The sequence below is a fragment of the Melanaphis sacchari genome, unplaced genomic scaffold, assembly GCF_002803265.2.
Source record: "Melanaphis sacchari strain LSU unplaced genomic scaffold, SCAv2.0 Contig7_pilon_pilon, whole genome shotgun sequence".
In the NCBI taxonomy this organism is placed as follows: domain Eukaryota; kingdom Metazoa; phylum Arthropoda; class Insecta; order Hemiptera; family Aphididae; genus Melanaphis; species Melanaphis sacchari.
The window spans coordinates 4556158-4608596 of record NW_020271560.1 but is presented as its reverse complement, the minus strand read 5'-3'; the positions used below and the strand labels follow the sequence as shown (position 1 = coordinate 4608596).

Genomic DNA, 52439 nt, shown 5'->3' with positions numbered 1-52439 from the left:
TTAATAAAGAGGATTAAATATAATATACCTCTTACTTGTCCTGCTATGTAGTTAGTGTCAAGTGGTAGGTGCCAGCTATTTTTTTTTTATAGTAATTGAATGAGCCATTCTAATATCTATATGTGTAAAAATGTTCTATTTAAATTAAGCAAATTATAATACCTCTCAAGAATATTGTATTTATTAAGTATAAAATAAATATTTAGTACTTAAATCCATTTTATTTATGGATTATTTTTTATCGCTTTTATTTAATTGCCTTAAAAAATATATCAATAGATGTCCATCACACTTTGATGAAACTCCATAAAGAAAGTTTTTTGAACCATTAATTAATCAAAAAGTAATAAAACTTTTATTTACCTAGGTACCGCATAATTGTAGTAGGTATTAGTATAATATTTTTTCAACTATTTCAATTATAATAAAATTACTAAAAAAACTGAATTAGTGGGATAGGTAGGTACTAAGAATTTTTCTAGCTAGGTACTTTATTTTAGATTGCAAAATTTGTAATAATAATTATTAAAAAGAATATAAACTAATAATAAAAACTGATTTGAAACTTTGAAGTGAAATTGATTATAGTTAACGGCTGACAGCAGGTAAACATTAATGAGCTAATTAGTTGGATGGATAATATTATAACTAAATGGTGTTTGTTCAATGATATTGTAATTTTAAATTTATATGCATATGTGCAATGCATATATTATAGGAATAATTAAGAACCATCACCGTACCTATATTTGTACTTGGAAATTGGAATTGATTTAACGAATGTTACTACAGAATTAATTAAATTAATCTAATGGCTCCTTTTGATTTTTTTTGGCCAGTTTTTAATCTTCTTCGTTTCTGAAAATGACCTATTGCATGTCGTAAGGCTATTATCATTAAAAAAAAAAAATATTATAAATTAAAAGTTATAACAAAATTAATAAACCTATAAACATTAACTATGATTTATGAGTAACAAAAGTTGGAATTAAAACATAACTAGTGAGTAATGACTAATGAGTAATGACTATTGAGTATTGACTATAGGCTATAGCTGTTGTAAAAACCAAAACTTGGTATTAAAAATACACTACCTACTACCGACTATATTCAAGATAAATCGAAATGATAACAATTATCACAATTGTTAAATTTAAAATACCTACGGCTAAATGTATTTAGTCATGAATTATGATTAAACCATTTAAACCTATACTTAGTACTAAAATGTTCTATTAGTGGATCCGATTTCTATTCTGGAAAGTACACTAATAACGAATTGTCAAACGTTTACTTGTTTACTACCTATATGTAAATTAGATAATTAATACAAAATATAATATTTCAATTAAAATAAAACATTTTAGTGAAGTTAAGTCCATCCAAATAACGTCAATGTACATTTGATGTACATTAATGGTTTAGTTTGTTCCCCAAAATTGAAATTATGTCCTAAGACCATAGGTATACCGTGACTTATTCAGCACGTTTTATACGATTTTTAGTATCAAATAGCAATAGCATAGCCAGGATTTTGGATGTTAAAATAGTGCCTTAGGCCGTATTTATACAAAAAATATATTTATTTACTAGGTACTGTATTATTTATGGTTCAGATTTTTACAAAATTTCATATTGTATCGTTGCCATATACTTAGTTCAAAAAGTTCTTTTTCATATTTGTTATTACTTATTAGTTAGGTATTATTAAACATTAATGTAAAGTGTGAAAATTGATGATTACAATATCATAGAATATTATGTTCTATGACAATATAAAATGTGTAAACGTATGATCTTTAAGTTAAATTGAATTACAAAATGCTGAATTAACCTTTAATGGCCCTAATATTAAAATAAAATTTTATTTTAGTTACCGTTATGCGCTTGGTCAGTAATATCTTATAGATATTTAATTTAAATAGATTTTTGCATTATTTTTTAGTAGAATTAATTATTTTAATGATTTATTAAAATTAACGGATCAATTTGAGCCATTACTATAGAACATTGACTCATGTTTAATTAAGTGATTGTTCATGCAATATTGAAGTTTTGCATTAATATATCTAATATTTCATGATACAATACGATAAAAGCTATTAGGTATTTATTAAAACAATTATTGTATAATATATGCGAAGGTATACACCTAGAATAGATAAGTTACAAAATATCATTACAAATAGAGAGTGATGTACTGTTTATGCATAAAATTGTTTTTCGTATTCAAGTTTAAAATAATTATTTAATTCAAATAAAACACTTTCATAACACTGATACAATGACTTAGGTACTCCACTACTCCATGATAAGGTTACTCGAAACAGTTGAAACCAATTACACAGTAGAGCGACTTTCACGGTTTTTATTAGATAATTATTATTTTTATTCATCTGAGGTCTGAGTGTTTGATTCCTATATATAAATTTATAGCATTAATCGATTTCGCTATCCAAATAACTGGCAATAATATTTAATAGATATTTTTAATTTTATAATATTTCGTGGTAATGATAGTTTGGTAATTGTATGTCGTTTGGAGTTAAAATGTGTATCCGGTTTTGTAATCACTCATATCAAATTAAATTTATACCAAGGTATTGAACTGAAACTTTATACCAATGTCGAAAGCTGGAATGTAAAATCACAAATCAGTTGGTCTTGATTTTGCAAAATTCGCGTAATCGCGTCTGTGTCTGGTGTATTTATGATCAAACTTCTCGCAAAGTTAGAGTAATAAATAATATTATGTAAAATTGCATTCGGTTTGTGATATTGATCATGTGAATTTGTTGTTTGTCGAGTATTGTAAAAGACAATAATTATCTGTAAGTATTCTGGAATAGAATCGCTTAAAATCCAATGCGTATTTCAATTTAAACAATAATAATGATAGTGGTATTATTAACTTGCCAAGTCATTTTAATAACGTTTTACTAATACGGTGTACATATATATGAGTTCGGGTATTTATATATACAGTTAGTAATTATTGTCTTGTTTGAGTATGACGGTGTACTATTATATTAAGTGATTCAGGTCATCATGGTTTTATACTAATTCAATTTATCGCATTTTTAGTAAGCCCATGCCAATTATTTACATTTATTTATTGTTGTGATAATTAAAAACTCGATTTATGTATATTGATACACATTTGAATTGATGTTTGGCCATTGTTTTAATTAGGAAGTTGGCAACAATTTATGTTGCATATGGATATACAATTTTTAGACTATTACTTAGTACCTATTGTTTGAAAAGTATGTATGTTACAGATCATAGGTTCTAAACCAAAATGAAAATGTATGTGTAGTTGTTTCGGATACAATACACTTAAAATGGCTTCTAAATTTGATTTAGATTGGACGTCTGTAAAATTTATTTTTTACGATACGGGTTCCAATGCCAAAGTCAATTTGTATACTTTGCTTAAATTTATTGATCAAAGGTTTGTATAATAGTATCAAAATATTTACTACTTATTTATTATCTTGCTGTTTATAGTTTATTTGGATAATATAATGTTAAAATATTAGTTTTAATAAGTATATTTTTTTTCTAGTGAAAAATGTTTAAGTGAACATGACGTCAATGAAAACAAATTTTACTTCTATTTCGTCACATTAGCAGCTAATTACATTGGTCACCATTGTAATTTATGTAATATACTAATATATATTTTAAAATAAGTATAAATATTTATTGATTTTATTATTTATTTTTCATAGTTGAGAAAAATGAGTTATCTACAGTTAGTAAGAGCTGTAAAGTTCTTTTGAAATGCCTTTTGACATATATGGGACAAATCAATGTTAATGATAATAATTGGGATAGTTATTCTTCTCATTTAAATTTAGCTTTAGCAGCTATTTCAGCATTATGTTCTGGAAAGCCACTGAATAGTCCAGAATTTGTGTCTGTTGTAATGTGTATAAAAGAATGGCCATCTAATAATGTATCAACTTTCGGTCTGTATATACAATATATTTATATTTTTTTAATTAAAAATATTAACAATATTCTTGTATTTATTTTAAGGAGAGAAAGAAAAAGAAAGTAAAAAATCTTTAGCTTACTCGTCAATTGCTGAACAAATGATTAGACCGTTAGATAGAAGTAAAATTTTATTAAAAAATTCTTTGAAAAAAGATGAAAAGGATATTAAGGTATTTTATTTCATCTAATGAAACTTGAACTATTAATATAACTATTTATTTTTTTCAATGCATAGAAGTTGTTAATTAAAAACAATATATCAACTTTACAAGAATTGGGAGCAAATAATGTAATTTTTAAAACTTGCACTAAATTACCAATTCTTAAAAGATATATCACTGAAATTCAACTGAATTCTATTGAAGAACAGAATATTCAACATTCTACTGAATCAACTGGTGCTAAGTTTTCGTAAGTAAATTATTAAAAATACCTTTCTTATGTTTTCATTAAAATTGTGATTATATATAATATCTTGGGTCAGGATTTCTCTAAATATGCCTAAAATATAATGCTTATATTTTCTAAAAATTGCAAATATTCTGTTTATATTCACTTAAAAATATTACAAAATGAAAAAAAAGTAAATTTTTACTATTTATTTTTATATTATTCGTTAAGTATCTTTAAGATACTTAAGTGAAGTATTCACTTTTGTAATTGAATTATTGATCTATAGTGATATAATTAAAAACATTTATTGTATTAAAACAAAAAATAACCTTGGTTTTTGTTCTTTTTGTGGGAGTGAGGCTTACAAGTTGTTAGAGGGGGTGGGGTTCAACTTAAAGCTTCAATGGGTAAATCATTGCTTATAACTCAATTAAATTATTATTAATTCATTTAATTATATTTTAAATTGCAGGGTTAGGTCCAACCCTTGGCAATATTTTTTATTAAATCCTATTATTAAAACCAAATTTAAAATTAAATTTAAAAGAAAATCAGCGCAATATTTGTATTTTTTCAGACCCACCCACAACTTCAATAAATTAAATTTATGTAAAATTGTATTTTTATAATTTTTATGTCATTGATGGTGTTTTACTCCATAATTGACTTAATTAGAGATAAATAATGTTTTGAAATGATCTAGGATTAAACAAAAAGTGATGTTTGATAAAACATAATGATTTCTTCACAATAGATTTAATTAGTTCATGGAAACTTAAATTATGTGAGAATATAAGTTTAATGGATAAAGTAGAACTTTTTATAGTATAATTACATTTTATTGAGTTATTCTATTAAAGCTTATTAAATTAATATTTTTGAAAACACCTCCTAAAGAACTCAAACAATTTTTCACAATAAGTTTGATTTTGAATGATTTATCACTTTAGTAATCTAATTATAAAACTAATGAAATTGCCGATTGTAAATTTGTTATGTCACAGACTTTTAAGGTTGATACATACCTTGAGGTTTCCTATATAAATAAAATTATAAACAATGTTAAATATTTTTTTGATAGGTATAGATTTGTGCTTTTGGATATGACTTTTGTTGAAAATGCATTAGCATTACCTATATTTGAACCATTAACTATTGTGTGTCTACAACAACTTACGAGTATTATGACAGCTTGTCTAAGACTTGCTTTGTTTGTACAAAGTGTTCATAATAATTCTTCAACAAGTACAGGTAAGTTGAATTTAAATTTATTCTAAGAACAAAATTATATTTTTATAATTTATAGATAGTATAAATATTGAAGATGATGTTATGTGGAATCAAGCTGTCCAAACAATTGAAAAAACCGTCATTATTATGCAAGCAATATCCGATATAATAAAAAAATTTTCATATTCTGTAAGTTTTGTATTATTTAAATTAATACTTTTTAAGCTGTTCATTTGTACACATTTTCGAATGAATGAATTTACTTGATAATAATTATCTAATATAGGTACATCAAAATTATTATATGATTGCTATTTGGATTCTTATTAATGGTCTTCAAGATATTACATTGAAAAATTATGAAAATAATTCAATAAAAGATGGTAAAGTCCATAAAACTAAAAAGGAAATATCAAAACCACTTGCAAAAAAGTAAGTATCATGTTTGTGGTTACATTATTTTATAGTTTATTAAGAATAATTATTGATACAGTGAGATGCAATCAAGAATGTATTTACTTAAAATCATAATAATAGTCATTAAGAATTTGGCTTTAAGTTACACATTACAACTATTTACAATTCCTCTAAATATATTTGAAAAAAATATTTTGAGTACTTCGAAAAAAGTTTATAAAATTAAACTGTTTATAGATTTAATTAAATTAAATTTTTGAAATACTAGAATGCAAAATGCATAGTATTAATAGAATAATACCTTAAAATTTATACGTTTAAAATCAACTATAAAACAATTTAATGATTGACCTTAATAGAACACACACATGTTGTTTCTATCTTATAAACATATAACATTGAAATTTTGTGTTTACCACTTAAAATTTTGTAAAGTAAGCTTTAAAAAATACAGTGATTTTAACTGTTTTAAAACTATGTATAAGGTAAGAAGATTATCTGTAAGACATTTTAGTTTTTGAATAAAGTAAGAGAATTTTCAAATGATATTGTATATGATTAGAACCTGTTTAAAAATTAAAATTAAATAATTAATTAGTTCTCACTATTGAAATATTTTGTTATAACTGAGGTTTGGATGTTCATGTGATTAAAATTATTTTAAATATGCATGTGTTTATGTACTAGTAAATTACCAAAATTATTTAAAAATCATAAAATATGCAATTTTTGCTATAAGAGATACTATTATATGCAAATAAATAGTACTTTACTTTTAATTATCAATAAATATATTAAATATAAAACAGTTACATTTAATAGGTATATTTATATCAGTATGAAGTGTATAAATAATACAATTATTACTTCAAATAGCAATTATACTTTGTTACTTTTAAATTCTTAAAATATTTGGAATAAATATAGTGTAATAATATTTTATGGGTAGTTAAATGTATTAAAATTTGAATTTATATTTTGTGTAAAATCTCTACAATATAGACCAGTAAAAAACCAATTAAAAATATTAACAATGTGAAATTAATTTTACAATTACCTAAATACAATAATTTAAATTATTTTTTTTAAGTTCAAAAATCTACAGAAATATATATTTATATTTTTAAAATCGAAAAATAAGAATTATAAATCAAGAACTATAAGATAAGTAGTAATATGCAAAATATTATTAGTTTAATTTTATATTGTAGAACATAATTGAATTTATATTTAGATTAATTGAAAATAACATGCAATATTATTAACATTTGTACCTTAGTTCTTCCACAAAGTCTAAACTGTTGAACACAAATTTGATATATTGTTTGCTTGTAAAATGGAGATGACACATACTGTTAACTTTTCAAGAGTCAATTTATTTTTTAGTGTTAAATATAGGCTATTATATATACACACTATTAAATTATTTTTAAGTTATAAAAATAATGAAAAAATATACCATTGTACATAATCATTTTTACAATTGAAGTACTGAAGCTTAAAGCCCAATTTAAGATGTGTTTTATTATTTAAGTCCATAAAAATATAATATTAAATAAATATTCTGACAGTAAAATGCCAATAATATTTTATAACATCTAGATTTATTATATAATTTAAATGTTTGTTTTTAGCTCATTGAATGTCTTATCAGTAGCATTAGCAAATGAAATGCTCACCATGATTGTTGATCTTTTGGAAAATGCTAGAAAAGAATCATCTTCAGATCAAATTATGAAACTTATAGATATTGAGTCTGAAATAATTCCAGCTCCTTTGGATATTTGTGCTAAGACAAGAACATGTGGTAGACTACTGAGAATTTTTCAAACTGTACCTTTGATTAAATTTTTATATCAGTTAGCTGCAATAAGTCATCAAAAAGTAATTATAATATTTATAATTTAATAGTTTTTTTTTTTTGAAAATTATAATTATTAATTTTTATTTTAAATTCATTAAAAAAAAATTAATTTGAAATTAAATCATTACATTTATTAGTTAATAGTTATTAAATTATATTGATGATTAACAGAGAGCTATTATGTTAAGATACAACTATTTAATAATGTGCTTAACTTAAAATTATCATGATTATTAACTGAATTTTAAATATTTAAAATAGGTTATGTGTCTTGTGTTAAATAAAAATAAAAGTAAGATTAATGGAATTCGCGCTACAAGCTTAGAATCAATAGATATGTTGCCTGGAACACCTGAAAGTGGAGCAGCACCTCAAGACGGAGGTAATTACATTATATATAGAATGTGATCTATATTAGAAAGTCCTGACGAATGAAATTAAATTTGAATGTGTTTAATCAATTCTATTCTAAATTTTTTTATCTTTGAGCTTAATAAAATTTGAAACACACCATCATCTAACATGGTTTTTAGTAAAATAATACATTCATTTTTAACTGAAAAATAATTTTAGAATTTTCAAAAATTAAATACTGATTAAATAAATAAGTATTTTAAATTGTTATTACTAAATATTTTATCTATTGTAAAATTATATCAAGGTTTATTTAAATGAATTGAGAACATATTTTAATATTATTTTTTTTTGTTTTTATCCTCACTATTTATTAATATTTGTTATCAATTGCTTACCTGACCTGTCTACCCTAAAAAACCTGAATAATTTCTTCACTACACTATTTTTATTTTATCATACTGGGTCACATTTTTTAAATTTTATTATTTTATTTATAGATGAAGACCACGAGTCTTTATTTGGTGCTTGGTTTGAAGAAGTACTGACCTTAGGTGATCAACAAATTGAAAATGTATCTTCTAAAACACAAACGTCAGATTATATGGATTTAGATAAAAGTGTTTTAAATCAATCAAATTATAGTGTTGTCCCTGAAAATGATGATCCAGAGGGGGTAAAATATAATTTTTTTACTATGAAATTATAATTCTAAAAATAATATTATTTACTATATTTTATATTTTATTTTTGGGTTGATATAGTATTTAGCACTGATAATAAGAATATTCAATATATTGGACATATATTTTTTAAATACCGAGTGTAACTACATTTTCACTTATATGTCTAAAACCATTGAAACTGATAACCTTATTGTATTAGCTAAATTGATTGTAGAAGTAGACTGGGCACCTGTTAATAATGATTTATGTAAGTAATAGTTTAATTTTTAAGTGAAATATTGGTGTTAAATTTAAGATATTTTTATAAATTGATATCTCTATGTATTTGTTGTAGCTTACATTGTTGAGTCTCACCAAAATGTATCTTCATCTATTGGAGTATTTATTCATAATTTGATAGCTAGAGATTATTTATCAGGAAAACAACAAGATGAATTTCTTGAACTATTGGGGATAAAAATACCTTTAGATGCTTTAGACAATAAATGGTCATTACAGATTTATCCTAGAACTTTATCAATTTTAACTCAAGTAAATATATTGCTTATTATATAACATTTTTATATTTACATCATATAAATTAAATCTTTTCAAGGTTTTACTAAAAAAACCAATATCAGAAAGGGATGAATTATCTATGTACATATGGCAAAATATGATTAATGCATTAAGCAGTTTAATTGATCGTCCTCAAAGTAGTAATGATGATTTTGAAGGTATTAATGTTAATTGTACTTTTAAAAATAATTAAATAAAAACTAATAAGTATATTTTTTTATTTCAGATTTGAATGTTGAACATACACAATTATTAATATTTTTGTTCAACTTAATGTCATTAACCCATAAAAAAGGAATTCTATTAGCTATTTGTAATACTATTATAAGAGCCAATAGTGTTTTAAATCCAGTTTATAACAATCATATTTTAGCTTTAAGTAGATTACTTCTTTTATTTGACTACTTAGTTCGAAGATTGTATGATGTACCTGAATATTTACTATCACAGGTATTATAAATTACTTAAGTTAAAAATAGAATTATAAATGTTATATATACTTATATAATATTAGGTGGAATGGAATTTGATGCGTACTAAAAGTGAAATAAAAGTAGACGGTGATGAAGTGCTTACAACAGATGATAATACTTATATGCTATATAACACAATAGAAGAAAACTTACGTAGAAAAGCAGATAGTGTTGGATACTCAGCAGCTGTAGTTCCTTGTTTTTATAAACTATTAGATGAGAAACAAGCTGTGAATGATGCTCCTAAGCTTGACGGATTGGTAAATATATATATACAATATTTTTATGTGTAATATTAAAACATAAGAGATATAGCTTCTTTAGTAAAAAAATTAAATATACTATTTCATATTTTCAGGCTCTTAATTTTATACTTAATCATCCTGAAAAGTTAAGCTATCCTCAACTAATACAAGCTCTTTTGGATATAACTACAACATTGAATCTATCTAAAGAATCACGTGTAAATGATAATGGAATTGAAAACAAAACTGCTCAATATTCAAATCCGTTAACTCTGTGTAGCATTGAATATTGTTTTACCCTTGCATGGAAGTATGTAAACATTAAAATATTATTTTTTAAAACTAACGAATTATTAATTTTTATTTATGTACATGTTAGGCTATTATTATCATTACCTGTTCCTATTCAAAAATTACAAGACATGATTAGTGATAAATCTAATGGATATGATACATCAAGTTTACTATATTTCTTAATTTGGGGTCCTAGAACTGGTTCTAAAATTTATTATCATTTTCTGAAGGTAAACATTAAAAAATATAGTTAATTATAAATAATAATTGAAAAAGTTTAGTAGGTATTATCATATCAAGTATGATCATAATTTTTATTTTATACTTTTGGTTTAATTTTCTTAAAATAACTTAATTTTAGGAAGGTGTGTACAAGCAGATTTGTGTTTTGGAAAGCAATGAAAATAATAAAAATACAGATACATTAAGTTCTAGAGAATTATTGTCAAATGTAGCTACTACAGCATCATTAGTCAAATATGATTATCAAATAGCAAAAACCCATTTTATTCAACAACTTCGTCAAACAGGTATTTATATTTTTGCTATCATCCAAAAACTTTAAATTATCTACAATCTAAAATGCCTTAAAATTGTTTTGTGTTACATTACTATTTTTCAAATTAAAGATGGTTCAAAAAAAAATTGCTTTCCAATGTTATTGGATGTAATATTGTTTGATGCAGTTATTTCAAAATTGTATTTACAACAAATTAAACCAGGAAAAACACCTGAAGAAATCTCCAAGTAATAATATTTAATAATTCAATATGATTTTAAATTATATTTTTTTCATAATACAATTTAAATTTTCAGAGCTTCTAATACTGAATTTATTCAAAATCTAATGCCATATTGCATTGAATTAGCTATGTCAACATTTACCAATATTAAGTATGTATTTTTATTCAAAACAAAAAAAATAAATAAATTAAAATTACATATCAAACTTTATAAAAAAAAATTGTTCATTTTTCATTATTCAAATTTTTAATACTTATTTTTTTTTTGTTACTTTATAGAAATAATCTACTCCATCAAATTTCAAATTTGAACCAAACTCAGAAATTTTCTGTGGGAGATTTAAAAAACTTGAAAATAATTTTGTCAATGACAAATAACAATTCATATTTAGAGTTTTCTCCAATCACTTGTAATTTACCAACTTTATTATTTGAATCAATTCCATCATGGATTGTATCAATTTTAACAAAATGGAATTCAGTTCCTATTGGTCCTTTGTTGAAGGTTTGTATTTTTATATAATTTATCAATATTAGTTAACTAATTATATAATAATATGAGGTTTTTTTTTTAAAAAAAGCTTATTGTTTAATATTATTTACAAACAATAGTTGCATTATTAATATTTTATTAATTTAATTATTAGATAATTTTTTTTTTTTTTTAATATTAAAAGTCTATCATTGTTATTTATATATTACATATATTATTTTACTTTATTATTGATTTAGTTTTAAAAAGTATTTATATAAACTCCAAAACTTATAAATTATCTTTTATGAAGTAATAAAGGCAGATATGCAGTGTAGGATTTTACTCTTTTCCAGTGAGATATTATATTATGGAATATTTTGTTCTGTTTCTGATATCTTTAGAAAATATAATATATTATGAAAAAATTATGATAGTTGTTATACTTTACTAGTTTTTTAGATTTGATAAATCATTTTGTAGATGCTTAATAAAGGAATAAGTGTCAAAAATGTAAAATTTTATCTAAATATGTTTTATTTTTTTATTTTAGATTAAAATAAAATTTAATTACAATGCATTTCCTTTCCCAATTTAAGGCTAAAATATATATGTCTAATGTCAAAGAGTAATTAAAATGATTAGAATATTTTTTTTATAATGTTAGTAGTATTTCCATCAATTTATTTAGTATAGATAGAATTAATATTTATTTTTGTGATTAAAAAAGTGTACCAGTAGAATTTACATGTTATAAATTTTACCCTGAGATATACTATCTAAAATTTAGTAAAATAAATAAGTACCCTCGTATAGAGAATTTTATGTATTATTGAAATCAATGAATGTGTATTTTATATATAATTATTAATTTTAATTTTATAGAATTCTAATTTGGAAACTTCACCTGAATATGTAATTCAAAATATTATTAAACATCATTCATCTTTTGTCTCCAGTCAGTCAATATATATGAGCACTCCATCATTAAAACGATTGCTTAATACACTTGTTGTATTCATCACAGAAAATATACAGTAAGTTTTCTTTTGATAATTTTAAACATTCCAATTGTTATTTGATTAGAAAGATAATATTACTTAATTGTAAAGTTTGTTATAATAGGACTTAATTTTTATTTTATAAATCAATTTTTTTAAAAAAATTTTTAGGTTGTGTACTGATTTTAAATTACGATCTGATTTTTCAAATCTCTTAAGTTCTATGACAATTGACTGTTCATCAGAATATCTTTTGGAACATATTGTTCGTACATGGGATGTATTAAAAAATCCAGGAGATCAAGACCCGGCTACCATGTTATCAATGCTAATAACTAAAAATATAAGAAAATTAGCAATTCAGTATAAGCGTGATGATACTACAAACACGTATGAGAAGTTATTTATCTATTTTTAGATGTTAAAATTTTTTTATTGCATTGATTATTTGTATCTAATTATTATTTTTCTTTAGAGATTATTTAACTGAAAAGGTTTTAATACACAGTCTTTTTTGGATTGAACAATTAATATTTGATTTTTCCTCTGTTCGATATGCTGTTTTACGAACATTTTGTGAAAAAACATCTAAAGAAAGTATTTCAATGAAAAAGTTCATTTCATCTGGAGTTTTTATTAAAACACTTGTTAGATTAACTAATCGGTTATTCTCAAATCGTAAGTCACATAAAAATGTACAGTTTTTTATAATTTGTGTTTATTTGTTTTTATTTTATAGTTAAAACAAGTAATAATCAAGATATTAAAACAATGTGTCGCACAATTATTGAACTATTAACTGACCCAAAAAATAGATTAGATCTTTGGTTACAAAGAATTATTGTTGGTTGGAACAAAGACAAAGATTTAATTGATGCTACTAGTACTTTATCTCGAGAATTAAGTACTTTTTTGAGTGATAAACACACTAATTCATTTAAAGATGTTATCAACAATATATCACCTTCAATTGATCCTGATGACAATTTTGAATTGATTAAGAATACAATTGATTTTATTGCTGGATTAGATATGTAAGTAAAATATTGTTATTAAATAATACAATTTATTATTATTAGCTATTTCGCATTTTTTTTTTTTTTTATATATACTAACATTGTTAACATTGTTTTACAATAATCAACATGACTCCCTAATAATAAAAAATTCTAAATAAATTGTCCAAATAATTAGCAAAGAATTCACATGAATGTGTAAGATCTAATTTCAAAATTTGTATGATACTCATTCCTCCACAAAATAAAAAAATCATGGTGGGGGGGAGTTTAGTGTATCATATTTTCCAACTCTCTCTTCATAGTTAAAATTAATAATATTGAATTCTTACAATGTTGTAAAAGTGTGTTAATCTATGGTTATAGTATTTTATAAAGAAATGGAAAATTTATAACTTATTTTTAAATAGGAATAAGTTAAATAAATTTATACAATCTTTTTTTTCCACAGAAATGATGAATTAAGAATTAAGGTTTCACTATGTTACTTGGAAACATTAATACCAATTGTGACTTATACATTAGCTTTTGAAAATGGAGATGGGTTTTCAAAAATATTTGCTCAAATGGTGCGTTTAGCAGATTATAGTGGTCCTTTTGGCCATGTAAATCTATTTAAAGCTAGTGTGAAGTTACTTGATTCTATTAAAAATTGGCTGAAATCTAACATGGCAAATATAGAGATAACTGAACCCAAGCAATCATATCCACCAGTTGTAATTGCATCTAGTTGCTTGATGAATTATATATCTGATATAATAGCTGCTATGGAACGTAATGATGTAGAAAACTCTGTATCTCCATCATTAGATTCAATGTCTTTATTCTATTATGACGGTATGGAGTTTGATGGATTTTTACCTAGTAATGATGGTGATGGTGAAACCTTAAATGAAGATTCTGTAAGTATTAATAAATTAGTATAATATTAAAGTTGGTTAAAATTTTAAAATAATTGTATTTTATGGTTGTTTAGGATGAAGATAGTCTATACTATAGACTTTGTACATTTACGGTTACTCAAAAAGAATTCATGAATCAACATTGGTATCATTGCCATACATGTAAGATGATAGAAGGCGTTGGAGTTTGTAGTATATGTGCTAAGGTTTGCCATAGAGGCCATGATGTTACTTATGCTAAATTTGGAAACTTTTTCTGTGACTGTGGGGCAAAAGAAAACAATTTTTGTCAGGTAACACATTTTAAAATACATTTAATAGTTTATTAATATTGTGTGTTATGTTATCTTCTTTTTTTATTTATTAATAATTTTTATAATTAAATAAATAATTATTCATTGTATAATTTATTTTTAAATCTCAGAACTATTTTTTTAAATTACATTTTATCATTTTAAGATATATTTTTGTTTCAATAGGCATTAATTAAAAGAAGTCCTAACTCAATACTTGATGCAAATAATTCGCGAGATAAAGTAGCTTCAAGTGAAGGAGGAAATCCAGTAGTAGATCAAGATCGAATAGATAGTTATAACACGTCCGCTCCTAACTTAAATCAAGATCCAAGAAATATGAGCACAAGAAGTTTAGATTATGAATCTGTTGTATTCAATTCACTTCCTGGTAATTATTTGTCAACATTATTTCTTTTATTTATTTCAGCTTTAATAATTAATACTAATTTCCTGGTGTTTTAGTCTCTTATAAGAATGTATTAATGCCAACGATATTGGATCATTCTCAAATAATTGAACCAACATTAGATCTTTGCCTACAGCTAATAAATGTGGTTATAAAATCTGGTGAAAAAAATTCAGCAATTGGTTGTAACACAAGAGCTGTTGATACATTAAATGACTTACAAGAATTAGAAAAAACTATTGAAGTATCAGATAGCCTTATGGTAATTTTTTTGTTTTAATTATTTTTAAAAACATTATGATAGCTATTATTTAAACATTAACTATAGCTACCTACGATGGGATCTCAAGAAGGTGCTTTTGAGAATGTTAAGATGAATTTTAGTGGAGATCAAGGTCAAACTATCCGGCAGCTTCTTTCTGCTCACATGATACGCCGTGTAGCAATGTGTTGTTTATCATCTCTTCATGGTAAAAGACAACATTTAGGTAATTATTATAGTTTTAAATGGAATAGATTCTTTCTTATTTTGTATTAAAATTTTTAATTTTTTTTTTTTTTTTAGTTGCTGTATCTCATGATAAAGGAAAAATAGCAGTATTGCAGATGAGCTCATTATTAAAACAGTCTGATATATCTAAACGTAAATTAACTTTAACACGATTATCTTCTGTTTCTATCCCATTTACTGTATTATCAGTTACTGCAAATTCTGTGAATGAAGACTTTCTTTCTGTGTGCGGATTAAAGGTATTAAATAATCAAATATTATACAATCATCTATCAAATAAAGAACATTGATATAAGTTATAAAATTATAGTATTGGTTTTTATTCAATTCTTATTTCAGGACTGTCATATTTTGACATTTAATGCAAGTGGAACGGTTAATGAGCACATTGTCCTTCATCCAACTTTAGAAGTAGGAAATTTTATAATTCGATCAATTTGGCTCCCTGGATCACAAACTAGTTTAGCACTTGTATCTGCTGAGTTTGTTAAAATTTATGATTTGTCAAAAGATGTTTTAAGTCCTCAATATTATTTCCTTGTACCTACTGGAAAAATACGAGATGTGACGTTTATGTGTACTGAGGTAAAATAATAATTTATGCATGTTTATTGATAGTAATAACTATGTATATATAAAACAAAAAACTTTTTGTAATGAATTTAGTTTTTTTATTTTGTATAAAATATTAATGATAAGTAATTTTGGTCGAATGTAGGAAAAGTCAACTATGATATTAATATCATCTGGAGGTTATATATATACACAAGATATGGATGCATGTAGTTCAGCTGTCCATGGTCCATTTTATGTGACCAATACTATTGATATTGTCCATCCAGACATAAGTGTTAGTATATTTTATTATAGTCTTATACTTTTCATGTATAATATGTCTTATATATAAATATATTTATTTTTATATAATTTTTTTTTACTTTATAAAATTTTCTAGGATGTAAATGGTCAAGTTTGTGGAGGCGGTGTATCAGTATATTATTCGCATACATTATCATTGTTAATGTTTAGTTATGTTACTCCTGGTCGTACATTTATTGCACCTCTAGATGAAGAGAGATATCAATGTGGTGTTATTACATTACATCCAGTTTTTGCAATAAATTCACAAACATCAAGTCCTAGCGCTAAGAATAAAAATAACATTAATCAAACATGTACTTCTGGTCCTCCTACACAACCTATGTGGCAATGGTCTGAAGTTCCTGGACATCCTGGTTTAGTATGTGCAATACTACAATCTAGTAAGTTTAAAATTGTTGATATGTATAAAGTCTATGTTAAATATTTCTATGATTATATTTTTTGTATTTTTCTAAAAAATATATGAATAATTATGACAATATTAAATAATCAATTAATTCACCATGTATGATAAATATTCCATTAATAACTTTTACTCTATTTAAAAACTATATAAAGGTAACAGATTTTTATAATTTATAATATATTTAGATGGAATACTTTAGAATTTATCAGCATTTTTAACTTAAAACTTACATTTTATTTTTATTTAGGTAATACTCCTGTTGTATTTATGATAACACCAAAAGTCATCAGTCTTCAAGAAATTAAATTGGCCCAAACCAAAACTAAGATTACAGATATGGTTGCTGTGCGCCATCCATTGTCAAATGGAGATTATAGAACAACATTAATAATTTTATGTGAAGATGGTAGTTTACGTATGTTTTTAGCTGCTAAAGAGCAAACAGGTAAATATTGTATATTATCATAAAATCTATGTATTATATGTATTTTAAATTATTATTTATCCTCATAAAATAACAAAACTATTAAAATAACCATCCCTAGTATATATTAGTTATTATTTTTATTTTTAAATTAGTATAACAAAATATTTTTAATTTAAGCTATAGTCAGTTTTACAAAAACTTCTACGGTTTATTTAGAATATTTTAATTATTTCAGATTTTTGGTTATCACCATCTATACAGCCTTTGTGTCACATAACATCTAGTAAACTAAAGAAAAAAAAAATTTGTAAATCTGGAAAGTCTATAGGTATGAATGATTCATTACAAATTTAAATACAATAAATATTGCATGTTTATAATTTAAAATGTATATAAATTATTATTTATAGGAAATACTTCTTCATTTCCAATCGACTTTTTTGAATATTGTGTAGCTATGAATGAAATTGAATTTGGTGGCAATGATCTGTTGCAAATTTATAATCCTCAACAAATCAAACATAGATTGAACAGTAATGGTAAGAGTTTTAAATAATGAATAATGATAAATTAAACATTACTACAATTATATTTATTAAACTTAATATTTTATAATATTAGGTATGTATGTCGTGTCTACAAAACCACGATTTAGCATTGAAGTAATTAATAATGATGCTACAATGGTAATGGCTGGTATTAGAATTAATGTGGGAGGTCAAGATATAGGGCGTGCTCCTGGCTATATAGAAGTGTTAGGACGCACTTTACATTTGTTACCCATTAACCGAAGTCGATGGTTTGATTTTCCATTAACTAGAGAGGAAAGTCTTCAAAGTGATAAAAAATTAACAATTGTATTTGGCCCATCACGAGATCCTGAAGGTGTTACTATGATCGATTCTATAAAATTGTTAGTATATACATTTCTGTTTTCTTTTGATTACATATAACTAGTAATTTATTTTTATAAAGATATGGAAAAACTAAAGAATCATTTGGATGGCCTGATGAAGTTGACGAGATTAGCAATGGTACAATTTATGGTTCAACATCAACTAGTACTGTAGTTACTTCAAATCAATTTAGTCCTCAAGAAAAAGAGTTACCTTTAACTGGATTTTCTGTCAGTCATTTAGACAAGTAAAATATTTTATTATTTACTTTATTTTATTATTATTCAGTTTTGATTTTTTGAAAGTATTTAATTGACGGTTTTGAAAATGTAGCTATAATAAAATTTGTTTGCAATCATAGTAATTGTAACAAATAATTATTTATAAATATTATACTGTAATAATGTTTTTAGGTTTGTCATAGGATTGTTAACAATATTAGAAAATAGCTTTATTGTATCGAATTGCTCATTGAATGAAGAAAACGAACACTATTCAACTAACAAAACTAAAGCAGTAAACATAGCATTACAATTACTCAATCATAGTACACAAGCATGTATCCAACTCCATTCTAAATCATTAATAGCTGTCTTACAACCAGAGTACCACACATTTAAAGTAAAAACATAATTTATTAAAAATAATCATTATAATAATAATAATAATAAAATAATAATTGTTAATAGGATCAATCTATGTTAAATTATATATTACAAACTTTACATAATTTTGAACGTGATGATCCTAAAAATATGGATGCAGAAGCTTATTATAGACTTGTTTTAATTACTCGAGGTATTGCAGTGTGCAGACCACAACATTTATCCAACTTTGAATATACTCATCATGAAGGTATTTACAAATACAAATAAAGTTTAACATTATTGAATAAAAAGGTGTTTTTGTAGGATTAAAAATTAAAGAACTGCATAGTATAATTATATCTGTTCAATACCTCATCAAGAATTTAAATTACAGGACTAATTATTTATTTATTTTCAGAGTTGGATTTTAACAATGAACAGTCATTACAGTGGTGTCAAACTCTTATTCAGAAGCTCATTTCTGTATTTTGGATACTATACTATAATAGACCTAAAAATCCATCCTATTGCACAATATATGTACCTGGTATGTAATTATTAATTAATGATATCCTCCAAAAATTATAGCTAATTTATTTATTTCAATTTATATAGGTTTGAAACATACTGAAGCTGTTGTTTATGCACTTATTGAAATTCTGCATTCTTTATTATTTTTTGAATGCTCTGGTTTTCAACATTCTCAAATTAATATTATATCTAAGTACTACTTAGATTTCTTACTATGTGAAGATGTAGCCGTCAGTTATACTGCTAAATTGGCGCTTTCAAGAGCCTTAAAACATCAAGTTTTTGTAAAGAATAATCATAATTTGGTTCGTGGAGATCATTCTTACAAGGAGTCATTGGAAGGTAATCAACTCAATTTTTGTAATTTTTTGTATATATATATATATATATATTTTTTTTTTATTTAGTAAAAGAAATATCTAACAAAGGGCCTGAAAATGAAGAACGAGTTCTTCAAGAATCTCCTGAAGAAAATATGCAATATGAAGTGGATGAACCAATTATGTTATTAGATCCAAGAGGTAATATTTATTTATTAATAATAAATGATAATATTCATGTTTTAGATTTTTTAATTTTAACATAACCAAAACATTTAACTTAAAAAAATTGTAATAGTTGAACCTCAAGAACATGATCGTCAAAATATGGAAGTTTTAATTGGTAATGTTCAATTTCCTGGTCTCATTATTCCACCTGATGCAGATGATGATGCAATGGTAGAATTAGCTATTGCACTTAGTCTACAAGTAATAATATGAAATATAAGTAATCAGCATCATATAACTTACTTATATTATTTATTTCTGTAGGATAATGACGGAATAGACAATAATTCAGAACTACAAAATATTAGGCAAGGTTTACAACAAGGTTTTGTAGAATTACAAGGATTAAATGCACCTGCTACTTTACAGGTAAACAAAAATTAAAATTATAATTCTAAAATATTTATTAAAATAAAATATTTTTCTAGAACATTCAAGAAAATTCTTCTCAAAATAATGATAATGGTCAGAGTTCTGAAACACAGTCTATGCAACAAGGTCATTTGAGTGATACTACTGCATCAGCAGCTGGTTCTGATGATGAAGATACAAATGCTGTTCCAGGAAGTAACAATTTAAGAACATCACCCACAGAAAATGTAAGTATTGGATGCCCTATTATTGATATAAATTATCAAATTTTAAATTATTAGAAAATCTGAATTATAATAATTTAAATAATGTTTAATTGTATGTATTTAATGTTTATAGAGTCAAAATGAACAAGGCGAAATTGACGAAGAAATAATTTTTGACCAAGATTTAGAAATAAATAATCATTTACACACTTTAAGGTTATCATTGTTGGAAAAATTTATTAACCACATACCAAATCTTCATAACATTGGAGGCACAAGAGCTATACCATTTTTCCAAGTAATATATAGTAGTAGATGATATTAATTTTTAATAGTAATATTGATAAAATAGAAGCAAATAAATTAAATAAGCATATTCAATTCTTAGAAAAGTTTATATTGTATTTTTAATAAATTTTAAAATGAAAATAAACTATTCTGTTTAGGTTATATCATGTATTAAAAGTGAAAATATAATTATAGTAATTTAAGTTATTTTAATCACTATTAGAAACTATTTAGAAATGTATTTATTTAAAAAATATGGTTTTGTGTGTTGGCAAATTGTTTATGTTTATACAGAATAGAAATTGATATTAAACAGCATAATTATTGATAGACTAATATTTCAATTAATCTTATTGTTATTTAGTCAATTAATGTTAATAGTTTGTATTGTACATAAATAAATGTTGCCTCCTATAGATTTAAAAAAAAAAGGGTTTACTCGGAGCAATGGTTCTGAAGTAATGTTAACATTATTTTTCCTTATGTGGTAGTTAGAATAAAAGACAGGTGCCAATGTTTCCTAATTAGGCGTATTTATTTTTTAGAATTAAATGCAAGTTTATTTAGCTTATAATCAATTTTATGTATTAATATTAATTATTTTTAAGGTTGTTTCTTCAATTGTGGCAGATATGGACTTGAATAATGAAGGAGATAAAGAATATTTCACTGAACTCATGCAAATGTTTATAACATATATTCGTCGAGAAATGTTAGATGATTCTAATTTACATATAAGAAATTCACAACGAGAAATAGTTATAATTATTATGCGTTTTATTGGTAAGTCTTAAATTAATTTTTAATTTTTTGAAAATAATTTTAATTATTTCTTGTATATTTTAGGTGTTTTATTAGCTAGGCCTAAATCTAGTTCTAAATCATCATCTGATCATACAACATATATATCTCAAACAGCTGCGTCCATGTTAAAACATGCACAATTTATAACATGTTGTTTAAAAGCATTAAAAGCTTTACAGGAATATTGGGCTAGGTAATTAAGCACTAAATAGTATTTAATAAATTATTTTTGATAAATATTATATTTTCTTTAATAAATTATATTATTATAGTTTTAATGATAATGATGACAATAGTGCCAATGTGGTTAGTGTTTTGTTGGAACCAAGTGGTCCATCACGTGTTCCAGATATGAGTCCATTTTTTTTGAAGCCCTACTCGGTTAGTCAAACTAAAGATATTTTTCATAATTACCCTGTAATTTTGACAGAAATGCTGTTACGTTTACCATATCAAATACAGAAAAGTTGGTCACAATTGTCATTTGAACCAGTATGTATTACTTTAATTATAATTAAGACATTACAATATCTATAATTATTTTAGATTTAATGTTATTTATTTCATTTTATGAATTAGGAATGGTTGACTGTACTATGTGAATTTATGAGCTTAAAAACAATTAATCCATTTATCAAACGTCAAGTGAGAAAGCTACTGTTATTTGTTTGTGGAAATAAAGATAAATATCGACAGATTAGAGATATGCATGCTTTATCGACTAGTATGAAGGTATACTATTTTTAAACTTATTTAAATTTATGACTATTTTGTATTATTGTTCCAAAATATGCATATTTATTTTTAGAATTTCCAAAGCACATGCGACATTGGTGATCAGAATACACCGCTATCTCTGAACTTGACATATGACAAACTAGTTGAATTAGTAGAAGATGTAAAAGTTTGTGTAGATATTGCATCAAGTCGTATGCTGAACTGGCAATTATATTGTCGCAAAGATAACACAGTTTTATTATATTTAATGCGCGCAGCTTGCTTTTTAGATGAGGGTGTATCATCTACAATTTTGCATTTGCTTCAGTATGCTATTTGTGGAGCTAAACATCAGTCAGGAACTCCTTCTGCGAAAGAATCTAAATCTAAAGTGTCTAAAGTAGCTGAAGATATTGAGAATGCTATGCTTGAAGAAGCTCAATGCATGATACTAGTTAAAGAAATGAATAAACGGCTAAATAAAGATATTTTAACACGATTTGTCAAAACATTCTTACTTGAAACAAATTCTACACATATTCGTTGGCAAGCTCATGCATTAGTGTTGTCAATTTATAGAAATTCAGAACATGATGATCAAGAAAAATTACTTGAGTTGTTATGGGCCCTCTGGCCACAGTTGCCTACTTATGGAAGGAAAGCATCTCAATTTGTAGATTTATTAGGTTATTTCAGTTTTAAGTACAATCAAAAGGCAGCTACATCAACTAAATATGTTGAACAGGCAATTGAATTATTAAGAACACAAAACTATAAGCTAGCATGCCACCCTAATGCTAATTTATATACCCAAATATCACAATATGTTGATTTAGAAGGATTTTATTTAGAAAGTGAACCTTGCATGGTTTGTAATAATCCTGAAATACCCTTCACCAATATCAAGTTGACTTCCATAAAAGTAGATTCAAAATTCACTACTACTACTCAAATTGTTAAGCTCATGGGAAGTCACACTATTAATAAAATAGTATTACGAATAACTGACTTAAAACGTACCAAAATGGTACGTACAATGAATATATTTTATAATAATCGTTATGTACAAGCAGTGGTAGAACTTAAAAACAAACCAGCTATGTGGCATAAAGCTAAAGAAATCACATTAACATCTGGACAAACTGAAGTGAAAGTCGAATTTGCTGTGCCAATAGTTGCGTGGAATTTATTAATTGAATATTCTAGTTTTTATGAAAACTTGCATGCTTCTTCAGAGACTTTACAGTGTCCTAGATGTAGTGCAACAGTACCTGCAAATCCTGGTGTTTGTTCTAACTGTGGCGAGAATGTTTTTCAATGTCATAAATGCCGGTAAGTTTATTGCAATATCTATAATTCAATACACTGGTAACTATAATTTTTATTTTTTTTTTTTAGTGCAATAAATTATGATGAAAAAGATCCTTTCCTCTGTCATTCTTGTGGTTTTTGTAAATATGCTAAATTCGATTATGTTTTAACTGCCAAGCCTTGTTGTGCTGTTGATCCTATTGAAGATGATCATGATAGGAATAAAACAATAAATTCCATCAATACTAATTTGGAAAAAGCTGATAGATTATACAAACAACTTGTATCCTCAAAACCTGTATTAGAGGTAAACAAAAATATTTACATGATCAATTAAAATGTGTTAGAAAACATATTACTGATAATCAAAATGCCTATTGGCTATTTATTATTATTTTTTAGAATATGTTAGTAAAAGTTATGGAAAATCGTTTGGAAAAATCAAATAATACAAATGTAGAAGAGAGCCAAAGTCCAAATGTTGTTCCTGTATCAGGTTTTGCTGCTGTTGTTAATGGGGCTATGAACAATAACATTTCTTCTGGACCTGTACATCAAGTAAATAGATCTATTCAATTGCTGGCACAAAAGTATGGTTCTGAATGCCGTAATACTTTTGAAGATCTCAGTCGTATTGTTCAAGTAATTATTATGTTTTATTCTGAAAATCTTATTAACTGCCAATATTTTATTGAATAATATCTGTTATGATAGTCTCCTAAAAATGTATATAATATTTAAATGTTTATAAATTATTTCAGAAAGTTTTGGCAAGCCGTAAAGAGTTAATAGCATATGATCAAAAACAATTGGGACAAGTTAAATCTACAATTCGTTTTAATGGCAGTATTAGTTCTCTTTCAGTTTCTGACTCAGCAATATCTATTTCTCAAAATACATCACCAGTATATTCATTACCAAATACAAGTTGTTATGGGTGTATAACAGCAGCTCTAGAACATTGTTTTGTTATGTTACGTGCTCTTGCTACAAACATGACATTGCGTAAAATACTTTTGCAACAAGGACTTATTCAAGAATTAGTAGAAAATAATATCAGAAGAGGATCAGTTCAAGTAATACTTAAAACTTATTAATTTAAAAAATGTTTAATTTTGTATTTAAATTTAATTTTAGACTCAAGAAGAAGTAAGAAATCTTCTTTGTATTTTAATACAAGATAATCAAAAAGCTACTGAAGATTTATGTGGATTATTGAGTCAAAGGATATCACTAACAATTCGAGGACCAATTGCAAATGCTGATCTAGCGTTTGCTGTAAGACCTGAGATATCTTTATTGGCAACAATGTTGTATAAAGAAGATTCATGTTGGGAACAAAAAGCTAAATGTGTAATGCAGCTATTTTTTATGACATGTAAAGAATTCCAGTCTTCAGCAATTGTTACCTATATAACACTACCATGTTTAAAAATGATGCGTAATATTATTAAACCACCAGCTTCATCATCTAAAGCAAACAAGGTAAATTTTATCATTATTTTTATTTTTTTAAAGATCTCTTGAACATTGAAAGTTAAATTAATTATAAACGAAAAACATTTAACAAGGTTAGGTTCATCAAGTTCAATATAATTATTTTATTAAAAATTATCCAAGTCCAAAAATATTAATTCCAGTACTTAAAGGTGTAAAGGTGCTCTCTAACTTTGAAATGCCATGTCTGAATAAGAGTTAATCACAGTCTTTCTTCATTCTTTGGTCTAAGTCCTTACAATCAAGTAATGTGCGTGTTGTGTTTTCAAAGTTTATGACATAAGATGCCTTTCTGCTAGCCATTCCTGGTTTTATTTTTATAATTTCCCTTCAATTACGTGTTGAAATGTATAAGATTATATTATAGTATATAGAGTATCAGAGCACATAGAAATATTAATTATAAAATACTTGAACACTTATCTATATGGATATTTTAACATAACCATGTTGTACAAAATTTTATTGATTTTATTTGTTGTTTATCTAGGATAAATCTACAGATACCTTGTCAACTGTTCAAATGTCCGATAATTTAATGGTCGATTTTAGAAAATGGGCTAAACAAAGTCCTGAGCATATGTTTAATGCATGGCGTAAACGACTTCAAAAGAAAATACCATCAGATACTCCTGTTAAAAATAAGCCAAAATCAAAGGTAAGATTTTAAAATATTGTTTTTTTTTTTTTTATAAAACAAAGGGATGGACAATTATTTTGAAAACAAAAATGAATAAGTAAATATCTAAATTCTTAGACAGATTTCATTAATATTTTTATTTAAACAGAGGTAGTAATTTAATTTATTTTTAAGTTAATGAAAAATTAAGTTACCAGTAGAAATTTAGTTAATTATAAATTTCAGTATTTCAGATAAATATATATATATATTTTTTTAATTTTATGTATTTCCTTATATTTTTAGAATGAAATCAGACAATATTATTTAGCTTCTAAATATTTTAAAAAATGGAGATTATATTCTTTAAGAGATATTGCAAAGCCATTCCACCTAACAGAGTCTTCTTGGCTAAAGCATTTCTTATTCTGTTCGAGTACACGTTTATTAAGACAAGTTGCCTGTGCTATATTTGAAGGTATTGCTCAAGTACCAGAAAGGAAGAAAGAGGTAAATTTTCTTATTAAACTTTTAGTTATTTTAACTCTAAATTAATATCTGAAATGTTTGTAGATTTTAGATCTTCTGACAGGGTTTTTAACAGAATTAGGAAATGCTGGAGAAAACTGTGCTGAATTTTTAGGTTTATATCAAAACCTTATTCAGCAAACTCCTTGGAAACAATATTTGGCGTTACGTGGAGTACTTATTATGATATCAGACATAATTACAAAAGAAATAAAACATTTGCATCATTTAGAAGAAACTACATTAACTTCAGATTTAGCTCAAGGATTTGTCTTAAAAAGTTTAACTGGATTGTTGGCATCGTTTTTGGAAGTTGAGAGCATAAAACAACAGTACAAAGGAAGACTTGTAGGCGCTATTTTAAATGGCTATCTTTCTCTCCGCCGTTTAGTCGTTCAAAGAACACGCCTAATTGATGAAACACAATCTCAACTTCTGGATCTTCTTGAAGAAATGACGTGTGGAACAGAAGCAGAATCTAAAGCATTTATGGCAATATGTGTAGAAACTGTAGAAAAATGTGATATACAGGATGTTCGTACTCCAGTTTTTGTATTTGAAAGATTGTGTTCGATCATTTATCCAGAAGAAAATGATGTTGGAGAATTTTATATGAATCTAGATAAAGATCCTCAACAAGAAGACTTTTTGCAAGTAAGTTATAATAACATTTATGGTTTAACTATGTATACATTTACAATTGTTTCATAAAAATATAATTGAACTAAGCCTTGTTGGTTCTTGTTTTTAATCCTGTAACAAAGGTGTAGCCAGGAAGATGATTATTACCTCTCTCTGTTTTTAGCTGACAAGTTTATTAAATTAAGAAAGGAATAAACGGGAATGTTCTACACTAAACATGTCTTGATTATTGCCCCCCTCCCCTTTATGAAATTTATAACTATGTCCTTGTCTTGTAATGCAAGTATATTATAGCTAGTTCATAATTACTTTTATAATAATTTGTTGTTAAATATTCAATAAATTAAATTAATAAAAAAAATATTTTTATTTTTATTGAAAAAAAATCAAGTTAATTATTGTTTTACAGGGCCGTATGTTAGGTAATCCATATAGTTGTAACGAATCTGGTCTTGGACCTCTAATGAGAGATGTTAAAAATAAAATTTGTCAAGATTGTGAACTGGTTGCTCTTCTGGAAGATGATAATGGCATGGAACTTTTGGTTAACAATAAAATAATCAGTTTGGATCTGCCCGTTAAAGAGGTAAAACATTGTGTTTATAATGGATTATAGAATGAAATTATTATATTATAACTGACTTATTTATAAATTGTTTATAACTAGGTGTACAAAAAGATTTGGTTACCAGAAGGTGGAGATAATGAAGCTGCCATGCATATTGTTTATCGCATGAGAGGATTATTGGGAGATGCTACTGAGGAATTCATTGAAACATTGGATGCCAAATCTGATCAAGAAGTCAATAACGAAGAAGTTTATAAAATGGCTAATGTAATGGCAGAGTGTCGTGGTTTGGGAGTTCTAATGTATCGTCTATCTACAATTAAAGATCTGACAAGGTCACGTCCACTCCTCCAAGTACTTCTTAAATTACTTGGACTTTGTGTTAAAGTAAAACATAATCAAGAAATATTAACCGAACCTATGCTAGGATCCATACCAATTCTTCTTAATACACTTGAGTTATGTTTAAGTAATGAAGCTGATGGCTTGTCAAATACATCACTAACTGAACAAACTCTTGACGTAAGTAAAATTTAAATGTAAATATATTTAGATTTATGTATGCTATTATACTTTTTAAATTATTTAAAATAATTTATTAATTCAATAAATAGATTTTGGAAACAATACTATCAAAAGCTACTTCCAAAGGCCCAGAGGCATTTGCTAGACTATCAGAGACATTTGGCCCTGATGACCATATTCGATATCTTTTACACTGTGCATCAAATGCTCGCTATACAATTGTTCAGCATTTAACTCGCGTCTTAGCTGCTCTTACATACAATAATAAAGCTAAGATGATTGTTCTCATGGATCATTTTGCTTCAGTGATTTCTGATTTTGAAAAATTTGATGATGTCCATTCTGCTCAAGATGAACAAATGGTAATATGATTAATGACTCATTAAATTTAGAAATAAATTAAAATTATTTATTTTTGTTAATATATATATAGATGAATTTGTTTTGTGATTTGACATACGGTATTGAAAATAATTCACTTGGAAATACATTAAAAGATTATATACTTTCCCTTGGGGTTATTAATAATGTTATTCAATATATATCGGTGAGTATAATTTGTAGTTTATAAATTTAAATAACATCTTAAAATAACTTAATTTGCCCTGTAGCACCATGCACCTAGAGTAAAATCAACGTTAAACAAAAACAATGATAAAGATGAATGGAAAGAATTTATTTCTAAACCTTCATTAAAATATATTTTAAGGTTTTGGACTGGATTAGCTAATGGCCATGAACCAACTCAGGTATATTATTAAATTATGAAAATTAAAAATTTTATGTTGTTTTTAAAATATTTAAATTGTATTTTTTAAATATTTGTGTTATTTTAGATTCTGAGCTAAGAAGTTTATTATATATTAGTTTTATAATGATATTTTGTTGTTATCTTTTTCTGTTAATACTTTTTTTGGACTAAATGTGTGGTCTAAAAATGTATTGTTCTTCTTTTATTAATTAGAATTATTATCTAGCTGGTACCTTGAAGACATATTTTAATTACATCTAATAGTTTCATAAAATACAAAAACAATAAATTTAATCAAACGCAAATATAACCTAATTACTCAGAATCTTTTTCTTTTCTTGGATAAATTTTAGTTTGAAATATATTTTTGATTGTTTTATTTTTAATAAAATCTGCATTTTATAATAATTTTAGACTGCTGTTTCTGATGAATGTATTCATACAGTACATTGCTTAGAACAAGTGTCATCAGATGAGCATGTTGGTTCTCTTGCAGAAAATTTATTAGAAGCATTGAAAACTAATCCAAAAATGGCTGAAAAAATAGAACAAGTTCGTGAACAAACTAAAGCTGAGAAAAAACGATTAGCAATGGCAATGCGACAAAAACAACTTGGACAATTAGGAATGCGTACTAATGAAAAGGGTCAAGTAACTGCTGAAACTTCATTATTGCAACAAGTAGAAGATTTAGGAGAAGAAACTGGATTAGTGTGTGTAATTTGTCGAGAAGGATATAAATTCCAACCAACTAAAGTATTAGGTATTTATACATTTACCAAAAGGTGTGTTGTTGAAGAACATGAAGTGAAACCTCGCAAAACCATTGGGTACAGTACTGTAACACATTTTAATGTTGTTCATTTTGACTGTCATATGTCTGCAGTTAGGTAAGCAATGTTTAAAAAATACTATTTTATCTTTATTGCTTATTTTGTAAAATTAAAAAAAAATATGTGTCTATGTAATCCACAAATTGTGTCTGAATGTTGAACATTAATCTTACAATTTTATTCTAAATATGTTACAATTATTATACATATTTATTAAAAATAAATATATATGTTAACTAAAAGTAATATAATATTAGGTTATAAATTACATAAATACTTAATATTAATTATTTAAATTTTAATATTTTAATATATATATATATATATATAAAAAAAAACAAACAATACAAAGTGGTTGTGTATGTAAGATATCTTATAAATAATTTATTTAATTTTAATTATTGAACAGTTAACTAACCTTAAAATTATATGCATTATATATATATTGTATATTATTTAATACTCCATAATTGTTTTATTAGCATTAGTCCGATTCATCAGATGATTGATTGTGCTTTCTTTATTTACATTGATTCCTAACGTAACTAGTATGTGTCTGCAAATATATACTTATTGAAAATTATTGTATATTATTGGGGACCAGATTTAAACTATTGTCTTTAGTCACTACTTACCAATAAACAATAACATTAAAATATAATTTATTTTTATAAAGAAAATTAAATTGTTCTATTTTTTAATTGTATTTTATAGACTTGCAAGGGTTAGAGATGAATGGGAATCGGCAGCTTTACAAAATGCAAACACCAAGTGTAATGGCTTATTGCCAATGTGGGGTCCTTCAGTTGCTGAATCAGCATATGCAAATTGTTTAGCCAGGCATAACTCATATTTACAGGAAGCTACTGGCCAAAGAGATATAAGTTACATGCAAACAGTGCATGATCTCAAGTTACTTTTATTCAGATTTGCACAAGCAAAGAGCTTCCATGAAGATACTGGGGGTGGTGGACCTCAGTCTAATATGAACCTAGTTCCATACCTTATGCAAATGGCATTATATGTAATTAATACGTACGTATCAGTTCAATTTGATAATTTATATTTTATTAAAGTTGTGTTTAAAATGAATGTATATACTCTTAGGACTAGGCGATCCATTGCAGAGGAACGTAATTTGAACACATACCTAGAACCAAAGTCTGCAGATCAGTTGATTGATACTTTTTATGATACTGAAGGTCCATTATATTATCTTACAATGGCCATTATGCTGACTCCATACTCAAAATGGATGTCGACAAATCGTTTAATACATTTGAATAGAATAATATTGATGGCTCATGTTCATCATACCAATTCTTCTATAGCACCCAATGTACGCTCTGTGCCTTTGACTCCTCATGATTATACTGCTTACAAATCAGCTCTTATTTTCTTTGTATTAATCAATAAGATGTATGAATGCTATTTCAAGGTAACGATCACTTTTTTTTTTTTAATTAATATAATTTTCTTGATACTTATATTTGTGTGTTACTTACAGACCGTCGAGGTTACTGAAAGTAAAAGTTGGTCAGTAAGCTTAGCTGACTTTATTCGTCATAATGATGAGATGCTGCTCAAATCATCAGAAATGATGATGAATGCTTTAAGTGTTGATTTCTTACCTTGTACCTCATTTGAAGAACTTTGTGATGCTGCACGTAAGATAAAAATTTTCTAAATACAATGTTTATCACATATATTATAAAATAGTGAGGCAAACTAAGATATATAAATATATATATTAAATAAAACTGATTTTAGATTCTGAGTAAAAAAAATGTCACAATTTGCTTAAAAAAATTATTTCTAATAATTGTTTTGAAAATAATATATAATATAATCATTTAATTTTATTTTTCTGAGGTGTTATTTAATGTTTAAGATAAAACTACATAAATAATTCTAATTGACAATACTTGTTTTCCTTAAATTCAATTTTAATTTATTATTGTCATTATTTTAAAAGTATTTATGTTTTCTTACATTATTACTTTTTAACTAAATCTCACCAGTATTTTATAATAGTGATGTTCAAATTGGATAAATTTAAATATAAACATTTTTGCTTGATATTCTGTTGAATTTTCAACTGTTAAGCTCAAAACTGTCAAAATATGTTTAAATATTTTTTTTTATAAATATCAAAACTCTTAATTTGTATTTTTTCTTAACTTGAATAATTTCTTAATAGTAAAACTCTTAGATAAAAATATCTTAATACATATTCTTTTGTGTTATATTTTATAATAATTTTATCTAGCCTTGTATTTATGTAGCGGTAGCTAAGAGTTTAGTTATTCAAATTTAATTGTTATTGAAATTAGTTGTTGTGTTATCTTAAAACCAGTTGTATTTATTTAATTCCAGGTTTGAATGTATCAGATCCATCAAATCACATTAAAAACATTTTGAACACTTACCTTCATCAATGAAAAATATGTTATACCTAGTAAATTAATAAAAAAAGATCACCATTATAAATTTATTTTAATTATTTATTCACGATATTTATTTTACATGTGATTATTTTATAAGTACATTAATTATAAGAAACTGGAAATTTAAATTCTAAAAAAATAAATAAAAATATTAAAATAAATAACTATTAATATTTTTCTTATTTAAAACAAGTGCACCACATTCCGGTTATGCCATCATAGTATTGTTGTTATTGTGTTCTACAGTGCTCGGTATGGTAAACGAAGAATTCAGTTGTATGAGAACTATTAGGTACGTCAAAAGTAAAGATAATATCTGAAAAATAAAATATTTATAACATACGAAGTGGTGATCTTTGGTCAATGCCACTTCCACTCACCGAGCCTAGTAATCCTCTATTGATTTCGTAGAAACCAATTACACTCACGTTCGGTTGATATTGATTCACAGCGTTCAAAAACAACGTGATCTGTTTACATGTAAAAAAAAAAATTATGTTTGTATTGAAGCAATCCATTAATGTGGCAATCTCTTTTTCTACTATCCGGAAAAGCTATTAGTGGGTAGTGCGTGTAAGCTATGGACAACACCATAGGTGATGTCTTGTTGGTGATAGAAGGGTAAGTGCTCCGCACCCCAATACGTGAATCAACTTTATCAAATTTAAACCGAAAATTTTTTTAAATAAAACAAATGAGCACGCATTCTTTTACTCGACGCGTTTAAGTGTCACATCACCTCGAATCATGTATTATAAACTTTATTTAAGATCAAAATATTTGATTGTTTGTTGAGGCGATTTAATTTTTTCTAAATATCGATGTGGTTACACGGAGTAAGTAGGTAAGCATTTGAGTTCTACGCCTGCAGTATCCGTTAAATCTTCGTGTATAAAGGGAACGGATCCGAACGCCAATGTTATTTTATATCGTCGGATATCATACCTTTCGTGCGTCTGTCACGTTTTTAAAACAAACCGAAATGGAGCACTCGAACCGCTCGACGTTTTTGGTAGTGGGAGGGGGATAGAGACATACGAAATATTTGCACTGCCAAAACCTACTTTTGAGTATTAATGATTTAATACATATAATATATATACATGTTGCGGCAGTATGTCAGTATTACGCCCTCAAGATTACTGTACCGGACCTTGCGGCACAGTTATGAGCAATGCGTGCACGATTGTCTGTGTACAATAATAATAATAATAATAATATAGACATTTTACATGGGTAAGTGGTATGTGATGACGTTTAGGTTGAATACGCGCACGGAGGAACGCCATTGCTATGTCGTCTGTTTGAATACATGTCACACCATGCTATCGTACGCGGAGACGAGTGTATAACAAACAAGACACGAGTACGTTGGATCTTATACGGACCACGCGCGCAATTCTCGTCGGATATCCGTCGAATCGGGATATCGCGTGCATAATATGACGTAGGTGAACAATTGTTCACTGCAGGGTGTCAGTAGTATTGGACAGGTACCTACGACACAGAGAGGAGGAATGTATCTTATACACACTGTACCTGAATATAATTCGATGTTGTCCATCTCGCCGACGACTTCAATTTCAATATAAGAAGTATCACGCTGTCGACGCACTGCGAGCAGCAGGACGGCACATGAAACAAAAAATAATGCGACGTGTATTCAAACATGTGTTAGGTTTAGGTATATATCATCATCATCATTATTATTATTATAAGTGTTTTTAGTACGTGCAGCTGCAAATATCACTTAATCCTCATTAGAATTCGTGATATTCATGGGTATATGACGGCCGGAGTAGAGTGTGATGGCAAATTGACGCGGGTACCGATGGAGCGATTATTGCCGGTTATGCCGACCGAACCGTACAGTGAGGCAAATTTTATTCAAAACGATTTCTTGGGACAACGAATATTAGACATAATTTTAACAAATCACCACGGTTGAAACGTTGACTCAGTTCGACCCTTGGCATAATTATGCGTTTCTCCTACTGCAGCTGTTGTATACGACAAACGGGACACGAATTAACTAACGAACCTTCCATATAATAATTGTCTGGTATTTTGGATTTTCCTTTTTACCCATACTAGTTATTGGTTGGTTTAGTATTGATTATTTTTCGTAGGAGTCATACAAGATGACGACTGAACGTCAACCTGCAGGTTATTCATTTTATGTAATGTTTTACTGATCAATTGCGATTATACGCGGTACTATCAAAATTAAATGTATTATCGTTTTTTACTTTTAACAGGTATATTTTTTATCATTATAATAAGTGTATATTATTATTATTATAACTGTTAAGAACTGTATTTTCAAATCCTATAGTTGTATATATACTTATTGTTATGGTACCTATTGGCTATTTCTAGGTAATGAATGTCAACATTTAACATTATTTTAGATTTCTGTTTTTATTTTGTATAATTTTAGTGATTATTTATTTAATGTTATTCTACACTTAGCTATATTGTATATCATTCACAAGAACACCGATCCTGTATGAGAAGGTCTTTAGTAAAAATTGCAAAACGTATTATTTCCGAAAAGACGAAAAATATCAATATCGAACTACCTATTATAGATCATAACATAATGATCAAATTTCGTTAAAATAAACCTTATTTTTACTATGTTTGTGATAGATGTTAAACTTTGATCTGAAAGTTTCATGATAAGTGTAAAATGCACTTATCTCCTTCGATGAAATTATGTTAAAACGATGCGTTTCCAATTATTGCTATTCATTATTTCAATGTAAACTATAAAAAATTAACTATGAAGCATAAAGCATCATTTTAAAAAATGTTTACGAAATAACCGAACTTATTTAGTCGATGTTTTCAAGTTTTTTATTATTATTTATTATTCGTATTAAATAGTAGTTACAATAAGTCGATTTAATCCTAGGAGAAAAAAATGACATGTAGACGACATGAATAGAGAAAATATCCATTGACATCACTCTATAAATATCCATATATCTATATATGTATAAGTAATAATGACAGGGAATAAATTAGGTATCTAAAATCTGAGTTTAAGGATACATTTTTTTGTTGTATAAATTTGAGCATGAAAATTGTTTTCAAGTTGAAGTAAAACGTTACATTTCCCATCAAAAAAAAAAAAAAATTGTCCGTATAGATTTTTAAATAAGCTATGGTAAGCTACAATTTTAATAGTAGAGGCATATAGTTGTATTGTAAAAAGATATAGACTGAACTTTTATTATTTTTTTTAATAATATGGGTTTACATTGAACTATAATTTATATCGCGTAGGTAGTTATGAAAAGCGGTTTTGTAATTTTATTTTATTTACGAGTTCGTGCTCTACTGGATGATATTAAAACTCTACTATTGTTTCGGACATAAACTGCACGCGTACTTACAAATTGATGAAAAATTTCGTGCCCAAAAGCGCGTGATATACGTTTTTGCGTAAATCGGCATTTCCGATAAAAGTGGAAAATTAAAATAGATTGGTTACACGTTTAATATTGTGCAGCTGCTATTCTTCCCTCAAATAGGTTATGATGGTATCCATAACGTTCGAAATGCGCCTAAAAGATGGGCGCGGCCACATTGTGCGCAATCGCGCACTGCACCTTCTTTGACTTGCCAATAATAGCGATCTTAATTCAAATAATTTAAAACATATTGTACACGATTTAGGTACCTATACACCATACCTTTACGACTTACGTTAAACAATAACATTATTCTAGCTAAAATGCGCGTACACCTATTATATATATAGGCACTTATACCAAGTCTAATAAACGTCATCAGAAATTCAAGTTCTCGTCCACTTGAAATAGATAAAACAATCGTTCAAAGGTGGGTACCTAATCAGGCGGACATAAAGTAGTAATACGCTATTGGAAGCGGTTGCTTTATTGATTTGTCGCATTACTGACACATTGAGCACCCCAAAACAATAACTATTGTAATGTCATTACTGTATTATTGTACCTGTGTTTCATCTGCTACGATATCGCCCATAACAGCGGCGAATTCAGCGGTGGGACCATAGAGTAATTACTCTATGGGTGGGATGAAAAGGGACGCTCCCTCTACCCCCTCCGTAAGCTGTGTTTTATTTAGAAAAAAAATAAAGATGTTAGTTTAGTTGATGACCTTTTTTTTTAATATTCTCCCTCCCCCTCCCGTTATCACTGGCTGGATCCGCCTATGACCCATAATCGTTATACCAAGTTCACTGCATTCGATAATATTGCAGTCCCGACACGAGTTTTTCAATACATTTTTCCCAGCACCGACTTAAGGTCATAAGCTCGTATTTATACAATATACACACTGTTACACGATATAATACGTCATTTATCAAGGTATAATGTATAGACACGCTTAATGTCGTGTGTAGGTGGAAAATGTCTAAATATTTTGTTTATACACTTATGACAACGTGAATACGTGGTACGTGTGCGGTGTGCCTAGTGGCGGACCAATGGACTATGTGCACGGATAAAATTCGATTAGGAAAAACTTAGTTACTATTTTACCGGAATTTAAATGATTCGTTTCGTTCTGAGGGCGTATTTAGTGATTTTTTTTTTTTTTAGGGTATAAATGCATGCGCGTATTTCGAACTCGTGTACAAAACACGCATTGTCCCTCGTCGTCCTAGAATTAGTATACGTATAACTATTAAATAAATAATAACTCATATCTTGTACTTAATAAAAACCGAGTACAACAACATCAAATGAAATGTGGGTATACATCGTTTTATTATTATTATTTTTCACATACGTAATATTTTACCTAACAGATCATCAGTCTTACTCTTGACGATGTGTCTCCGACATCAATATTATTCAATAGGTACATCGTTTTTCCGCAACCATATACCGGTAACGTATGCGAGCAGCCCACCGTCCACCGCCCACAGCAGTATCTATAACGAACCTAACCGACGCGATCCAACAGCGGCAGGGTCTTGTGTATAAACGATTTTACACGGCGTGCGAAAACCGCCTTAAAAGCGAAGAAATCGTGCTCGCGCGTACATCGATAATCGCCCAAGATGATGTTCGAGAGCGATCGAGGTCTATATGGATTTTCTGCAGTCGCCGGAGGTACAGGCGCACAAAATTTCATGACGTCTAGGTAGGTGTCTCTCCATACCACGTATTATTATTATTATTATTATTATTATTGTTATTATTGTTATTGTTATTATTGTTATTTATATATGGTCCGTGCGAGAATAACGCGCCGTTAGGCGTAGTGTTAACAATTATTATTGTCATGGTAAGCGGTAACCGACTTTTCTGGTCTGGCTGTAACCGCAATCGCAGTACACGTACAGGGACGTGGCGTTGCAGACGAGCGCCACCGAGGCGGACGCGAGCGCCTCGTACCGGCGCAGTCTGACGAGCGTCGCGCCCCACACGGCCACCGCGTACACGCTCAAGACGACCAACACGGTCGTGTGAAATATGCAAAACGTCACCGTGGCCGACATGTAATCGCCGACCCCGTGCACCAGCCGGCTCAACTGCAGCCACAGCAGGCGGTAGTCTTCGATCGAGCGGGCGCCGAATCCGAAACTGTGGCGCCCGTCCAAGTCCTGAAACGTTACGATCATATTATTTTAAACGATTAGATAGCCAAGTACTATTATAATATATTATTATAATATAACGGCGTGCGAGCTGTACGATGGCCGAACAATCATCACGATAAATGAATGGAGTACACGCCTGCGTGTGGGGTCAGGTGAAATCGTGTTTGAATCGGTTTTTTGCGTACTTACAGACGTACAAGCAGTGGCGTAGCCTGCAGAATTGAATTTTTGAATGGGCGGCGGGGGATGCGGGTTAAAGTTTATACTTACCCTGGTATATACCAGGGATGTATAAAACAAAACTGTAGCGGGTCAGAACACGGAATGCAAAAAAAAAAGGTCAATCAAAATATGGATTTCAAATGATTAAAATAATAAAATGATTAAATAAAAATCAATGGGGCGGAGGTGGAGAGGGGGGGGGGTACCACTGCGTACAAGGCGACCTTTACATCGTGTGTATTATTATGATGTACCCGAATGGTCTCTATTCGTCGATTTCGTCAATACACGAACACAAGTACTTTTAAAAACGTTCTCCGAGTGGATTTAACTAGATATAGGTATATTGTAACGCGTGTATTTTCCACAATTTTCTTGTCACTGTGTTTGTACGAGATGGGCTCGAACGCAGTGATAGCCTATTGAAATCTGGCAGATTCTCGGTCACGTTTAAATAAATTATCATTTTACGCGTGTCGAGTAAAATATTCTTATTTTTATCTAGAAATTATAATAGTAACGACGTCGACAAAAAACTAAAACGTTATTTTAATTAGTCGTTCAAATTGTCTAAAGAAATGTTTTGGACACATTTGAAAAAAAATAAAAAGTTCAATACCAGCCGTTTTGCGAGTAAAATTTTTTCCAGGGCCATGAGCCACGAGGTTTTACTAATAAGCATAGTCGTTATAGTCGATAGGTAGGTATTTATTATTGATCATTGATTATTATACAGTTTCACGCGCCCTCATCATCATCGGATCTTCTGTTTGTTCTGTCCTGTTTCATTGTTTTTAGTAATCATTTTATTTCGCATAAAACAAAGTCAAATATTTCTCTACGCGTTACAAAAAACCGCGATCCTAGTTCATTTCAACAGAAAACTTAAAATTGATGTACGCTCAAGTCATATTTTTCGAGACAGAAAATCAGTTTATGAAATATAAGAGTTGTTCGAAAAGAGGGCTATCTGGGTTTGATAATTTATAATGTATTAGTACGTGCTGCCGTTCAAAAAAAAATATAAGTTTCATAGCTCGTCTGTACAAACCGATGCGGTAAACGTTTTGAGAGTCGGCTTGAAATGCGTGTGTTTTAGCGTTTTCTTTGCAGTCCATCAAAAATTCTCATTTTAATCTACAGCCATTTCGGTTGAAATATTGGATGTTAGACATTGTATTATTTTCAAGCGAAACACGCTGTATTGTTATAATTTATAATCGTCAGGCACTTTAATAAAGTTTAGTATATATATATATATATATATTCGCTATAGCGTTGTATATTGTTACGGAACCACGTAATATGGTGCGTCGTCGAATAACACACTACACAAATAATAATATGTCATATTATTGTATATACGTCTGTGCAAACGACGTAGCCACGTTGGTACCTATATTATATTATTACATGGTCTATTCCTTCATGCGTATTCCATTTGCATTGTGTTCATTCGAAGCCGTATTATAGGTCATTGTAGGGACGACGAGACGGGTCCGGGTGAAATAAATAGATAGAGCGAATAACCTACACAGTGTGTATATACTATATATTTTATGGAAGCCGACATGACATATACCAGCAATGGCCCGTATTCGTGGTGTTGTGGGTGGTTTTCCGGGTTCAAACCCAGCTACCCGCCCACTTTTCCCCTTGTTTTTCTATTTATTCGTATTTACATTTTATTTTATTTTTATCACAAAACATCTCCAAAAAACTACACAGGTATCAAACCCTCGCGCCTACACGTAAAAAAGTGAAATTCCACTATAATAATATAATGTATAATAGCAGCTATTTACAGGATATTTCTGAAATGAACGAGGTCAATAAGTATATAATAGCGAACCCACTGTGGCGGCGCAATGAAATGTTTTTTACTATATACAAAATCTGGACTAATTCAAATGTATTCGTTGAGCATTATCTTCAGTGTAAACATAAACACTCGCATTGAATTTTATGCAAAATTCACATGCGAATTGAGGCATGACATCGTTTTTGAACTAGTCACGCGTTTTTCGTATCGCCATCTAAAAAAAAGAGGTGAAGGACATCGATTTGTTTGAGACTTTACAAGACAAACAGAGGTGAAATTTGTTTGTTGTCATTTACATCTAGTAGTGATACACAAAGTCATACATATTTAATTAACACAGTGTTTTACGTTTTAAAATGACCATAATCAAATACACTTAAGTTTGAAAATCATTTCTTATTTAAAAGAGTTATTTATTTATTTAATGTGAGTATGTGACTCGCGTCAACTTCGGTGCACTTAACCTTACCACATCTCAACATGCGTGTACTTCATTATATACAATTTAAACAAAAACCTTAATTTTAAAAATAAATTGAGAATGTTGTTCAAAAGCAGCAAGTGTTGGTTTAAGTCTTTAATAAAGACAACTAATGTTGACATGTTGTTTATATATGAAGTATGGTGAATTCAATATTAACGATAAAAATATTATATTACACTAATAACAAGTACAAAATAAAATGTTTATCTTTTCGAGTCAAAATAACCATGTTACTGTCATAACCAAAAAAACTCGAATTTCAGTATAAATAAACAAATAGTTAATTTTTTTATCTTTAAATTATGAAATTACGTAAATATTTTATTGAACACCTAAAGACTAAAATATTTAAATTCATGGCAACAAATGTGATTATTTAAAAATCTGTTAACCTTATAATTTTATTATTGTTTCATTATTTGTATTAGTTTGAAACGTAAAACATTATTATTAATCGTGTTTGTTAAAATAAATGATAATAAATAAATTTCACCTGTATTATCTTTTAGAGTTCTCACACAGGTCGATGCGTGACACCACTTTTTTTTTTAAGTCAGCGACTCGAGCGTAATAACGCGTGAAAAGTTCAAAAACGATGTCACATTTCAATTTTTATGAAAACTTAACACAAAAAAAAAAAAAAACTAAAGAAATTCGAGCGTTTATTTTTAAATTTAAGATAATATTCTAAGAATAATTTGAATAAACCCTGATATTTTAAAAAAGGTATAAATCTTCATTGGACCATCACAGTGAGTACATTTATAATATTGATCACATTCTTTTCGGAAACATTCTGTATAACTATAATACATATATGCATTTTATAATACGATCACCAAATCACATTAATTTGTACTCTGGTAAAATAAATTTATAGAGGAATACCTAACTTCTAATCGATAATAAAAATATATTGACTTAATTAGTTAATACTATGGCGGCATGGCTGGTATAAGTATACTTTATACGGTATAGGTCACAAGTAATTAAAAAAAAAAAAACATTACAATTGATAAAGTTAAAAAAGTTTTATAGTACCTAATACATAATATATTTTTCATTTAGGGGCCATAATATTATTTTTCACGAAACTCAAAAGCGTGTTTTCTATTCATAAAAATCTGTAATCGATAAATCATCGGACATTTTATAAGGTGTTGTCTGTAATTTTTACCGTTTGTAATTTTTTCTTGTAACCATCGATTGTCGCCTCAATTGCAATTGCACCTACGAACCAAAATCCCACGATGAAAACCATGATCGAAACACTTCTTATCGTGCAAAAGAGTACATATACGTCGCTTATGGTCGATGACGACCACGAGATCGCAACTACTGTGATCGACAAGAACACAAGTATCGATCGATAAATCCTATTCACCCGTTTTTTGACGATCGCGATCATGGCAATACTATTCGATTTACCGACCACTCTGTTATAATTGTCCTGAAACGAAGATAAAATTAAAAAGTAATAACAGCAATAATCGTTAATCAAACAGGACAGTATATAAACATATAATATTCTAATATTGCAAATCGTATGGTTGAAATATAAATATTACATACTTTAAGCCAAAAGTTTATAAAGATTACTTATACCTACGGCTGACGTACTTAATATTTATTATCAAACATAGTAAATACTTTAATGTTTTAAATGTTTATGTTAAAATACTTATAGAGCTACTGTTTTCAGTATTATATTTTGCAAAATACATTCAATCCTGTGTTGATATAATTATTACATAAAATATATTGTACATTTATACAATTTTTCAGTACGTTTTTTTTTTATTTGGTCAAAAGTGAATTTTTGTCATTATATTATAATGTCATAATTTGATTTGTCACACCTAATAATGTAATCGATAATTTTATTTATGTTTATAATGTGCGCAGGAATAATAAATTTGCTTAAAGAGGTAAATAGATATTCGCTTGTAAAGTAAATTATCTGTGTGTACTTAATGCTTTTTTTTATGAATACATTTGAATAAATTTTAAAAAAAAATCTACTAAACCAAAAAAATAATATTTTGTTCGCGTTTATTATCGAGCATTTAGAATTAATTTCCATTAATTTTGTAATGTAGTTAAATTCATTTGTAATTTGTAAAAATTAAAATATTCATTTTATGTTGTTATTTTTTCAATTTCCACAACGATAGTTAATATTAATGTTTATAATATATTAATATAGTGTATACTGTTTGTATATATTTTAATATAGCCTATGATAATAATAAACATTATTCACATAAAAATCATATTCGTACGATTCAAAAGATATAGTCATCATTAAAGTGATAATATTACATAAGAGAGTTATTTTTAAAACGAAAAGAAATTTATACGCCGCAATTTATAAAATGTCTTGTGGTATAGACTTGTCACTTAGTTGTTGATGATGATATCTTACATTTGCAGTGACTTTAGTTAAAAATTCCAAATGCCACAGTAGCTAATCCTGCTATGTTCAATAATTTATAATATTATATTTTTATAATGTTATTATGTCAATTTAGAAAAAACCCTTAGTAAAAAATAAACGAAGTGACCTAAACATTAAATATTATAGTGGAGAAATCATTTTACATGTGATGTTTTTGATGAGAGGAAAATTTAGCAGAAGTACTTCATTATATATAGAGGTAAAGATATCCGATATAATATATTATTTATGATAAAAAAAAAATAATAAAACATTATAAGTTTACAACTGGTTTTATTGATAGATTCGTTTTTTTTACTGTTTACTTGACATTTAAAAAGTTTAAATGGTTATAGGTTAATGTTAAGTCAATAATGTAAAACCACGTGAATCTATTCTACGTACAACATTTAAATATTTAAGTATAAAATCCTTTTATCTATAAATATTTGTATGACTAAGACAAAAACTATGAGGGTAGTAAATACATTATTTGTAGACTTTAAACTTTACTATTAAAAAATAAACAATTTTCGAATATTATGTTATATGAGTTCTAAGTATAAACCATAAAGGTTTCTCGAACCATTAAATTTCGTCATAGATTTGTTTTTTTTTTCAAATAGTTGAATAAGAATAATATTATGATTAACTATTCAGTGTACTTACTAGTTACTACTTATAATTCGAATAACAATTTATGATTTTTCAGTTCTAATTGAATAGTTTATATTTTTACTTAATTAGTTAAGCATCATTTAAAATTGTTTAAATATTTAAATTAGCCTTTTCTATTATATGTAATAAAAATTAGTGGCGCGTAATGAGTGTAACACAATATAAAAAAATTAGATAATTAATTTGTCACGAACATATTTTGTTGGTGCATAATAATAAATAATTCATTTATATAGATGTATGTAATATTAAATTTTAAAATATTATTAGTAGTATTCAAAATGAACCTACTTGATATCTATATTACTTGCAAATTATTAGGTAGAAATAATTTAAATACATAACTTACTGAACATTTACAACAATATTTAAATCTGAAATGACACATTTTCATTAAAAAATACATGAATGGAAATTAGATTATAACATATATATTTATATTGTATATATATATATATATATCTATTTTAATTTTTATAAATATATAAAATATACGAATGTTTGGGATAGAGAATAAAAACATTATTAAAACGGCGTGATTAAAAAGCTATACTCATTGTAATCCTTAGCTCGGGAATGATTCTATAGAGGATTAATTTAGAAGATCATAAAACCATTTTCATTTCAGTCAGTGAAAATAGAATTTCTAAGAATTGAAAGGATATATAAGTCGTTTATCAATGAATTTTGGTGGATTTAAAATCTATAGAAGATTGCTGCTTATATCATAATGTGAATTGAAAACGTTAAATCAAGTGATTTGAATTGTAGCGCAAGAATTAGCGTTATTAAGAAGAATAACCTATACTTTCATTTTCATTCGCGTCCAATGAAAAAATTGAGAGACGTTTCAACGATATAATGAAAATATAATATCTATTATGACGTTAAAATTGTATTTTCTAAGGATCTATTGAGTATATGACGATAGGATTAAATATATTAAACTGTCTATCCCTTTTAGTCGTTTGAGACAGAGATATTTATAGATTATTTTTAGTTTGACGAGTGTAGGTGGTCCACTCTCCCGCAGGGTTGTCGAATACAATAGGTACATGTATTATAGTATAAAAATAAGTTTATTGAAAATTAAAAAACGTGATAACGTGCGTACGGAAAAACAACATCAATAATAATAGTAATAATAATAATAATACTAATAATAATAATAATATGCGCCTCTGAATGGCGCCGGCTTACTTGGAACAGTTGCCACTCGTGCAAATACGCTTGGAGCTTGGTCGTCTCGAACCACATGATGACGGGCACGATGGCGGACGGCGCGATCAACGTGGCGTAGCCGAACTTCAAAAGTATGTGATTGAAGTTGGACATGGCTATGGGAGGTGGTTGTCCAGACAGCGTCTTGATCGCCACAAAGGTTGCGTATCCGAACGCTGCACCCGAGAATAACGTGTACACGGAGGACGCGGACACGATCCTCTTGTGGAAGACGCCTGCGGGAGCAAAGATATTAAGTGGCGGCGGGCCAGTAATTTCTGCAGTTTCTTAGTTGTCAGTGCCAAAAATTATACATGTTTGCAGGTCATTTTTAATTCGTTACTAGACCTATATAGTCGCAGTAAAGGTCGTCTGTTCACGTAACAGTTTAATATGATATTTTTTACTTTAAAGCCTATTATATAGACTGCATTATACACGATAATATACCATGGTAGTAAGTATACCTAGTAAATATTATGTATGCACAGATTTATATACCATACAGTAATATGCAGTGAAGTTTGATACGGAAGTCAACTGTGTCTACATACCTATATAATGTGTAGCAAGCAGGCGATGAGATTTAAAATATAAACAACCAAGAATGAAATTTTTAGATCGCGTTAGACCGCGTTCAGATGCGCACGTGAAACATGCATTTCCTACAATGTTTTTGATTTCCCGTCGTGATTGGTTACATAATCGAATGTTAGCATATATTTCCGGTAAATGTGTTATACTTCAGGTCTTGACGTGGCTTTAGACTTCTTTTTTCTTTTTGAGATTTTAATTGTCAATTTTTATAATTGTTTAATAGCGCGTTTTAACGATTTGAACTATGACTTACGATTGTGATTAGCACAAACGTCATTGTGCCACATAAAGATTATCTTTTTATTATTATTAATTGTTTTTTCTATAAAATAATTTATATACATTTTTTCTTTGAAGGTTCGAACGCGATTGGTCAATTGTCGAATTTTAATTTTAATTTTAAATTTGCAATTTTTTTATACAAAGATTGAAGAGATTTGCTAATTTCTTGAAAAATTTTGATAAAATTTTGGTGCAAATATCTTGGCATAGCAGGAACAATTTCATGCACGTGAGTACATCAAAAATATAAAATTTTAAAACAAAATATTGGCTCAATATCAGATTTAAAATATATATCGGTGTTTTCGTTTTATTTTTGGAGAGCTGAAATAGGTGTTTTTCAAACAAATAGACACGGACATCCATATCCAATGTCTGGATTATAAGTAATTGCCTGCACACATATGAAGCAAAATTCCGCGGAGAGAGGCAGGGAACGTACCTATAGTTTGCAGTGTACTCGTTATTATGTATAATTCTTAAAAAACATTAATTTATTAACTTAAACTACACACGGTAGTATAGTAAAAATGAATAAGATATAATAAGTACCGATATCATATTTTTTTAATAATATTGGCCAGCTTAGCAGGCAGTGCACGATGACGCCTGATGTGAGAGTGATATTGTATACGGTGCAGTTTGTAGTGGTATTATCTTTTTTAATTTGTATTTTTATATTTGTCATCCTCTTGATTTGTTTTTTTACAAGGAAAACATGTGTTAGATATAAAAACTAAATTAGAGTATTAAAAAAAATACATTATTCGCAGAAACGCTTCGCGTGGCTTGTCATCGTTTCGAAAGCCACTACCTATTAAATATTAGTCTTCGAAGAAAAATAGTAAATGCACGAAGAGTACATGGTTGTGTAATAATAATAATAATAATAATAATATGTACAACAACGATGGTAATAATAATAGTAACGACGATGACGATGATAATAATAACAGTAAACGCTGCACACTACACAATATTATTATAATGGAAACAGCGCCGCTGTATATACAAACGTTAGCCACGGCAATAATAGTAGAATGCAGTGTTAGCAATATTTATTATGGTATATACAATATGTATAGATCTATAGTTAAAACGGTGCAGTACTCACGCGTTGAATGCAATTATGTAAAATGATTTAAATCGTCGGTACCGCGGCGAACCGCCAACAATCCGATATCGGTTCATAGACAAAGCATGCATGCATACGAATAGTTTATAATGTAATGTATTAACGATATGTGTAGACAAGGGAATTCGGGCTAATTTGTTATGACGAAATGCGTGTCACGAACCACGACAATGAAAAATCTTCAGTGGTGGATTATAAAAACAAACAATTCTGCTTGGGAAAAATATTTGACCGATCTTCGAATTCATGGATGTACTTAGTGATTTTTTGAAAGTATTAGTGGATATTTATTTGAAGTTTTAAGACCACATTGCCCTCAAATTAGTGGTAATAAAGCAAAATAATTCGTATTTCCCACTTAATAAAAATAGAAGATAATATTAAATTAAAAAGATAAAAAATCTACATAGTTTTTATATTTTTTTGTATAATAAATCGCCTTTATTTTTAACAGCGTCAATAACGTCTTCAAAATCAATATTTTTCTTTATAACCGTAAGCAGGACTGCCTAATAATTTATTGTAAGCACACGATGTACGCTGCGGTCCACCGGAAAAGTCCCGATATCTCGTCAGCATGGTCTACTGCCGATTACAGACAATAATTTTGAAATAATTTAATCTAATTATAAAGCAGGTTAAAAAAATATTTATATTTACGATATTATACTTTTGATGTAGTACCGTTTGAATTTCTCGTGTACGGACAGACGCCCAAAATGCGAAACGCCGCGAAGAACGGACCGCACAGATGGTCGAAAAACGAACACATAGCCGCCGGTACGTCATCAACCGTCGACATATTTTTGTAAGCACCAAAAATATTTTACCGAGTTGGACGACACCATAAACCTATAACGATATGATTTATGTACATTTCGTTTCGTGTTGTAAATTTATTCAATACTATGTGATCATGACGCTGTTTCTAATTATTTTATCGCAAAAATCACACTTTTTTTTGTTAATTATCTACTCGATGGATATAATGTTATATTTTTGTAGCATGTATTGTATTAGCCCATGCATAGTAAAAAATAATATTAAAAGTACACGTGATTAAGATCAACGCACGAACGCTTTAACCTATATATTTATGTATGTATATATATATACATAAAATATAGCTATTTATTATATCCATCAGCTATGTATATGGCAAGCTTTTTACCGTACATATATTATTATAAACGTGTTAGAGAATGACGATTATCAAAGAGAGAACGAATAGTTCATTTCAAAATCGATTTGCTAACCATTAACTTTGGACGCTACGAGGGTGTGCTGTATAGTATTATTATATTTATACATATAATTATGCATGATTAATAACACGTGTGTTGTGTATAATATTGTATATCTATCCAATTATTGTATACGTACTAATTCATAAGTACCTATATATAACTCGCGATATTGGCTTTTAATCGACCATGATTAATATAAACACGTATAGGTGTTATAATAACATTGGATTTATAGGCACATTGTGTATATTATTTCATAAACGTTTACTTTGTTAGAATTTCATGAAATTCGTACCATGAATACTCGCTTAATTCACGATAGGCCTGCCAAATTTCCATTCTTGTTTAGTGTTCTAATGAACTTTCAAAATAGCAAGTATTATACATCGTACACTAGAAAATTAGTAATACCATTATTATTAAACAGAATACATTATGTGTTAGGTAGATAGAAATAACATATCATACTTTAAGGCTTATAATATATAACTAATATGTAGTTACTACAGCTAAGCAGTTTATGTCTCGGCTCTTGACGCGAGAAAGTGACAAAAGTGCTATTTATGCATTTTATTATTATAATAGAAGTGCCTTTGACATTGTAATTTGGCGAGAGAAGCTGTACGATATTTATATGGTATGAAAGATGAAACAATATTAATACTGGTTTGCAGTATCTAAGTATATATGTGTATATACATGGTCCCATGGGTACGATCGCATTTATGAGAATATAAAAACTTATTCTTTTTTTTTTATAGAGTAACCGGTAACCGTAAATCATTGCTGTCGGTAAAAAATATAAAGTAAGAGCAGGGAAAGTACTACGTTTGGACCAGTTAAAAAAAATTCATATTGAAAAATAAACCGCAACTGGACAACCCATTTGGATATGTATACCCTGACTTAATAATATTTAATTAATTTTTTTTTTTTTATAGGTCATCTTTTAATTGTATCAAACAGTATAGTGTTACACAGTGTTTAAGTAAAGCACAAACGTCGAAATATCATATTTCAATTAATATTTAAAAATCTAAGTACATAATATCTTGACCGGTGGTGCCGCTACTACATCAAAGTAAAATTATATTATATTAGTTGGTGCCTATACATACTATACCTATTTCTATCTAAACACTAAAATATCCTAAGTATATCTCAGAAAAATACGGGTGTGGTGTGAAACGTCGACAGATTAAAATTTCAACAGTCAAAATATCGAAAAGTATGAAATATCGATGGCCATTGACCATTGTAGTTTATTTAAATCAAATTTTAGACAGTTATTATTTTTTCAATAAGACAAATAAAAATTAAAAGTATTATTAAAAAAAAAAATTAAAAATTTAGAATGTTGTTTTCTGATAGCAAAAATTACACGTTTTTAATTAAATATTTTCATAATGTGTGATAGTTAAATAAAATACTAATTTATAAACAGATAGTAAATAACTGATAACTTTAATATTAATAATTTTGATTGTATAATGGTGTTTAAAAGAAAAAGTCCATTAGAAAATGGACCTAAGATTGTCGTTTATTATATATATCGTATATATGTGTATAAGTACTTAATATATTTAATTATTTATAATTATTTCAAGAATCACGAATGACTGCATTTCGCATATTAGTAATTATTACGCAAAAAAAAAAAATTGGTTAAATTATTTTAACATGTACAGTGAAAACTTATGTTGGTTTCTTAAAATAATAAAATATTTATACATTAGATTTAGATATGCGTGGTGTTACGCTAATATTAGGAGATAAAATAGTATTTATTATGCTTATATTATAACTGAGAATAGTTGTTAAAATACATGAAATAATATTATGCAAATTGCTTGACCATAATATAATTGAAATTAATGGTTTCAAAAAGTCAATCAAATTACATTTTCTCAAGCGTTTTAGAATAGTATAAATGTTTTGATAATAATTTCTACATAAAGTATATGGACTATATAAAATGTTTTGTACTCACTATTCTCCGAAATAATAATATAAAATAACGTAGATGATGTTAAATCTAAATTTATATTTTAAAACTTGTTATTTGGCGTTAGTGGACCGATTAGTAGTATTAATATTTATAGATATAGTCATTAATTTCGAATTTCAAAATAAAATTAACACAAATAAAATTAATCAAAATATAATATCGGTTGAGTTTATGTTTATTTAACAGGTCAAAACTTAAAAATCGTACTGGTTGAATGAATTTACATGCAAATTATTTATTATCAGTTAGAAATGTTAGAATCGTTAATTATCCACGCTAGTATTTTTGCGAATTAGATATAGTGATGAAATAAATAAATTCTATAATCTATTAAAATATATTACTATTTTTGAATACAAATTCTAAATTTTAAATGTTTAAACTATTATTTAAAATTCTATAAATGCAATAAAGTATTGTACGTTATTAATTATTGTATTACATTATTAAAAAGTTTACAGTTTTTCATTATGTTCGAGGACATTATATACGCATATTAGTTGCATATACGCTGTCTCCGTTTTACTAACTCCTTTTACTAAAAATTGCTACTTATTAAATTACATAGAATTTAAGTTTGAAAGAATAAAATATATTTTTTATTTGAAAAGTTCCATCATTATATAATACATTTCTTTGAACTTTTCTTCTTTTATTAAAAAAAAAAAAAAAAAAATGATACTCTATTAAATATTGATTATTATTTATACATAGATTGTATAACAGAAAGAAAATCGTAAGTAAATAGACACTTTTATGTACCCTACTTAATTTTATTAGTTTGTTTACTTTTAGTAGATGTCATTTTTTTCCTTATGGATAAATGCAACATAATTTTGTGATTTTATTATATTATTTATTTATTTTATATAATACAGTATATAATATAGTTGTATAGTCAATAGTTTTGACTATTCCATATACGTAGATGTTATCAATTTTGTAGCAAATTTAATTCAATCCTAATGATGAAGGCTGTCATTGAACATTGTAATTAGATATATGTTTGTAAATGCATGTTTTTGCGTGTGTATATTAATGTAAAATACATACGTTATACATGGTATATATATAGTAGAGAAAATCAATTATAAACACATTTTATAGAGACCTAATAAGTTGGCGGAATGGACCAAAACGCTTTATGTTAGTGTGAAGTTATTTACAATTATTGAGAGCAGCTCTACAAAGTTAATTGCACAATATTCCAAGATACGATGTAGGTTAAACATTATTAATATTTTTTTCATTATTTTTATTCTAATGACTGTTGAGAGTTGGTTGACTGTTAAAAATTTAAAGATTTAAAAGTCTGCGTAGAAAATAATTAAAATTAAAAATATAATATATCGTTAGAACAATTGAATAATTTAATATTTTCATAGTTGTTCTTCTTATTCTTATTTTTTTTCTTTTAAACTACTCAATGGTCTATTAAAGACCTGTGATCTCAATAGTAAGATTTTTCCATTTTTTCAGTCTAAAGTTCCGTCAGTTGTTGCATTTCCATCAACCCGTTTTTATTTTTTTCTACAGTCTTTCCATCTAGTTCTTGGTTTATATTTCTATTACTTTTTTTTTTTTTTTTTTTTGTATAGGTGTTACAATTTTTAGTTATATTTATTTTTTTGTATATTTTTATTGATAGGTTATTGTTGTACACAAGTCCTATAAAAATCTCGAAATAACCGCTTTCATTATTGATTAGTCTGTAATTTTTCTAAGTAGAATGATATTTTATAACTAAAAACCACTAATCATTATTCACACATATATGTTTAACATGCATATTAAATGTAGGTTTTGTTAGAACGAATTTAACCATATTATCAAATTTTAAATTGAGGAACTACGTGCGTGTTTGTCATCGAGATTTTACGGTGTTTTAATTTTTAAGCGAGTTATGATTGTGTAATATATTACAATGCATAAATGATCATAATTTGTTCATACGCGAAAAAAATTAAAAACATCGTAAAATACCAATGAAAAATATAGATAATTTTTTGAACTTTAAGTTTGATGAAAATGAAAGAAAAATTAGTATTGTCTTATAGCCACCAAATGAATTATATAATTTTCAGGTAAACCTTGTGGAAAAATGAAAAAAATTATAAGTTTAATGTTGTTGATATTTATATACCACAGTAGATGATTAATGAGCATATACTAAAATAAGTTTATGTGCTATTTTAAATTGTACATTTGTTTTTAACACATCTGAACTATTCTAAAATATGTATTAAAATGTATATATATATTTATAAACACTGTATTGATAATACAATTTTAATACTTTTTGTACTATTTAATTTGAAATTATTCTAGTTTTTGTTTTTTTTTTTTGGAGAGGGGATTTATTTGTGATAAATTTTTGTTTATCCATTAAAAATCATTAACTTCCATAAGTGTTATGTTTAAAGTTATTTAAAGATATCAAAAATGCATGTGCACTG

At 27.2% G+C, this 52439-nt stretch overlaps 2 protein-coding genes and 1 long non-coding RNA gene across 3 annotated transcripts; 1 reads left to right on the top strand and 2 right to left on the bottom strand.

Annotated features, from left to right (window-relative positions):
- The first annotated feature begins 2672 nt into the window (after nt 1-2672).
- Nucleotides 2673-32282, top strand: LOC112601601 (E3 ubiquitin-protein ligase UBR4). The gene is made up of 72 exons (XM_025349306.1): nt 2673-2831; nt 3282-3454; nt 3569-3666; nt 3735-3974; nt 4045-4172; nt 4238-4413; nt 5477-5646; nt 5702-5814; nt 5912-6057; nt 7677-7926; nt 8168-8288; nt 8761-8936; nt 9025-9193; nt 9281-9477; nt 9542-9662; nt 9731-9954; nt 10019-10237; nt 10336-10532; nt 10602-10746; nt 10878-11046; nt 11146-11263; nt 11333-11410; nt 11539-11764; nt 12617-12768; nt 12904-13122; nt 13208-13410; nt 13472-13766; nt 14200-14650; nt 14725-14943; nt 15130-15334; nt 15409-15614; nt 15681-15840; nt 15918-16102; nt 16203-16448; nt 16582-16713; nt 16819-17125; nt 17399-17596; nt 17814-17906; nt 17989-18117; nt 18200-18491; nt 18554-18721; nt 18888-19095; nt 19164-19329; nt 19480-19608; nt 19677-19934; nt 20000-20113; nt 20211-20341; nt 20405-20509; nt 20569-20739; nt 20852-21016; nt 21615-21789; nt 21853-22003; nt 22083-22302; nt 22390-22542; nt 22619-23859; nt 23926-24145; nt 24241-24480; nt 24600-24914; nt 24976-25323; nt 25826-25993; nt 26261-26464; nt 26528-27136; nt 27534-27710; nt 27792-28214; nt 28307-28579; nt 28651-28764; nt 28829-28966; nt 29383-29858; nt 30516-30836; nt 30909-31239; nt 31309-31468; nt 32178-32282. The coding sequence occupies exons 2-72, from the start codon at nt 3312-3314 to the stop codon at nt 32240-32242; spliced, it is 15453 nt and encodes a 5150-aa protein (XP_025205091.1). The 5' UTR covers nt 2673-2831; nt 3282-3311; the 3' UTR covers nt 32243-32282.
- A 419-nt stretch (nt 32283-32701) lies between these two features.
- Nucleotides 32702-35751, bottom strand: LOC112601877. The gene is made up of 3 exons (XR_003115065.1): nt 35650-35751; nt 33788-33862; nt 32702-32718 (listed from the first exon to the last, which is right to left on the bottom strand). It is a non-coding gene; the product is annotated as an uncharacterized LOC112601877 (long non-coding RNA).
- A 1778-nt stretch (nt 35752-37529) lies between these two features.
- LOC112601616 (gustatory and odorant receptor 63a) lies at nt 37530-47530 on the bottom strand. The gene is made up of 4 exons (XM_025349321.1): nt 47413-47530; nt 44694-44950; nt 41556-41828; nt 37530-37853 (listed from the first exon to the last, which is right to left on the bottom strand). Exons 1-4 carry the CDS (start codon nt 47528-47530, stop codon nt 37530-37532), a joined length of 972 nt encoding a protein of 323 aa, XP_025205106.1.
- Between the last annotated feature and the right edge of the window lie 4909 nt (nt 47531-52439).

Coding starts and splice junctions, on each gene's coding strand:
- LOC112601601 (XM_025349306.1), top strand. CDS start 3,312: ATGTGTAGTTGTTTCGGATACAATACACTTAAAATGGCTTCTAAATTT. Junction 22,004..22,082: donor TTACAGGAATATTGGGCTAG/GTAATTAAGCAC, acceptor ATATTATTATAG/TTTTAATGATAATGATGACA. Junction 24,146..24,240: donor CCTCAAAACCTGTATTAGAG/GTAAACAAAAAT, acceptor ATTATTTTTTAG/AATATGTTAGTAAAAGTTAT.
- LOC112601616 (XM_025349321.1), bottom strand. CDS start 47,530: ATGTCGACGGTTGATGACGTACCGGCGGCTATGTGTTCGTTTTTCGAC. Junction 41,829..44,693: donor ACGAGTGGCAACTGTTCCAA/GTAAGCCGGCGC, acceptor TCTTCGTTTCAG/GACAATTATAACAGAGTGGT. Junction 37,854..41,555: donor ACAAGAAAAAATTACAAACG/GTAAAAATTACA, acceptor GTAACGTTTCAG/GACTTGGACGGGCGCCACAG.